We start from the raw sequence: 72089 nt of genomic DNA on the forward strand, positions 1-72089 counted from the left end.
ACAAGCATTGCACCCAGTGCCCATATAGCGTGACTTTTCTCTGCAGCAACTCCAACCACAGAGCACCACCATGGAGGTATGCAGTAACAAATTGCAACAGATTCCATAATGTACAAACAAGACACTCTCTCCTGCATCCTTGAACACTTTCATTCACATACTATGGGCATACCCACTACCATTCACAAACTATTGTGCGACTGCCAAACTACCCACAATCTATTTGCAACAGGGGCCTTTAGTGGCTTAAATGGCCTCCACACCCATTCCTTACATGTCACCACCCTCTAACTCATACACATTGAAAGATGCATTACTGGCGTATGTGCCCTCAATGCCTAGGCTCTTAAATGCATGGCCTATGGCCTACGGCCTTCGGCCATGCATCCATTAGTCAAGGCCATCAACCCACTCATGCCAACGCAATGCCACCATGCATGTCTCCATGTCAGCTTCTGCGACAATGCACATAGACACCACTGCCACCAATAATCCTACGAAACCTATACACCACCGAGGCACTACGCAGCAGCAAATGCCAACAGTTAACTTGATTGCCACGTGGGCAGCTACCATTTTGCACAAACGTATCACATGTAGTTAGCACCCCAACTTCCCACACCATAAAACACGCAATCACGAACATAGGTCGCACTTACCAGAATGCACAAACATACCACATCCTCCACCACCTTTACCCACAGCCATTCACAGTGTACTGGGTCACTGCCAACCTACCCACAATCACTTTGCAGTACTAGCGCTACTGCACCCAATTGTCACACACCGCACTTAGCAAGCACCACCATGTACCAAATGCAGAGTGAGACATGCCTTCCTGGGGTGTGTATGATTCAGCCCTATGCTCCTCAGTGCATGCCCTACAGCCTACTGGCTCGGTCCTTTGCCCATGCACCCAATAGTGTAATCCTTCCACAGAACCACTGCACCTTGATTCACCCATACATGCCTCCATGTGCCCAAGTATCGCTTTCCATTCGCAGCGCTCCACCACCTGCGCTCCCACCCAACCTATCTCATCTGCAAATTCACTCCTCATCTGCAAATGAACTGGCAGCACTCACCACGAAAACAGTTCCCCGCAAACAGGTCACAGCATAAACTAAGCAACTGTTGCTACAGCTGCCTCCAATCACCACAGAAAATACTAGCCTATGTATGCCACATGAACCACTTCTCACTCCCCCAGCCATTCCTTCCTTTATAGCCGCCGACACAATGCGTACAGTACATTTTGCAGACCCTGCCGACCCTGCCGCTGCTGCACTGTCCTCTGATACACCATAGCGGCTTCCCCAAAAAATGTTGACGCACAGCACGCACAATTCCCTCCAGCCAAACTTCTCCTACACCACGCCGTACCGTGATCCAATAATACTTCTGTCCACGGAGCGAACAGGTAAAACTGAAACACCTCATAAATTTGCCAGTTATGGTAAGCTAAGCAACCATAAGTCGCTTAGACCCAGGACATCATCAAAGATGACATCTCAAATGTAATTGATATCTGGGCCACTTGTTATTGTTCACTGTGTACTGAAGGCATGGTGTAAACAGTAAAACAGGCACAAGTGACCACAGTTCAAGGGTTTTTATTGAAGTTCAATTGGTTTGAAGAACACCTATCTAATCCAAAATCTAAAGATGGGAGTAAGCTACGACCATCAAATAATAATAACGCAGTCCTATTGGTGTCAAAATAAAAGGGCCTATACTAATACAGCTATTGGCAATCTTTACCTCTAATAACAAATAGTGTGGGAAACAATGTTATGCAAAAAAAAGGGTTCAAGAAATGACATGTCAGGATATTCAAGCCGTTGGCTTCCCTTCCCTAAGTTTTCAGCACGGGACAAGTGGTCACACTCAAGCTTAGCAGAGTCTCTGGCTTCTCTAGCATGAGGGTGCAATTCAAAACTTCAACATCATGGCCTTCTATGCCAAAGTCTCTTTGCCATTCAAAGTCTCTTACTTTAGAGGGCCTGATACAAAAAAACAAACAATAGCGTTCCTTTCCTTTTAGTATTTTGCATGTACACAAGTTTCTTAGGATTTTCACTATTCACTTCGGATCCCCCTCTGCCGGACTCAGATCCACTTTAACACAAAGTTCTCAGTATTTTCACGTATCCAATTTCTCAGGTGTTTCACTACGCACCCCAGATCCCTCTCTGTCGGTCTCAGATCCACTTTGACACAAAATTGTTTTAACACAAAGCTTTCAATTGATCTCCCTCTGTCAGGCTCAGACCAACGTCATCTACTTTGTTATAAACATTTTTTACTGTATCAACATCGAAGTCTTTCGATTCAACACAGGATTTTGCTTGACCCGTCGCAGGACCACTTTGATTCACAATTATTTGCCTCTCATTCACTTTTTCCACTTCTCAGCTGCATACCTTACAGAGACCTTCGAATGAGCACACAGGCTATGCCGGACCACTCTGTCAAAGGTATTGTATCTTGGTTTCAAAGTTCAATCAATCATCTGCAGCTCAGTTTTACTTGCGCTTCTTATCACACATGTTTTTGACAATGTTTGTTCCAGCGCTTGCCATATAATGTTGCTGCTTGCAACCTTGGCTTCAACACAGACCGGTCCTGTATCAGTTTTACCAACTCACTGGTTGTTTTCCTTTCACTCAAGTAGCTTTGTTCTTGCAGCCATGGACAGTACCACGGTGGCTGGAGAGGTGGTCAGTCATTTTTTCGAAAAAAATGTCGAATGACAATTTTTTCGAAAAAAAATGTAAAAAAAAAATGTCGAATTCTGTTTTTTTTATTATATATTTATTTTGGGGTCCGGGAGTAAAAAAAAATGGTTAAAACAAAAAAGAAATTTAAAAAAGGGGGTTGGTGGGGAAGCCCCCCATTTTGAATAAAAAACATATTAAAAAAAAATTAACATTTTTTTTCGACATATTTTTTTCGAAAAAATGATTTTTGACATTTTTGCATTCGAAAAAATGACTATAAACCGGCTGGAGAATCTCCCTGCCTTGATTACTGACGTAGGTGGGCCCTGGATACCTCTGAGACAAAATTCAGGACTCTTCAGCTTGCCTTCCTGGTTTTACGCTTATGGTTCTTGAGGTTTCACGAGAGTAACGGTTCCTTGTTGAAAAGGTCAAGGGAACTTCCCTCCTTGCTATCCCCTTCTGTTTCACCGTTTTTCATCTCACGTTAAAATGCCATCTTGAAAGTGCTGTTTCCTTGTGTGCTTTGCTTCGCTCATATATGCTTTCTTGCCCCGCCTTTTATCTGTGTGGAGAAGCTTAATGGGAGTCAGGAGTGTGTGATGGTCAGTCACACCTCACCTTGCTTGATCATTGTATTGGGACACATCAGGTATACTTCTTGGGTGTTAGTCTGTTTTCCTTCATTGTGGGCTGTCCATGAGAAAGTGTTTGTGTTGTAAAAGGGGGTATGATGGGTGGTTATATTTCCTAAATATCTTACAGAGTAGGATGGGGCAAAGGTGTTACAAGGAAGGGGACAATGCGTCTCACTGTCCAGTGTGCCACGACCACTCCCCGAAGACCCCTCGCCTAGTTGATCCTCCCAGACTAGTCCACCCCCAGGAACTGGATGCAAAAGGGATGGCCATGTCCTGGCTACCTGGATTACAGATCCCTGGGGACTAGTGGGTGAAACACCTTCTGGTTTCTCACAACTGACATATCTACGTCAGGCGGTTTTGTTCACTGACAGTCAGAATATGAAAATTGAAAATGTGTTATATATCTAGACTTTAACCATCTTGTATGTTCTCAAAGTACTTTCCTTAGTGTTTGTCTTACCTCATGGTGCACATATATACAATAAGCAGCCCTCAAACACACAATTCGTTTGTAAACATGATGATACATTTTTATGTTATTCACATTTTCTGGTGATGTTGTTTCTTTCTTCCTTACTTTAGTTTCGCTGTATATGCCTCTGATTTGTATGAATTGTGGGTTTTCATATGTATTGTTTGTACTAACACAAGTATGTACTAAGTTGTGCATTATTATCTTTTTATTCCATGTTTACCATTACTCAAAACTCTGATAAGGTACCATTCAGTATTTTACTATCTAAAATTACCAGTTTAGAAATATTGTACTTCCATGGTGCATACTACAGCCATTGCCTAGGTGTCTGTATCATTAGGTTCCTGTATTAAGAACAACACTCCAATATAATTTTTGGTTTAGATGAGTACATTCTTTAATACATTAAGTAGTTTAGGATAGGTCTACCGATCACCGTTGAGATCTTGTTACCAACATTATAAACATAACCTCGTGTAGGGTCTTCTCATCAACATTAATTTCATAAGTGATGTCATCAGAGATGTCATCAATTACATTTGTGATGTCATCTTTGAAGTCCTGGGTGTTAGTCTTAGCATTGCACAGTGGTGGCACGAGTTAGGTTGTTTAGCTTACCATAAGTGGCGAATTTCTGAGGTTTTTCGGTTTTACTTGTTACCATAACGTCCCTTCATCAAAGATTTTTCAGTGATTTTCATGGGTTTTTATCACTGCAACTTGGCCATTACGTCCCTTAAACAATGGTTTTTCAATGAATTTCATGGATTTTTAGCAGTGCAATCTAATTCCTAGAATGTAGCAATAGCATGCTTACCCCAATATAGCAACATTTCTGTCAAATTTGCAAAGTTTCACCTTAAAACTGTGCAATTTCGCACCTTCTAGCATAATTTTCAACACTCCTATACACTTTTTGCAACTTTTTCCACAGTTTTTTGTCTGTCGAAGTAAACGAACATCTGATGTCTTCACAGACCTTTTTCAGACAGTGTCACATGACCACGCGCTCGTGCACGGCATGATGACGTGTTGACGAATGTGTCCGCACCTCACAAACATGTCTGTGCTTCGCGAACAGTTTGGAACTGCGTTTTCTGCTGATCTAGGAACTTTTAAACTCAAAATGTACCCTTGCATTTCTTCTACACATATTCTTACTCATTATTCATTCATGATCTAGCACACAGCACAAACTTGGAAGAATATTAGCAAAACTGCCATTTATCTTAAAAATGGCATCTGCTATTGCCGTCCCTCCTCCGAAAGAGCCATCACCATCACCACCGGCAGGAGGACCGACACAACAAAAAAAAGCCCAATGCTTCCAAAGACAATGAAGAGGTCCAAGAAGATGAGGTAGAGGAAGTGCCTACCTCTAACACCCAGAGAGAATCATGGGTGTGGCAGTTCTTTACCGCTGTTGGCAATGTACCAAAGGCTAAAGCTACCAAAGTGAAATGCACTGAGTGCAACTTTGTACTCAGTTCCGGACTACCTGGACAGTACTCCTGTGTGCCCACCTTCATGCGCCACCACCCCAAATACAACCACTGCAGTGCTCAAAGAAAGGTTGTTCCTTTCTTAGCAAGTAGTAGGATGTCTTCCTCCACCTCATCTTCCTCAACCAGTACTGTAACCACACAGCCTACTTCTCTGGGACACAAAGTCCCACCAGCTACCTTGCTATCGATAAAATAGACTGTTGATTCATATCTTTCGAAGACAACAGTCTCTGTATATACTGCAACACACCACTCTGCAGTAGGGAGCAATTCCAAAGTGCTTTTGAAACTGTAATCAAGGAACATGAGAAACACTGCCCCCTACATTAGATGAAAACATGGGTGCAACATATTCCCCTGTGCCCCTGCCCCTCCATATTACTACTTGGTGCTTCTTTCCTCATTTACCTCTGCACCTGACTTTCTGACCTCTCCTGCAAAAAAAAATCAAAACACAACAAAAAAAGGTTCTTTTAGGAACCACCTTTCACAGTTAAAAAATAGAACTCAAAAAACAATCTTATAGACTCCATCTACTTTACATTTCTCATTAAAGTAGATAGACTCAATAAGATTTTCCAACATTTCCATTACCATTGGGGATAATAACCAGCAGCCCAAATTATTGGCCCAAGCGAAGAGAGGGCAGATAACGGGCACTCTGAACCGTTATTCCCTGTTTCAGCCCCTGCAGCAAGGAATGAAGGCCATTAGCATCCCGGGTTGCCAAAGCGGTAATGCGGGATGTAAAAAAAAGGATTTTCCTTCCTACAGTGGGACGCGTGCAGTGTTCCACTGTAGGAAGGAAAAACCTTTTCCAAGATGGTCACCATGGGAAGGGAAGGTGGGGTGTCGTACAGAGCCCCTCTTCCCTTTCCATGGCGGCCTGCAGGAGGCAAAAAGAAGGAGCTAATGCGGCGGGATAAGGTAAGTAGGTGATCTGGGGGGTGAAAAAATAAATAAAATGGGACCGAGGGTGGGGAGGAAGATGGCAGCAGGGAGAGCCGGCCGTCGAGCGCCCTCGTTCCTAGCACTTGATTGGCTGGTTCCCAAAGCCACTTCAGTGCTAATGTACAAATGTATATTGGAGAAAAATATAAAATGACAGAAACATTTTCTGTGCTAAATACTTTTCACTTGCAAACAATAAGGAACATAATCGATGGACATTTATAACTATCCATGGTCTCCACAGTCCCCTTTCAATGCCATGGATCATTAAAACACCTGGATGGCACATGCACACCATCTCACAGGGCAACTCTTCTACCCTTTTTAATCTTATATTTGTAACACTCCTTTAATGCCTGCTTTCAAAAAGTCACACATCTATCCACCAATCACTTCCACAAACTGTATATATAACCCTATGACCGTATTAAGCTTTCACATACCAACTGTAACTTAACAATCTTTTACACATCTTGTGCATATGCATTTCTCTTACATATACAAAGACATTGTACACAATGTTCCTATAAATGCACATATGCATTGTGCAGTGAGAGAAGTGCATAAATAGAAGAGGCAGTATGGATGGACAAGTGCTCACGAGAACCCAGGAGGCAAATGCCAAGGTATGCCAAGGTGGGATGCCACTGGATAACTACTGGAGCAGAGGAGTCCCAAGGGTGGGATGCTTCTTAACCATTACATCTTTTTAACAAAGTTTTTCTGTCAATGTAATGGATTTTTATAATCTGGCCACTATCCATGGCAACAGGCTATACATCAGTCACCAAGGTATATCGCAATTTTTGTACCTACATTATAACACTTTTCAAAAAATAAAACACTGACACATTTGCAAAACCATGCTTTCAGGTTCTTGCCAATGCTCCTTACATGTGATTGCTGCAAATCTGCCCATGTCTTATTTTTTGAAAAAGTGTCCAAATGTGCATACATACAATAGTCATATAACCTAGCCCCCCCCCCGTGACAAAATCCATTAAGACTTTGCAAAAACATTCAAGGTTGGGTCTATACTATTTCTGGAATTTTTTGTCCATATTCATCAAACGGTAAAAAAGTTATAAAACATCTCAAAATGTTGAGAACCCCCCTTTAATATTGCCCCTCTTGACATAATCCTACCAAACTTGGCAAAAACCTTCATATCTATATCTAAAACATGTTTGCAAACGTTTGTGCAGATTCATCAAATGCCACCACATGTATAAGCCTTTCCAATATTTTGAGACACACCCTCTAATTTTGTTCCCTAACAAAACAGAACCACACTTAGCAAAATTCAGAATCATGTCTACACAAACTGCTTTTCACCAACCCTGTAATGCAGAAATAGGCATAGATGTCCCAGAACATCTGAGATGTTCTCGAACATATCAAGACTGTCCCAGGCTGTTCATGGACATCAGAGAAGAAAAAGCTTGTTTTTGGGCTTTTTAAGGCCATATCGCATCCCATCCTCATCACCCCTCACCTCTCCACAGATTGTTTCATTTGTTTGCCAAGTGCAATGTTGTGTTTTTTAATATGTTTTTACCACAATGTCCACGGACATCGTCCGCTGTCAGCGAATCCAGCATTGCAGGCGTTTCTGAAAATCTGACGAACCTCATGCTTTTCACTATCCAATCAGCGGGCGTGTCTGATTTCTACGTTCACCATGCCGCCCTTCTGGACCAATCAGATGCCCATCTGTGGACTGAACAGGGAAGTGAGTCTGCAGACCGAACCCAGATATCACACATTTTTTTTACCTACTTTTTAGTTGTTTCACAAAATAAATACTGGACATATTCACACCAAATGTACAAAAGCACGCTTCTGGGACCAAGGCTCTGCTCCTGTTGTAAATTGTGTGAAAATCCGTCCAGCGGTCAGGGCTGTAGGAATGAGCACATTTTTTTTCCATTGCGTCTATGGGAAAAAACACACATTTTGGGACCCTAATATAACTTTGCCCCCCCCCCTTAATGAAGCCTCACAAAACTTTGCAGAATCAATCTGACGGGGCCATATACATTTTTTCCAAAGTTTTGTGAGGATTCGTCCAGGGGGGGACTCTTCCTATGGGTTGAGCAACTTAACCATAACTACAGGGCAGCTATTACAGGCCCTGTCATATATATTTATTGAGGGGAAAAGCTATGGGGGTAGGAACAGTGGGGGCTAGGGTTGGAGGGTAGGAGGGAATTCCCCAGTAAAAAAAAGAAACTTTTAAATAAAATCGTGAAAGTGAATTCACACAAAGTAGTTCACTTTAATAAAACAACATAGAACTGAGGTATGTCATCCTCAAGTTAATCACCTTCAAAAAGTCCAAACCACCCATGTCACCTGATTGTTGGCCTAAAAAACCACAGTCTCTAGTCACTGAGAAAAATGCATTGGCTCGCAATGGCAGACAGAATCTAGTTCAAGATTCTTTACTTAACCTTAAAAAGCATCCACACCCTAGCCTCTCACTACCTACAAAGCAAGGTTGAACCATTGACAGGCATTATCTCATCCAACACAAAACTCCTCCTTTCACACACACAGACAATATCATTACAAAGGTTCCCAGCTCAAACAACACCACTGCCTCTATATGAAATCCCACTCCTTTATTTCCCACACCTTCACAAATGCATTCATTGCACACTTTTCTGTACAATATCTGTACAATATCTACCATTTACCCTGTAAAAATAGCAAAAAAGGCATATGATTATTTCTTCTACCTCTTACCATCCAATAACATAACATTAAAAAAACAAGTGTTCTCTATACGTTTACTATTATACTCATTTGTAAAACATATTCAACTAACAGATTCTAAATAAAATATACATGGTGCACATAGGCAAAGGAAAGTGCATATGCATACTATGCTCAGTTGTAAGAAAACACTACTACTACTACAAAAAAAAGTCTACATTAAGAAAAGTGCTAACTTCTTTCTTTTACAATTTCAGTGAAGACCACTCTCCTGAAAAGCAGCAGCGTCTGGAGTACAAAAAACGACTTAGAAGAAACCTACTCTTTCCATACAAAAAAGTAAGTACAATACTAACATAATGCTCTAACTGTTACTCAAAAACACTAGCATTTTACTGTTGTAGAACAAAGAAGTGTATTAACCTTTGCCCACTAGATGTATTATTAGCGCTTCCCCATTACCAGTTGCATACTTCATATTGTCATATCAAGCCCAGTGTAGTAACACACAAATACAAGAATAACCTTCCCAACTTGATATAGCTGCCCATTGCACAATCACACGCCGCCACAATCATCCTTACATCATACTCAGACACTCATGCACAAAGCATGCATACACTGCACAACAACCCAACCCACACTTTCTTTTTTTCTCCAACAAACCCCAAAGAATGCCTATCAAAAAGCAACTCCGTAAAAAGCAACACAGAAGTACAGCAAATCAAAATAAAAGTGTCCAAAATAATCATCCATCTCTACCAGATTTTGTACAAAAAGTTCAAACAAAACAGCTAATACAGTCATTACACGAAACAAAACCAGCTTCCAATGCAGAAACTTTCTCTCCTCTATCAAAATGTAAAACTAAACAAAAAGTGATTAACAAGACTTCAGCTACCACTACTGCTAACACTGCTCCTAAAAATCTTGATGTAGTGGCAAGTAACCATACCAAAAAAAGTATTTTACATAAAAAGTTCCACCACAGAGTTCTTCAGAATCTTATAAAAACGGAAGAGAAATCATGCACAACCCTTAAAACCTACCGTAGAAAATTAATATTAGAAGCTCTCATAGAAGTGCAATCGTTCTCATAAGTCAGTTATTTATTTTAGTTTTAAACAGAATGAAACAACTAACAAAACTAACTTCTAAACTACAAAAATGACTGCTCAATAAACGGAATGTCAACAAAAATAACTTCTTAAATATCTGTGGAGGTGAATGGAGTCACACCACGAGCACAGAACCATATTTTAATGAAGAAGCATACAAACAAAAGCAAACAAACACAATTGCCATACATAGCATTGGACGAAGGAATGAAAAATGTAATAATACCATAATGGAAGAAGAAATGCTGCTTACAAAATATACCCAGAAAACTCAGTATCACCTCTCCATTCGACTGAACCAAAACGTCCAGTGTACAAATGGCCATGCACGTCAATGTGTACACTGCCGAAAAATCTTTCAAATATTTACGCCAGTTCCTCAATCAGTATGTGAAAGGCAAAGACAAATTCAAAATTAAACTACTACAAAATATGGATACCTGTCCAGTGCGCAAATACACATGACTACAAGGACATTCATTAGCCTGCATTTCAGGACCTATTTGCAAAAGCACCTTCCATCATATCAAAATGATATCAACACATCATTCAACTATAAAAATCTGGTCCATAAACTCTACTATGCTAAAAGTCCTGCTTTAGCACTAGTCAATTTAAATAACGATCTTCTACATGGTACAGCCAAACAAGTACTCGAAGAAATAGAGCATATCCACAGAAAATATTTTACAAGTGAAAGCCACTTACAAAATACAATTGCTTTAGAACAGACTACAACAAACTTTACACACATACAAAAAAGAAGTACTAAAGTTTAAAAGTACATCTGCTGAAGTACCAAACCATGTGTGTGTGTGTTGCCGCAGGACTTTTTATAAGAATAGCGCATAAACTGTAGACATAATGTACAAAATAGAAGACAATGAAGTAGTTCCAATTAGCTCTCTATCTTATAGCAGAAACAAATACGAAATTACTGACACCTTATTACTTTGCTGCACTGCAAAACTTGACAACAACTAAACACCTTCACGTGCTAACACAAATAACTTGGAATTATTCCCACTACCAAAACCCCTGCAACAACTGCATTTATATGAGAGCATCATAATTCAAACAGTGCACCCACTTCAAGCAATAATACGCCTTCAACAAAAACAGCTAAATTACCTCCCTCTAAATTAGTGAAAGGCATTTGTGGCAAATAGTTTATTTACCATTAGATCTCAAAGTAAATGTACACACTCATACACCACAATCCAAAATATTTACTTCCAAACGTATTTTATAACGCAGTCCTATTACAAACTCTACAATCTTAACTGCATAGCCTAGCCAAAACTTCACATACAAACTCTACACAAACAGTGCACAAACGTTTGCGTTCTGGATATTTGATGGATGTTTGATTCTATGGGTATGTTATGCTGCGGTGGTTGTGGTCAGGGCCTAGACTCTAGGGTGCATGGCCTATGGCCTACCTCTTTCAGCCATGCACCCAAGACTCTAGTCCCTGGCCACAACCACCGCAGCATAACACACCCATGCTACCAAACATTTTGACTGTGGTATATGGGATGCTTAAAGGGGATATTAATTACAATCAATCCTCTACTAACAACTCAAAACCACCATCATACTAAAGTAAAATAGCCAGTAGTGCATTTATTATGTCCTCGGACAGCCACGAAGACCGCGGACATGGCAAACACATCAGGGGCACCTGCCACCTAAACAAATACAGTATTTTACCCATCTCTTACTCCCCAAGCACTTCTGCACACCAACACACTGCCCAAAATTGCAGTTTGCCTCTGTTCGCCGCCACGCTGTTGGCGGGGCGGGCGCATCGAAACAATGTGACGCACCTCAAGCCTCACCCCAGCCAATCGGTGAACACATTGCGTGTCCGCGGACATGATGCAAGACGGTCAACCAATCAGTGTCCTGGGAAGCGCGTCCGCGGAGCGGACATAGATATCACTCATTTTATTGCCTTACGTTTTGGTAATTTAAAAAAAAAACTACTGGAGGGATTTACACCAAATTAACAAAAGCGCTTTCGGAACTAAGCAGCCACTCCTGTGCAAATTTGGTGGAAATCCATCCAGCGATTTGAGCTATAGCCGTGCGCAAAGTTTTTTCCCCATTATGTCTATGGGAATAAAATACATTTTGGGACCCTTCCTATAACTTTGCCCCCCCTGGACCAAACCTCACCACAATTTGCAAAGAACTTCGGATTGGGCCATATACTTTTTTTGCAAAGTTTGCTGAGGATTCGTCCAGGGGGAGTAAAGTTATAAGCCGCCCAAAAAGTGCTCTTCCTATGGGATTAGCAACTTAACCATGGGCTGTGTAATATATTACACGGTCTGCGTGTAGTTATGGTTAAGTTGCTAAACCCATAGGAAGAGCACTTTTTTGGCAGCTTATAAATTTGCTCCTCCTGGACGAATCCTAACCAAACTTTGGTGAGGTTTCGTCAAGGGGGCGGGGGGGAGTTGTAGGGGGGCCCCAATTTTTTTTTCCATAGACAGAATTCCTACAGCCCAAACCGCTGGACTGATTTTCACCAGATGCAGCAGGAGCGGCGCCTTGGTCCCGAAATCGTGTTTCTGTAAATTTGGTGGAAATCCGTCCAGTATTTTCTTTAAAAACAGGCAAAATGTAGGTGCCAAAAAAATAGTGATATCTGGCTCCGCTCCATGGACCCATTTCCCGGTTTGCTCCGGGTAATGGCCGCAATTGGCCCAGAGGGCTGGGAGATGTCTGCAGACTTCCACCATTCCTGCTGATTCGCTGGAGGGAAGCGTGATGTGCATCACATTTTCCTGAAACGTCCACCATGTTGTATCCACTGATATTCGGGTATGGTGCGATGAAAAACAGGGCTGGAAAACATGCTTTGGGTCATTTCATTTTGGCGAGAGGGGCTGGAAAGGGTGGGAGAGTGAAAGATGGTTCATATGCTGCATTTGTTTAGGTGGAACACTGTGTTGTGTCCGCGGTGTCTGTGGTCACCGCGGCAGTTAGGGGATAGGTCCACAGGCAAGCAGCTTATGTGGTGACTGCAGGCAGGCTTCTTTAGGGTAGGGGAGTGGAATGTAGATGATATGAGGATGTTTGCTGCATTATGCTGTGGTGGTTGTCGCAAGGTCCTGGACTCTTGGGTGCATGGCGGGAAGCCATGCATCCAGGAGTCTGTCCACTGGTTGAAGTACTCCAATAGTATGTGTAGAGAATTGTACAGGGCTGAAGGCGGTTTAGGGTAGGGGAGTGGAATGTGAATGGTTGAAAATACTGCAATAGAATGTATACAGAAGTGGAAAGGGCCTCTAGCAGTTGGTTTATGTGTGTGGGTTGTGGCCAGTGTGAATATTGTTGGGTGCATATCTGTATTATGCTGTGGTGATTGTGGACAACTACTCGTGTCTTGGTTGCATGGCCGGGGCCATGCACCCAAGAGTCTGCCCACTGGATGCAAATACTGTAATAGTATGTGCACAGAAGTGGACAGGGTGTGTGGCAGTTGGCTTATTGGTCTGTTCTGAGTTTCTTGGGTGTATGGGAGTCTGTGCAGTGGGAGAAAGTTGTGAAATAGTTTGTGAACTGAAGTGGATACAGCATCAGGCGCAAGCCTTATTTGTGTGGGTTGTGGTCAGTGGGCAGATTTTTGGGTGCATGGCCGTATTATGCTGCAATGGTTGTGGCCAGGCCTTAGACTCTAGGGTGCATGGCCAGGGGCCATAGGCCATAGGCCATACACCCAAGAGTCTAGGGCCTGGCTAAAACCACTATAGCATAATACGGCCATGCACTCAAGAATGTGACACTGGCATATGGATTGCACAAATATGTGTATAGAAATGCAATTGGCTGATTACAATGAAGCATGTTACCAATAATCATATACTCACTGTATATATTGTTGAGGCACTGTACACCTGTTTTGCACTCAGTGTAGAATACTGTTGAAGTGGCAATTGCAGATTTGAATATTGTGGCATGTGGAAGTTCAGGAGAAATATTTGCCTCATTGTCTGTGATAAAAGAAAACATAACATTTTAGGGTAGGTACTTGATAATGTGGTATTGCATTCCACTTCAGATATTCACGTACTTTGCAGACCCTCATAATTAGTAATTTGCAAGTACTATGCTTTAAACAAGTGTACTGTGCAATGGGTTCAGTTCCTGTGTTTGTTTGCATAATCATTGGGTCTGTGGGGAGAAAACTCCATGCAGGATAAAAAAAAAAGCTTCTACATTCATTTGTTGTTATGTGGCACACTCTGTTTCATTGACGTGTGCACTACTTACATGAATGTTTAAGGTGCATATCTATGTGGTGTTGCTGTTATACGTACTGTTGCAGTAGGTGGAATTGCAATGGTGTATGATGTTCCTTTTGGAAGTGGTGGCACTATGGTTGCAGTTCGATACCAGTTGACGTAGTCTAACTGTTTATCTGTTTCCTCTTTTTAGCAGTATCTGTTTATGCGTTTGATTGTTGTTGGTGTTTTCTAAGTGCTGTAGTATTGTACCCTAATATTGCAGGTTTGTGGGCGCAGTTAGATACCTGTTGGCGCATTCCAACTGTTGGTAGTTTCAAAGTTGTTGATGGTAGGTTTGTAGCACTGTTATTGCTGAAGGTTGATTTTGGCATATTGTAGTACTGGGGCTTCAGTAAGATACCAGTTGGTGTATTCTGGTTGTTTATACTTAATATGTATTGAAGGGTTTCCTCAGAAGAACTTCCATTTTTGCTGGTGGATTTCAAATTGTGTTGTAATGGGAAGTAATATTGCAGTATTATGGTTGCAGTTAGATACCAGTTGGCATATTCTAACTGTTTACAGTTTCTCAGTTTTGCAGGGTATGTGTTCAAGCACATTCATTCTTGTTGGCGGATTTCCACTTTTCACTATTGTGAAGTGCCTTTGCAGTATTATGGGTGTAGTTACATGCAGTTGTGTATGGAATGTAGTGGTATGGGCATTATTAGACAGCTGTTGCCTTATTCTAAAAGTTGGTAATTTCACAGGTCATTGAGGACAGTTTGGAGACCCTCATACTCAGTACTTTTCCTTTTAAGTACTATGTGGGGAACAATGTTAGTGTGTCCTTTCCACAGTTGTTGTTTCTGTGACATAATCATTGGATCATTGGGAAATAAAGTGTACAGCAGCGCAATTGATGTCCTCATGGACTAGTTGCTGCATGCTAGGTTGTTCCAGTTTCACAGGGCAGATGGATATTTTTCATTTGTAATTACATATCTGTTGGTGGGTATTGGGCAGTAGGCTATGCTACTTTTGTAGATCTGTGAGCACGTTTTGGTTTTAAGAATATTAGAATAAGTAGGCATTTGCAAGATTTACTGGTAATCTCTACTTCAGACAGAGTAATGGAAGTATCATTGCATTCAAACCACCCACATTTCTTTTTAATGTATGCAGTATAGTGACCTGCAGTGGTTGTGGCACCCATGTGGTAGATTATGCCTACTGTTGTGAAGGTTTACTTGCCAAGTGATAGTTGCCCGTGTGGAAAGCTAATAAACTTGCAGTTGTTTTTGGTACCATCTCGATTGTATCGTAAAGGCAATAATATTACATATTGGTTAATTGATTGTATCTGTAAGGTGGAACGATTGTCTGAATTGCAAGTAGTACATAATATGCCATGGTTTGCATTTTGTACCAGCTGTTGAAATGGAATGGATTCAAAGTTAGGTATAGATACATACACAAAGCGCTTGTGAGGGACTTGTTGCTGCCCCACAAGATTTCAGAGAGTGCATGTATGTTTCCACATGCAAGACATTTGTAAGATTTCATCTATAGGTATGTTTTTGCTTTCCAGTTCTTGCAGTAAGAACATTAGAAATGCTTGTGGATCTTCCTGTGTGTTTATAGTGAATCTCACCAGTCCTGCACAGTAATCCAATTCCTGCCTTATTCCTGAGACACTGTAAGTTTTGTCAGGATTGTTTGTTGCATTCCTATGAAGCAGTAGCATTTGAAAACAAAACTGGTCTGTGCCGTTTAAGTAAATGTGTTCAACAGTTGGTGGCAATTGGAATAGAACATTGATTGCTACATTTGCATAGCAATTTACACCAGTTGATTTGGAAAATTTGAATGGACCAGACAGTTCTGTGTCCGAGTAATTTTATGAAAGTCCACATGCTATTTTTGAAGAGGTAGTTCTCTTTGCTTATGGAGTTGGGTATGCATTTGCCTTTTCAGTACATCCTTCTGTGGTTGTGGTAATTGATGGAGTACCAGCTGCTTTCAATTTCTTTGGTGATGCTTTTGGGAGATCATGTATAAATTGTATTTGCACTAGTTTTCTTTTACGAAGTTTGCCTTTTCGAGGAATAGGGTACATTTTGAGTTGGGGTGTGTAGAGTGAACAGAGTCGGTTGTACTCTACAATGCAAGGAATGTCTGCCTTGACTTTGCTTGCATCAAAATTGACTAGAAATAGTCCTTCAAGTGTACGTAGGCATGACAGTGCCACATAACTCATGCCTTCTTTAAAGACTGTGCTGCCAATGTCAATCAATGCTTGATATAGGGTTAGACCTTGCGATTTATGAATAGTGACGGCACATGCTAGAGACAGAGAAAACTGTTCTCTGCGTACATACATGTCTTTGAAAAGAAGGAATCAGACTGTTGAGCATCCTATCCTTTTGATTTCGGAAAGTTTGTCAAAGTGGTTGTTGACAAACTGAATGCTCTTGTCATGTGGGTATGTCTGGAAGCCCACAACTGTACCAAGTGCTCCACTAACTAAACCTTGCTAAACATCTAGGTTACGCTTTAGCATTACTCTACAGTTTAAACACAATGTACATATTTTCTTCAAATCTGCTGTGTTGGAGATAAAGTTTTCAAAGCTATTTAATCGTGATGTGGCTTGTTGACACATACGTACTGTCATACTATGCACGTCTAGTTTGCCTGTGGAGTACATTTTTACAATTGGTTGCATTTCTGTTTTCAACATCGTTTCATTGAATTGTGCACAGCTTGCTAGGGTTGGCATTAAGAGCATACATTTTATATTTCTGTGTGCTAATTGTTCCATGACATCAGTAGCAAATGTGTTATGCCCGTATAGCTCATGGATATGTCTGATACTTAAGATAGACTGTGCTTTCTTAGAAAGCACACCAATCTGAATGCTTTTCAAAATGTTAGCATAGGTGAGGTCTGTAGTCTGACGCATGTTTTCTGTTAGTTCTCTGTTTTGGAAATGTTGCCAGAGATTTACATTTCCTATTCTGCCAAGTGTATTACGGCACAGTTTGTGCCCTAAGGTTTTAAAAATAGGTTCACCTTTCACTGGTGTTAATTGCGGAAGATCTCTGAAAACAATAATGTGTTTTCCTTCCAAAGAGTTCTTCGTAGCCCATGTTGAGGACCTCTTGCAATCTGAGGTGAATCAAAGCCAACATTAGGTTGGAGACCATGCTCACCTCATATATTAGGAGCATTTTCATTTGTTTCAAAACTCTGAGTAGCTCAATAGCAGCTTCTTCAGAAAGTTTGTAGTAGTCTAATTTGTTTAGGTGTTCTACTGGAAGGAATAGCAATCGGTGTAAAGTAACACCACCTATGTTGTAAGCAGCTGAACGTGTGGGAGCAGTTACAACAGCTGAAAGCTTGTTTTTTGTCAATTGTTGGAAAAACTTGCTGATGACTTTTATTAAGAATGTTTTGCCTGAACCAGCTTCACCACTTAAATACATATTTATAGTTTTGATAGGTACACATTTTACTTTCATACTGCACACCATGTTCAATTTGTTTAATTACTTCTAGGAAAATGCTATGCTGCTCATTATTGAATTGTGATTTCATTAGAGCAAAGTTTTCCTCAGATTGCACATACTGACACATGATGTGTTCTACTTCAGTCATGGCTAATTCTGCCTCATTTACTATGAGTGGCTCTCCAAGTGGTTCTTGGCTTCCTGTAAGGGACGGTTGACTGCTCTAAGGAGTGTCTACATTCAGTTGTGTTTGACATTCTTCATCTTCTTGGTGTTCATTGTTCAACGTGTTTTTGTACTGTTTAAAGTTGATATCTGTTATAGTGCTTTCACTTGCATTGAAAGCATCTTCATAGGAGGCATGGGTGTCTAATACATCTTCTTCTTTTCTCAATGGTTTAAAAAGTTGCAGTAGGGACATGTAGTAAAGTTCTCTGTATTCAGGAGGTTTTAATGAAATCTTCCTATGATTAATCAGGCTGCGTGTGGTAAGTTTAACCAGGCTGCCCTCACAACCTTTGACTATGTATTTACCTTTTTTCTCATCTGGTTTAATATTATTTTTGTATGAGAATGTTTGGGCTATGTGGTATAGACACATGGTTTCCAAAGCAGTAATCCTTTTTGGGTAGTATGTGTCCAATAAATTGTGTTTTCAAAATGCCCTGGCTGTTTGGATCATGTTTGGCTATTGTTTCTATGTCTTGGTACAATTTGAGAACTCCTGCAGCAGGACCAAGGCTTTGCCAGACTATGTTTTCAGATTTCCCATAAAAGGCTGTGCCGGTTAAGCAGTCTGTGGCTTTGTAGTGGTCACATTCTATATGAGAGAGCATTTTCATGCCAAAGCTGTATAATGTTTGTCACAGTATTTTGTCAGATGATATGTCATCCCAGAGGTCTTTCAGCTCTGTTTTCTCAGCTTTGTTTAAGTAGGCTGTGACATATCATGCACCTGCAGTGGAATTGTCTGCAATGTACTGCACACCTATGTTTGCATTCTGCAGAAGGGCAATGATTGCATTGTAATCATTGATGTACTTTGATGCTTTGGTTCTTTGTATGCAGTGTGTATTCTTAGGTGATTTGCCTTTTACACTCTGTCTAACAGAAGACATGAAGCTGTTTACTTCCTTTTGCTGAAACTGGTCTAGGGAAACCAATGCAGCATTTGGTGTAGTATTTGCCTTTGTTTTTATATTTGCGCCAACAGTACTTGCCACACTTGTGTCTTTGAAACCATGACATGTGTGCATGTAGGTCACTATGTGTGCTTTCTGAAGGGATTTCGCAAGTGACATATTTGTGAATGAACTTCAAAAGAGTGGCATCACTGTCTTGACCAAATTTAGGAGCACCTTTAATCCACCTTTAATCCACAAAAAGCATGTGGATGTGTGGTGCTCCTCTGGATTGATATTCTTTTCCTCAAAAGAAGTGTTGCACTTCTCTGAGGTGAGGAATTGTTTTATTACAGATAAAGTGCAGCATGGCAATAAAGCGGTAATGGAAGTACCTTGACACATTTACAGGGTCAAGAGAGCAGAGTTCTACTGTTGTTTTCATGTCTATCCCTGCTTTGTTTTCAGTTGCTATGCGTAGGAAATTGTGCAAGTCTTCCCCTGTATACTCTGCACAACTTAAAGTGATAAACCATGTGGGTGGGCCAAGGTTGAATAGCATACACCGTAAATCTGCGTGACATCGGATGCAGTATTCTTTCGTACCACCAATGTTTGGCAAGAGATTTGTAATACATGAGTGTAAAACTTTATCTTTCTCTTGCACCTTTTGAAGTAGTTGCGTAGCAGGCATATTTAAAAAATTGGAACCTGTTTTTAATGTGTGCTCAACTCCCTAACATAGCGTTGCTAGTTCACATTCAAAGAGGAGGTGGAATATGTATTCAACGTTTTGTATGAATCTGGGGGTCTTCAGAATACATTCATAAAGAGTGGTATTCTGATGCTGTTATTTGCATGCTTCTTTCAGCATACCTTACACCTTTTCCAGTAGGAAAGAGTAGAGGAAAGGCTTGTACTTTTTTCCCATATGCTGATTGGAGATCATTTGGCTTGCCGTATTTGATATGTTTTTAGTCCATCGTGTATGGCGTCTTTTGAGTGCAGTGGATGAATTGTAAACTGGTCTAAAATATTGGAGGCTGTAGTAGGATCTCGAAGTTCAAATTGGCCAGTTGATGAGGAATCCTGAATTATTTTGGTGGCTTCTCTCATGTTTTCTTCAATGTTTATTTCTTTGTAGTCTTCAATATTCTCTTTAAGATAATGCAGGTCTTCTCTCACTTTGTTTAAGTCTACTAGTCGCTGCCAATTTCTTGTGTCTTTTGTAGATACACCATTCACTAGGACAGTCAAAGATTTATCTATTGGTGGTTACACTCCCAGAGTGTCTATATTTTCTTTAAGATCTAATGGCAAATAAACTACTTTGCCACAAATGCCTTTCAGTAATTCAGAAGGAGGCAACTTGTCTGTTTTCGGTTGAAGGGGTATTATTGCTTGAAATAGGTGCATTGTTTGGATCACAATGCTCTCATACAAATTAAGCTGTTGGAGTGGTTTTGGACGTGGGAATACTTCCAAGTTATTAGTGATAGCCTGTGAAGGCATTTGGTTATTGTCAAGTTTTCCAGTGCAGTATGTGCACATTATTTAAGGGTTAGTAATTATGTATTAGTTTTATGCTACAAGATAGAGAGCTAATTGGAACCATTGGGATTCCTCATTGTCTTCTATTTTGTATGTTAAATCTACAGTTTTGGTGCTCTTCGTATAAAAGGTTATGAAACAACACACACTCAGGGGCCGATTCATGGAACAAACGTGTGACGAAAATCCCAGCGCAAGCAGGCACAAGGTGGCGCAAGCCTGGGAAAGCAAGCGCACGCACACGCATGTGATTCACGGAAGACTATGCGCGTGTATACCACTGGTTGTGCGCCAAATCCGTGCATGGCGCACGTGGGCGCACACGTCATCAAATGGCATGCACTGCGTGCACAGTAAAAGAGCACATAGCGTGGCGCACACAACAAAAGTGGGCAGAACAGTGGGCGTAACACGTGGAATGGGGAATAACGCGTGAAAAAGAAGGTGTAACTGGGGAAGTACTGCAGGGAAGTACACGGAACTCCCACACGCACACGGACAACCCGTGGATCCGAATACGGGAAACCTGAGCACGGCAAAAGACGCGCATAGGGTCAATGCGTCCACCACACGAAGGCAGGCGGAAGCGTCCCCCGCACAGTATAAAAGTGCGCGCAAACAACAAACACGTATATACCGCTACGATGAATGCCCCATTTGTCGCAGCACTGATCGTGGGACACTGCAGGAGGAGGAGAATAACCAGGACATGCATTTCTTCACCCCGGACAAGCCTTTTTGGGATGCCTGACAACCAGGTTTACGGCAGGTATAGGTTTCCACCTCGTATCATCCTAGACCTGGTCAGGGAGTGGGAAGATGACCTTACATCCCCCCACCCTCTGCTCCCAAGCATTGAGCCCCTTGGAGAAGGTGCTCAATGTCCTGCATGTTTTGGCCACTGGGTCATTTCAGCGGACTAATGCTATGGTGGGGGGGTCTCACTGGCCACCAGTCACGCTGCCTACACCAGGTCTTGGCAATCATGACAGCGCACCGCTCAGTCCGCAGACATATATACATGCCCAGAACAACCGCAGAAAGGCAGGCCATTGTCCAGGACTTTTACAGGGTGGCACACTTCCCCAAAGTGCTTGGTGCCATAGATTGCACCCATGTGGCCCTACGTCCACCTAGGGCTACTGAGCACATCTACCGAAACCGCAAGCACTGGCATTCCATCAACGTGCAGGTGGTATGCGATGCAAAGGGAATCATCACCTCTGTCTATGCAAACTACCCTGGCTCCACCCATGACAGTTTCATATACAGAATGTCTGCCCTGAGCCGGGCCCTGGAGGCTGGCCAGCATGGCGACACATGGCTCCTAGGGGAGTACAAATGCCTGTGCACATGCATGCATGTCACACACACACACAAATACACAAACCCCAATAATCAGAACCATCATCACCTCTCCAGGGGACAGTGCCTACCCTCTGAGCAACCACATGATGACGCCAATCCGGAACCCCAACACACCACCCCAGGTAAGATACAACGCTGCCCATATTGCAACCAGGGCCATAGTGGAGCGCACATTCGGAGTGCTCATGTCACGCTTCCGCTCTTTTGACCACTCTGGCGGGCAGCTACTCTATGCACCCCCAGTAGTGTGCAGGATCATTGTGGCAGCATGTGTCCTGCACAATGTTGCAACACGGCAGGGTGTACCGGTGGACATGGTGGTGCCCCCACATCCCCAACCACAGGCACAGGCGCTGTCCATGGGAGAGGACAGGGCACGTGGCGAGGCAGCCCGGAACCAGCTTGTGGCCACATTTTTCACCTAAACTCCCACCCCTGCGGAGTGCACACAGGCCTGGCACATACAAGGTGACAATCGATGATGACAAAGAGACAGTCGACTGTCACAACCTTACCACCCTGAGAATGTTGCCATGGAAGTGCCACATTGTGTGCATCCCTAGCTACTTAATCATAACTGTAAGATTAATTAGCGGGTTTTGGGAACACAGAGCACAGCACCACTGCACAGGATCAATGTATAGCATGTTATTTATACAGCACCACTGCATGGGTTTGGTGCATTGCTATGATGCAATTGTTTCAAGCTATGTGTTGCCAGTGCAACCTATGGACATGTAAATGAAAACAGGTTATGCAGTCAAAAACGATTTCTACATATAAAATTCAAATAATTTTTTTCACAGTTAAAAGTATATATTTTTACCTGAAATTCCTCTGTTGCAGGAGACACATTTGAGGATTAATGAACTAACCTCATTAACAAAAAACTAACATGCTAACTCATTAATAAAATAATGTGTTCTCCAGTGCAAAATGAATGGAAAAGACAGGCTCTGAAAGTCATTTTAAACGCGCATCCAGATTTTTTTTTTCTCTGTGCTGCCCTGTCCACAGTATTTGCAGGAAGCAAAGACTCGAGTAGCAGGAAATCAGTTTTGTTACAGTTGCTTACTGTAAAAGATTTCTATTGTGTGCAGGAGGAGGATAGAACATGAGGGATTTTTATTGGACAAGCATCATATTAGAGGCTGTAACCAAGTTTTCTTGTAGAATCTGGGGGAAGAAGAGAGGCAGAATACATTTTAGACAGCTCGGAGAAAGACCTGTCCGATAGCTGTGGAGTTCCTGATTGAAAAAGCAGATCCCAGCTGCACTGCTGCAGAGACTGGGGATCCCAGACAATAATCCCCGGTTTGAGTAATGGCTGATGCCTGTTCTCACTGGGGGTTCTTGAAGAGGGAATTGCCACATCCAGAAGGCAACCAGCCGAAGAATTTCACATGCTGAACAGATTAGGTAATTATACATTGCAAAGTACGTGGGCAGTGTGCGTGAATGCGAAACTATTCAGTCAGTGTAGAAGAAAGAATTCCAGTGTCTTATCATCAGGTTTAATGTTGCGACTTCTCGTCGCCCTCTTCTCATTTTGTTACAGATAATGTTGACTGTGCTATTTCATTTATTTCTGTAAAAAGAGTGAGATCGTGTTTAAATGCAACTTTTATAATACACAAAAATATCTGAAAGCAGACGGGTAGTGTGTTTTATTTTCTCTTTCCTTTGTGCATTTACCATTACAGTGCTGATGATGTGGGGAGATGTTTAGACAGTGCAATTGTCATTTTTAGGGTAGCTAAAAATAAGACTTGGCTGCAGCTGTGTGCACGATTTCATTCAGTATGAGCAATTATAAATAACTGTGTGTGTTATAGCCTGCTGGAGGTACATGAGTCAGCAGAAAGAGAGGCCCTGGACATAGTTCACAGATGTAGATAAGTTGGTGATAAGTACCGCATGTTAGCTCGCTGCCGTAGATAAGACAGCGAGGACAGCCCATGGTGGCACTCCAATTGAAAATGTGGTGTTCCTGAAATGTAAGCCTGAGGCCTCTCTAGTGATCACACGAACAATCTAAACAAAAATAAGGGGTTCTGGATATTGGGGCCACAAATAAAACAAAGGAATTATGCTCACCAAAAATACCACCAACCACGCATACCAACCGCGCATACCAACAAATGTATACCATCTAAATATGTCTGTGTACTGAAATAATGCATATCCACTGTATTATTAGTATACATAACCCGATCTGAATACAAGGAGTGATTGTTGCTAAATTATTTTTTCGGCGGTAAGAAAATACCTCCAGGCCCCAAATCTACACAAAATACCCAACATATTTATGGTGTGTTGCAGGTCAGGAAAGTGATCATAGAGCACATACTGGGCTTGGCAATCGTGTCTCACACTGCCATCTGTACATTAGAGGGAACCCATTTCATAATAGCAGTGTGCCACTAAAAACGAATTTCAGAATGTCTCAAATGGAAGCCACATTCCCAGAGCTAGTGCAATATTTAGAGGCAAAGTTATTTGCACATGGGACGTGGTCATCGAACAATGCCACAGAATGGCACAACCGCATTCATGGTGAAGTGCAGAAAGAAAAACTAGACAGTATTTTTGCAGCAGGCAGCATAATTCAGGTCTGCCTTTAGAGATTATTAAATGCAGCTGACAATCATGCAGAAAAACACTCTTTAATACGGCTATGTGCCAAAATATGGTTTATTTTGAATAGGTCCCTGCGAATGCAAGAAAATGATACCCAGCTAAATAACAGGTTAAAGACTGACTTAAATGGGGCAAGTAAAAAAGAGGAGATGTTAAGAACAGAATTAGAAGGATGTCAGAAAGACATGCAATTAAAATGCAGAGATTTTGATATTCAGTTGTCCAAAAGCAAGAAACAGTTTGAAGACAGTGAGCAAGAATTGGTACTCTTAAAAGCCTTAGTGGATCACAATAGACAGGATAAAAATTAGATTGTTTCAGAAATGCAGATTTTACAAAAAGAAAAATTTGAAAAAGAAAGTGATCTGCAAGGTGCAGAGCAAGAAATGGTTAAAATGATTCAAGAAAGAGACAAGAGAAACAAAGAATTCAATGAATGCCAAATGCAAATGTGCGACATGCAGGAGGTAATAAATAAAATGAGTGATGAAAACAACTATCTGCAAAATGAAGCACAGAGGCTGCTTAAAAAGTGCAAAGACTTAGAACAGCAAATGTGCATTCCCAGATACCAGGAGAGGCGGTAGGGTACTACATTCAATGGAGGGCAGGTGAATTCTAGTTCTGCCCAAAGAGCTAGTGCTCCAGTGACTGGGCCGGTGACTGAACTTGGTTGCAGCGCCCTTGGGGGATTTGATACTCCCATTGGGGGCAGCCACCAATCCCATACACCTGGAACGAGGATTGAGTCACCAAGTAGTGCAATTCCATGCATTGCAACAAGTAGCCCCATAAAAATAATTAAATCTATTAAAGCTGATCAAACCATTTAAAAAAGGAGGGGAATGCTGCATTGAGGATCACTTAGAAGCGGTTCATGACATTTTTAAAGCACTCCAGATACCTAAGGAACAGTACAGACAATATTTTCATTTAACTTTAGATGCTCCGACGGCCAGCATCATAAGGGGATTAAATGAACAGCAGAATATGACATGGGTGGAGTTTGAAAAAGAAATTAGGCGTCATTTTTCTCCTTTTCAGTCATTACAGGAGGCAAAGAAAGTCGCTTACACAATCACTGCTGGGCCTAACACATCCCCTCGCCAATTTTGTACAGGACTTTAAAAGGGCATTTTCTTGCTTTGATGTATCTTTTGACCCCAATTCCAATGAGTTTAAAACTGCCTACTTCTATGGGCTACAGAAAGACATCATATCACAATTGGTCCGTGAATTTGACCGTGACAAGTCCCTTGAATGGATTGTACATCAAAGCACAAAACTATATGAGGTACTCTATTGTCAGGGTAGAGAAAGTGATAAAATGAAAGATGCTAGACCTAAATCTAAAGAACCCTCAGCCACAGTGATGGAAATCAGGTCAGCCAAAATGTCCCTTGAGTCTGCTCAAAGTCCAGGTAAAAATAATTTGGCACCTGAACAAAGGGTTAATCAACAAAGGTCATCACACTCTGCACCAATGTTCCAATCACATGATCCTAGTAATAGGGAGAGCTACATCAGCCCTAGGTATTTAGGGGATAGACCCCGGGCAGGATATCGGCCTTATATGTCAGGTATGAATAATAACCAAAGAGAAAATCAAGATCAAAGAAATGATGGTCCCTACCAGACATTGGGGACACAAAGCAGATTTGATCCCAACACCATGATATATGGTAATCAGGATAGACCCCGATATGTGGAACGATTTGCTGATAATGGGAATCAACATAGGGCTCAGTACCCACAACATGAGAGACATGACATGAGACAGAACATAAATTACACTCCACGTCATTACAATGATTCCCCACCAGGGGACTACAACCAAAGGATGGGTGCACCCCGCTCCCCTCCACAAATGAATCAAGAGTTCAGGAACCATCCCAATAGAAATCACTCACCTGAGAGGTATCAGAATAGATCCAAACAGGGGGAAAACAACCAATATCGACCTAGGCCACAAAAAGAGGATTCTAGAGAGATGGAAAGGTTCCAGTGCCTCGAGGCCCAAGTGAAAATGTTAGCTGAGCAAATAGGGAAGCTCTATACAGTGCAAGAACAACTATCCAAGGAGGGGGCTGATGGCCATAGCAATGACCGGGGGACTTCTTCTGAAAAGTGACTAAGTACTCATGATACCTACAGCGCCGAAAAGACAGATTGGCCTAATGTAATTGTGCATAATGACTCTGAGATGCCTAATGATGTAAAACTGAAAATGCCAGTAAATGAACATGTAACAGAAAGTGCAAACACTTCTAAAAAAGAGGTATGGTTTAACCTAGAGCTATATCAAACGGTGAAGCCCCGTGAAGTCCCGCTTTGCCCGCTGCTCTGCTGCGTTCTCCATTTGGATTTGGATTTGTTTGGATTTCGTTGGACTCTTTGGACTCTTTTGACCACAAGGCATTTTGTCTGACTAGTGTGGGTGTGCCTATAAAATAGAACTCGTGCGCGCACCGCGCGCGCGCACCGGTGAAGCCCCGTGAAGTCCCGCTTTGCCCGCTGCTCTGCTGCGTTCTCCATTTGGATTTGGATTTGTTTGGATTTCATTGGACTCTTTGGACTCTTTTGACCACAAGGTGAAGACCGTGGTCACATTGACTTGCTGTATATGGACTTGGGGATATATATATCCACATATTATATTATACATGTGTTAACTGTCGTTTCTATTTACTTATAGGCATTTTGTCTGACTAGTGTGGGCGTGCCTATAAAATAGAACTCGTGCGCGCACCGCGCGCGCACCGGTGAAGCCCCGTGAAGTCCCGCTTTGCCCGCTGCTCTGCTGCGTTCTCCATTTGGATTTGGATTTGTTTGGATTTCGTTGGACTCTTTGGACTCTTTTGACCACAAGGTGAAGACCGTGGTCACATTGACTTGCTGTATATGGACTTGGGGATATATATATCCACATATTATATTATACGTGTGTTAACTGTCGTTTCTATTTACTTATAGGCATTTTGTCTGACTAGTGTGGGCGTGCCTATAAAATAGAACTCGTGCGCGCACCGCGCGCGCGCACCGGTGAAGCCCCGTGAAGTCCCGCTTTGCCGCTTCGCTGCGGCGGCGCGAGCAAAGCGAGGGGCCTCTCTGAGAAGTGAGTGATTTTATTGTGACAATATTGTTAGGTGGTTGCACCTAGCACTATATATTTCTCAAGACCACAAAATCTTGTAATTCTCGTGGTTTACAACAACTCCGCTCACTTTGCACTGAAGCATTGGCATGAAACGTAACATTTATAACTTGCGCACTGGGATGCCGCCCTTGCCTAAACTGTTCGCCAAAACAAGTGGTGTGAACCCGAATACGATTATAACCACAGGTGTTATTGCCACGTGTGTGAATGACTCGGGTGTAAAAAAAAACCCTAATGGTTTCTGTACCATTGCATGCGAGCGAACTTCATGTTCAGGCCGTCCCCTGTGTCTCGACTCCGCGAGCTACAGGGGCCGGGCCTGTGGCTCCCCTTGTATCCAAAATCAAAAAACGAGTAACCTCTCGTGACACTACCACATCTAGACAAAAAATGTTTCAAATCTGAAAGATATTAGATTTTTTTACCCGGACTCTGTAAATTCTAAATCCACTTCACAGTCCTCTCAAATTGTTAAACAAGAGGGCCCCAAAATCTCCAATCAAACACAAGAAGTGTGTGGCTCTACTGTACATGTCTCACTCTCTGACAGCACAGTGTTAAGAAATGATTCTGTAGCTTACTACCCACCCTCGAAACATAGCTCTGAGGTCACGAAATGCTCAGAGGAAATGGCGCGTATCGATCTGTCTCCCCCTGATTCTGACCTTTTGCTAAACCAAACATTGGGAGGTCTGTCCTTTTCACCTAAACTATTCTCGGCTGGGGGTTGCACTAGATCAAATTTAACCTCTTCTTTTATTTTTCCCACTCCACGGAAATTTTCCCCAGTAAATCAAATTCCGCCTTGCTCAAACATCTCTAAAGTGTTGGAACTAACACTGGGTGCTATGAACTTAACAATGCAAACCTTGACGACTCTATTTAACACATTGAATTCCAAACTGGATGTACAAAGCACGCAATTACTATCAGTGCTGGCTTGGCAAGCCAAACAGAAAAATAACCTGGGCTAGTCAAGGCTTGAATTTAAAGGCAAATCCTTGGAACCCAGGGTCGACAGTTGATCAGTGTTTATCGCCCATTATGTTTCCGCCGGCGGTGGATCTAACTTCAGCTCCTAATACTGTGGTTGGTCCTCCGGTGGTGGATTTAACTTCAGCTCCTAACCTTGTGGTTGATTTAACCTCTGTTCCTAACCCTGCACCGCTAATAATGTCACATAACTCAGTGGCAAATGTGAGCTTGGATCAACAAGGAGTTGATCCTTTGTCCCCAATTACTGTGGACAATTCTGGAATCCTGTGCTCACTTCCTTATATTGGTCAAATCATTAGAGAGGCAACTACAGAAGTGATTGAGGATGTTGAAGACCTGACGCCAACTGAACCCCCTCAAGCTCCATTCAAAATATTTTGTAAAAAATCCTCCATCTCGGGCTCTAAGTCTTGTCTGACCAATAAGGAACCAACCAAAAAAACGAAAATTATGCAGTCTGCTCTATCTAAAAAAGCTAAGAACATTACAAATACAGAAATACCGACCTCAGCAAGCTCTAAATCATTTTTTAATAGGCTTACTTTACCGAAAAAACAGGCACAGAAAACTTCATGTGTTATTACCAAAAAATATGTGCATCTGAATCAGCTGCGTAAACTCAAGCTCTACTGTGCTGATAAAAATCTTGTTGCTGCTGAACCCTATGCGCCATTAGATCATCTAGTGCAGGCTGTTCAAAATTACGAACTTGCTGAAAAGCAGCAAGCTCATGTTGAAATCCAACCATTACAATCTGAACAGCCAGTTGGGTCTAAATTCGAGTCTTCCTCTAATACAATAAATACAGAATGTGTGAAACCTCAGGGCGCTATCAGAGAAATCTGTAATAGTTGTACCTTGACTCAACCTCCTACATCTTCACTGTCTCCTTCTGCTGGCTGTGAGCAACAGATGCTAGCAAGAAGACGATTAGAAATTAGAAACAAAGTTGATGCCTATATGAGTGCTTTCACAACTTTATCGACTCTCAAAGCTCCCATACTTGAATCTGTAGTATCAACAACTTCTACCCCTCAGGTACCTGAACGTATTGTTACGTTTAAATGTGCTGATGATAAAACGACATCATTAGCGGATTTACCGCTTCCAAGTCAGGAAGCAGAAATTGCTTTGCTAATAAATTCCTTACGATCTAAAACAAAACAACCTGGTCCTACTAACTCAATTTTAGTTCCTAATAAACCTTTGATAAAATCCATACTGAAAACAAAAACAGATAAAGAATCGAATATTGCTCTAGTGTTGGGCTGTCGACCTGCTCCATTTCCTCAGTATGTACTTAATAGACACAGCATCCTACAGGTGTTTTCTGATATTCCTATGCTACAAGATATTGGATCGGCTGACATTGCTCAGGTGGAGTTTTTCAATGATAATGTAGTGAGTACAGCTTGTATCTGGCTGACGTCCCGTGTTATTAGGAATCTGATATGGGACGCCAAAGCCCAATTACTAGATCTTGGATTCATATTACTATTAGGACCTTTGACTCCAACCAATGGCCCTCTTTGTGTAGAATCGTGGATAAAGTCGGCGTCTAATGAACTTAACAAGGCACAAAGTTATATAGAGAATAACACCGCTGTAGTCACCTCGAACCAATGCTGTTGTAATTGTGATTCCAGAAGCTAACTTCCATGCAAGGTCAATAAAGCTCGGACCATAACTCTTGTGTCTTGGAATACTCGCGGCTATCGTCATTTAATTAACAATACACAAGACCCTCTCTCAAAGTATGATGTGATCCTTTTGCAAGAAACCTGGCTTTTATCTGCCCCTTTATGGGATAACCATGGTTTACACTTTCTACCAGCAATTAAAGGTGTGATGGGTCGGCCGATGTCTGGCCTTTTGACTGCCGCGAAACTATCCTCACAAATAAGAATTATTTTCTCTTTTGCTCCAAATTCCTTCTCACAATTGACAATTTTATCGTTAGCAAAGACCTTGTATGCGATTATTAACTTGTACTGGAACCCCAAAGGCATTGAGATGCGAAATTTTTTACTTGATATATCCACCATGTTAGACTTCATCATATTAGCACCTAATATCAAGCATACTATTGTTGCTGGCGATCTAAATTTACATTGTTTACAGGGCAATACATTGCAAGGAAACATCAGACAAAGGTTGTGGGAGAACTTAATGCTCACCAGAGGATTTTGTATGCTGAATGGAAGCAAATTTGATACTGGTGGAATGGCCTATACGTGGCAGCAGGGTTGGAAAAAAGCCTCAATTGACTATATTTATGTTGACGATAGGCTGTTCTCTAAAATCAAATCCTTCAAAATTGAGCATAATTCTAATAGTGACCACTGCATTCTTTCTATGGAATGGGCAGTTGGTGTTTCTCTTTTAAAGATTCCTTCTATAACTGACCGCGGGCATATGACGGTATCCAATTCTTTAAACCGCCTAAATTGGAATGAAACCAGCCTTGGGAAATTTCATGATTCTTTGCGCACAGCCTTTTGTCACTCACGAAACAGCTCCCAAGTCAATTCTGTTCCTTACTATGACCTTATGCAACACTTCTCCAATACTATAATGTGTAAGCCCAGGGCATCTAAGCACATACATATGTTCGATCTGGAAACTAGAAACAAAAAAACTGAGTATCGACTTCGAAAAAGGGAGGCATTAAAATTACCTTTGTGTAGGAGGTTTGAAGTACTCAACAAAGTTAAGATCACATCTAGAAACTGGCGGCGACAGCATCGTAGTAAACTGTTTCAGCGTGATAGTGAGCAAATGCTAATGTTGACTCGTAACAGCAATGTGATGCAAATTTGGAAAGTAATAACTAATACCTTATCTCCGATCCAAATATTGTCACAAACGCAGAGTGTGCCGGAAGCAATCTGGCTTAGCTATTTTTCCAAAATGTATGCGCTTCCGCCTAACTCCGTGAAATTAGACAACACATTGCCTCAACAATCGTTTCATATTAACATTTCCAAAGCCGACATATTCTATTTCATCAATAAAATTAGCCCATCCAGAGCTCCTGGACCTGATGGCCTGTCGAACAAAACTTTCAAGCAACATCCACTCTTGTGGACATCGATCTTATATCAGATATTTGTTAACATTAATATCACTCAGGAAATCCCTTTGTCATGGAAACATTCTCTTATTGTACCGATCCACAAAAAAGGTGAATTATAGACCGATTGCATTATTAGATGCGCCTGGTAAATTATACAGCCGCATTATTTTGCAAGAATTAACCAGATGGTCAGCGGTCTCCTTTAAAAGAGATCCTTTTCAAACTGGGTTTGTGGCGGGACTAGGGACCTCTGTAAACTTGATAATGCTGAACATGATAAAATCTAAATATGCCCACTTAAATCAACCATTATATATGGCTTTTGTGGACTTTCGGTCAGCTTTTGACTCGGTAGACAGAGCACTATTACTCCAAAAGTTGCAAAACTATGGCTGCCCGTCATCAGTGTTAACAATAATTAAGATGTTACATTCAAATACATCTATGCAAATTAGATTGTCCATTGAAGGTATTCTTTCGGCAAATATTGACACTCTAAGGGGCCTTAAGCAAGGGTGCATTTTAGCATCTACTTTATTTAATCTCTTCTTGCTAGACATCGGTAGTACCTTTGAAGAAGCAGTCTCAGACGCTCCCAAACTAGGCACGCAAAAAATCACATGGCTGCTTTATGCCGACGACCTGGTTTTAATATCGCAAACACCGCGAGGTCTTCAGAATTTGTTAATTAAACTGGAGACGTATGTTGACAAGAATAATCTCACAATTAATGTCAGCAAAACACAAATAGTGATCTGCCAAAAGAGAAAAGACAAAAAAATGGGCAATTATCAATGGGTTTTGAAGAACTCGCCCTTAAAACTTGTCCACAGTTATAAATATCTGGGCCTACCCTTTTCCGGTACTGTGAAAAATCAAATCTATTTTGACACATTAAGAGCAAAAATCTTGATGTTAACATCACAGGCAAGAATAATTTTGTACAGATTTGGCAAATTCACTACAACTCATATAGTTACATTTTATAATCAGAAAGTTGTCGCGATTGTTTCTTATGGAGCAGAAACCTTCCAGCCACGGCGAAGGGATGTTTGGGATTTACTGGAGGGTAAATTCTGGAAGGCAATCTTTTCCTTACCTAAGTGCACTCCGATGTGTTTTCTAAGGTACGAGTTGGGACTAATTTCACTGTCTGCGGTAGTGGTGTGGAAAATGTGTAATTTTTATCGGAAATGTCTACTTGGGTTTGAAAAGCCAAATATTTTGAGAACGTTAGCATCTTATATGCGCTCATCGCATGATGCCTTCCCCAAGGAGTGGGTAAAGAGCATTTTGGGATGGTTGGTGGAAGCTGACGTTTCAATTGAGCTGCTGTTAAGTAACCCTGATAAAGCAAAGAAAAAAATGTATTGGCATGATTGGATTATAACTTATCAATTATGCTCTAACTATGCGGACTATGACTTGAACCTTTTTCCACCAAAAAAGTATAAGCAAATGGCTTGTTACCTTTTGAAGTGTCCATCAAATTTTGTCCGCGTTGAAATGTTAAGAACACGTCTAAATTTGCACCTAACAAATCAAATCCTTGCTAGACGAGGTATAATCTCTAAAGAACACCGATTTTGTCGATTTTGCCAAAATAAAAAACAAACAGAAACCCTGATACATTTAGTAGTAAATTGCCCTGTTTTAAATGGATTGCGTGAACGCTTTTTTAGTAATTTATTGCAATTGACTTGTGATCGTTCTGAATCTGAAATCTGGACCATTTTAATCACGAGTAATCGAACTGCAATCCACATTGCACTTACACAGTTTATAAAAACAATTCTGCCATACAACCATGTAGCATGATTATTATGATTATTTTTCTTTTATTTCCTTTTCAATGTAAATATTTGTAAACTAGTAAATGTTTTTGCTATACATTGTACTTGTTATATGTTAAGAAATGTATTGTAATCTAAAAGTTACTCCTTTTTGAAAGGTTGATTTAATCAGCCAAACAAATAAAAAAAAAAAAGAAGGTTTGTGCAAATGAAAAAGAAACACCTGAAATTCCAAAAGAACAAAGGGACAGATTTAAGAAAAATGACTCATGCATGGTGAATACCAGTGAACAGGGAGTAAGTGGGGATGCTATAGCTCCTTCCCTGGACAGTCAAAACGGTGAACAAACACAGACAGTAAAAGGAAATACTAAAAAGGAGGGTACAAATCAATCACCTGAAGAATTCTTTGAGCCACATATTTTTGAAGAGGCTGAAAGGGCTGGTACCACACTAAATGATCACAAATGCACAGAATTAAACAATGAAAAATTACTAAATGATGTTGTTACACATGTTCTGTTGGAAGGTTGTAATGTGGTCCCTGATGATTCCCAGATGGATGGGCGAACAGTGGCCACACTCCAAAAAACCTCTGAACATGGAGAAATGAATAAAGTCTCTCGCGCAGAAATGGGTAAAAAGGAGGGAAAAATGTCTTTTCATTTACCAATGTGCTTAGCCAAAAGTGAAAAAGGCCTGAGAAAGGTGAACCCTGAAATCAGTAAGAATTCACACTTCATATGTGTATTAGAGGAAGTTGAGGACAGATATTATGCACCCATCACTGTAGAAGAAAAATGCCAAACATTTGCTATGATTGACACTGGCGCACAGGCCACAATTATGTCCAAGCAGCTGGTAAAGATTATCAATGAAGTGAGATCCCCACAGAATCAGATCACAGTGAAGGAAAATCAAGGTCCAATGCATAACTTTAATGGGGAGGAGGTGCCCATCATAGGTGTAACTGAGGTTGACATAAAAATAGGAAAGCACAGAATGAAACAAGAGGTATTGATCACATCTATTTATGAAATTCCATTTCTGATGGGTACAGATTGCCTGAAAAGATTGTCTCCTCTCATAGATGGGGTGAATGGAGTGCTGTGGTCCTTAACCAAAAAACCATTGAGACCTAAGAAGCTAAAATCACAAAACAGCAACATAAATGAATGTCACACCATTGCCAAAACAAATGATGCTGTGGAGATATATCTCCAGAATAGTTGCATACCTAGTGTCACTGTTATATTAATGTGTCGAGACAAAATGCAGAGCGACAATAAAAGACTACCTGTACAAATATACTTGGACCCAAGGAAAAATTGGCAGACTGCCATAGATGAGACACATTACGTTTTTATTTAAAAGAGAAAACATGCAAACAGAATATTGCTCCTAAAACAGATTCAGAAAAACACATTACCACTCTTGCTGAAATACACATGGAAGATGAGCAACCATGGGTTCATGTTGGTATAAATGACTGTTTTAAACAATAAAAGCCACTTTAGCGCTTGAACAGGAAAGGAGTTTCATTAATGAGAAATTAGTGCAAAAAATAATGGAGAGGGAGGAGATCCCGAAATTTAGAATTAAAAATCAATATGTTTCTGGGTTGGACAGTCCATACTTTGAAAACCGAATTGCAGGCAGATGTATGCTTAAAAATAGCATTGGGCAGAAAACAATTTACCATAATGTATGGATAGTGAGTGGAGCACAAAATGATTTTTACATGGGCAATGACATCATGCACAGAATGTGTATGGTGTTAGATTTCCATAATCAAAAAATCTGGTCACGCCTAGGTGGGCCGGCATCTGAATTTGAAGACAAAAGAAGTGCTTATCATTGTGCACAACTGGTTCCTTATGCAATCGAATTACAAATGAGGAAAGATACTATTATTCCTGCATTTACAAAACAGTTTGCAATAACACTGAAATGCAAAAATAGACAGCAGATGAAAGACTCTGATGCATTTGTATGCCTGAATGAATCCATAAAACAGCAATGCCTGGATTATGAATGCATTACATTGGTAGATATTGGTGAAGGGCCTGTAAGGGTTGTCAAGATATTCATTTAGAGGAAAACTCCCCATTAGGAATGGCCATACAAAAATCACATTATACTGCAGATCTAAATAACATGGTGATTGGAAATATCCCTGAAAAGTATGCAGATGCCAAGGGTGAGTTACCGGAATACCTGGACTCTCAGCCCAAAGGAATATTTAAAATTCATTCTGTGTACCCTTATGATTCAAATGAGACAGTGTGCTGCCATCAAGAGGAGTGCATAACGTGTAATTTAAATGAAAATGAAACAGAAAATCAGCCCATTGAAGTGGAAGCTGATATGCCAAAATATTTAAAAGTGGCAGCTTTACAAAAAGACACAGCCACACAGTTAGAGGAAAGCACTGAGATTTCCTTACCAGAAGATTTCCAGAATTTTCCAAAATGGTAGAAGAGCACATTTTATCAGCGGATGCATGTGACAGCGATGAGGATAGAAACAATCTGAGGGAGATAGTTATGGAGTTTAAGTATGTATTTGCAAAAGATGCTTATGATTGCGGTTTAACTGATTTACATGTGGCCACACTACCAGAAAGGTGTAGCAGAAGTCCAGTATTTGTACGTCAGCATAGACTACCGCTGGCATGTTTAGAATCATTAGCAGAGATTATAAAAAAATTGGAAGCTCGGGGAATCATCAGGCCCATTCATAGCACATCCAATACACCTATTTTAGGTGCGTTAAAGCCAAGTGGTCAATGGCGGCTATGTGCAGACTTGAGGGAGTTAAATAAAAGACTACCAGTGTCCAGATGGCCACTGCCATTCATTGATCAGGGCCTAGCTCAGGTACATGGTTCAAAAGTGTTTACCACATTAGATCTCACCTCTGGATATTGGTGCGTGCCATTGGCAGAGGAGATACAGAATTTATTTTCCTTTTCGTTTGATAAGACTCAATTCGCCTGGCTTAGAACTCTGTTCGGGTACATCAATAGTGGGAATGAATTTGGCATATTTTTGAGAAAGGCCATGCCTGATGCAGTGGAAAGAGGAACCATAGTTTATGTGGATGATGTCCTGATAAAAAATGAAAGCCTGAAAAGCCATTTTGGTGAAATAAGACATGTGCTTGGCCAATTGCAGAAAGCAGGCGCCAAAGTATCTTTACAAAAAGCACAATGGTGCAAGAAAAAAGTAAACTTTCTAGGCCATGAAGTGACTGAACTTGGGCTAAATCCACAAAAGAAGAAAATAGAGGCCATACAAAAACTAAAGGACCCTAAAAATGTGAAAGGGGTAAAACGTTTATTAGGAATGATGGGTTATAACAGAAAGTTCATTGAAAATTATGCTGAAATCACTCAACCATTGACTAAACTGCTTAAACTGAATACACCCTGGATATGGGAAAAAGAGCAGTCTGAGGCAGTGGCTAAATTGAAGAAATGTCTTGTTAAGGCACCATGTTTAGCATATCCCATAAAGGGTAGGGATTTCTTTATAGAAATAGGTTTCTCTGAACAATGTATGTCAGCAGTGTTATCACAAAAACACGATTTGAATCACAAAACCATTGCCTATGCAAGTAAGGCATTTTCCCAAGTTGAAATGAAATTCAATGAATGTGAAAAGGCCCTATTAACCACTGTGTGGGCGCTACAACATTTCCACCCTATTGTTCAGGGAGAAAAGGTGATTATTGAGACAAATCATCAACCTTTGCAGTTTTTAGAGAGTAAAAGAATTAGGTCAGGTAATCTAGCGCAGTCCAGAATCACTTCATGGACGCTGGCATTACAAGGTTTTCCTGTAGAAGTGAGATATGGACAAAATAAAAAGAGCCCAATTGCTCAAGGGTTAGCTGACTTACATGACTGTGCAGCTGAACAGGTATCAAATGAAATGGAAGTGGAACCTGATTTGCAGGAATTTGAACAATCACCACACAAAGCTTTTGATGAAAAACATGCAAGGATCTGCCAACTGTATATGTGGATGGTTGTGCTTTTCACATTGAAAATGACAGTAATAAACAATTAGTGTCAGGAATGTGGAACGTCTGGTTGAAATGTGAAGGCTTCCCCAGTATAGGGATGAGGATTGGAGCTAGAAGCAGTCAAGTAGCGGAATTGGCGGCCATTTATAAAGCAATTGCTACTGCAGTTGATAATAAATTCAGTGAAATTGTCCTGGTGACTGATTCTGACTATGCACGAAATAGCTTTGTGGAGTATTTACCTGGCTGGAAAGTGAGAGGCATGGTTACATACAACAAGAAGCCACTTAAACATGGAAAAATGATACAAGCCATAGACAACTTGGTGTCAGAAAATGATTTGACAATATACTGGAGAAAAATTTGTGGGCATTTAAAAACACCCGGAGAGGATAAGGAGGGAAATGATAAGGCAGACGACCTGGTTAAAATTGGGGCTGTGATGGGAGAATTGCTACCTATAGATGATTTACTGGGTGAAATACAAATTGATGCAGTAACACGTTCTAAAGCACCAAAGGAGGTGGATCAACCAGTGGTACAGTGGGGTCATAATACACCAGACCAAGATTTGATTGAGGCACAAAAGAATGATTGAATTTTGGGAATCTATTATAATCATTTGATAGATCCTGAACAAAACCCTTTAACAGAAAATGATTGTATGGGAAAAGAAGAGTTGAGGGTGCTATTAAAGAATAAAAAACAAATTAGATTACAGGATGGACTCATGATTAGAGAGTCCATAACAGGACAGATACAGTGGGTGGTACCCCTTTCATTCAGAGGGCTAATGCTACAACATGCACATGATGCAATAACTGCAGGCCACAGAGGTTCACAAAAAACATTGGAAATACTAAAAGATTATGCTTACTGGCCACATATGTCCCAAGATGTGGAATAATATACTAGAGGATGTCTAGTATATGCCCAATTTAAAGGATAGTTCCGGGACTTTTTTTTTATTGTCCCTACGATTTGGCCATGTTTTTTAAGCATAAATCGGTAGATCGTAGAAAACTTTCCTATGAACCTTACCCGACTTTTCGTCCATTAACGCACTCGAAATCAGCCGCCATTTTGTGATAATCCTATCATTTCCCCCCATCGACCTGGCTCACCTGCGCTTGCGGCACTAAATCATATCCCCTGCCCCTGAGCCTGACATCAGCAGACGCGTACCGCCCATTTCCCAACGCCAAAGCACGTTTCGTGTCAACAATCGCTGCGCCTCAGCTAATGAAGTGTCGCCATGGAAATGGCAGGACGCCTCTTTCCTCAATAAGTATAAACACACCGTTTCACAACACACAGCAGCAGATTTTCGATTCCATTACTCTCTCTGTGTTACTTTGAGTATTCTGTGACTCGTTTCTGTGCTCTGGTCAGCTACCTTCGCCGCTTCTAGGCCTTGTGAACACCTGTACCATCTCTGTAAATTATTTTACTTTCTTTACCACACAATGGCTACAATAATGCCGTATATGTACGAGCCCGAGTACACCGAGGAGGAACTACTGGAAAGGCAAGCACGCGAAAACGATGGGGATTCGGACGGCAGTTGGGAGGACCAGTCAACGGATGAAGAGCCTGGACCATGTCGCATGGACGGCGTCTCCACCTGGTGCACGTGCAATCGGTGCGAGCTAATGCCAACTGCGGAGGAGAACTGCTGCTGCCGTGAAAATTCCGGGTGCTTGGCCTACATTTCGGAAGGCGAGCCAAGTCCGCAATGCATCACCGAGCTGCCAGAGTTCAGGGAAGCCTGCCTCTCACGGACCGTGTTGAGGATGATGATGGTGCTTATGCAAGAACTTCGCGGCACTGTTCATCCGCGTAATCCGAGTAACGAGTAAGTATACTCTGGTTGTGATGTCAGTGATGCCACTACTATTTCATGGTCGTCTCCCACATATAAAATTACATCTACATATCATTCGAATGCATGTAAATTGGTTCCATATTGTGCATTTTCTAGATAGAATTTTTTTCAAAGGAGAATGACATTTTTTACCTTCATCGACATTGATAGGAAAGTTTTGTCATTTTAATACCGTTTGCATCTTTCTTTTTCACCGGTGGTACAGGCTGGTGGCCTATCGTTGCTTCACTTGGTGGCTTCACGGGAGGCTCGGACACCGCGTTCGGAGAGTAATACCTGCCTGTGCGGTACTTGCCATTAGACAACATTTACCCAGCGACAGTGGACAATACCGCGGATTTTCCCTGGATGTGCTGCAACCGGAACTTTACAATGTGTAATGTTTATTATTTATGTTCAATTGAAATTAAGATCTAAAATAAAACCCAACATATATTTTAACAATGGTTGTTTTGATTTTTTAAATGAATCTAGTCTCCATTGAATAGTCTTCCTGTGCCTTGTCTTGTCACACCACATGTCTCCGGCCAGCATCCTCCCTCACGCTGGCCGCCCACCTTCAATCCACATAACCGTTGAACCCATATGCAGCAGACATACATATGTTATTTTGCGGGTTGGCATCAAGCCTCCCGGCCTTGCCTCCTCCCCCAAAAATACTTACCACACCACTTTGTTCAAGCGTTGGCAATAAAAGGCCGTTGGATTTTATTGATACAAAACATGGTTATAGGTAAATAATCAATATGGTTGATCATAATAAATCATCCTTTTGGGCACCGGGTACAGAGATGACCCCCTCTGGCCCGTGCCGCCTTGCCACCACAGGCCAGCCTGCTGCTGACTAACTGCCTAGGCATCCAGGGTCTCCAGGGTGAACTGCACCCATATATTCTCCTGGGAGGGTGAGGTATTTATAAACTCACCCCCCTGCCTTCCATGTACTAGATCCTGCAGCCTGCCTCTTACATGCAGTTAGATGGCCTCTCCTTGGTGAGGCCCTGCGGCAAACGAGTCTTGTCTGCACGACCACCGCCCCAATCCACCCCCCGCCCTATCAAAGGCAGTTCGCACCGGGGTACTTGCGCTGGCAAGTGGAGCTGTCAGGGAGCGATAAAGGCCAAGAGGTGCCAAAGACCATGTACACTTCAAAGTGGTCTATAGAGCATGGGTTGTTGTTCCCATGTCTACCTTCAGACCCCGTGTCTCCTGCCAAGCATCCCCCCTCACGCTGGACGCCCCCCTGCAAACCGCATAATGCCACGACATATTAACATCATTCATTCACAAACACACCCCTGTTTCGAATTCTTTATAACCCACTTCATATTTCTAATGAGAACTTCTTTGCGCTTTGCTAGTCAACCCGTGAAGGTGCTGGTTATCTGCTCTTCGTCTCTGTGAACTTCCGTGACCACTTCGAGCAAACTCGTCAGTTTGCAACCTGTGAACTGCTCCCTGTTCTACGACAAGAATCTACTCTGATCCCTGCATCTAACTGTTTGTTCGTCAAGGTAAGGCCATGTACCATAATCATTTTGCGTCCAATTTTTTAATTTATATCTATTTGCTAGTAGTCATCAAATTGCATCCATGTTTTCTTTTCGTTCAAGACAGTACATGCAAGGAACTAGTCACATGTTCTGAGTTTAGTCAAATTATTTTTCTATTTTTTTAAAGTTATTCAAATACTTATCCGCATGTGAATAACGTGTATAGTTCCAAGAACCAAAACGAACCTTGCATTGAACCTTTTATGTGTCATTTAATTTTGTAACACATTGGTATTCATAGAGAATTGTTGATCTTTACTTTTCAGAACTTTCCACAATGCCTGCCTGTTCCATTGGCGGTTGCCCTTCGAAGACCCATAAAAAATCTGAAGGTACTATAATGCATGTTTTCCCAAAGACAATAGATCAGATAAGAGAATGGGTCCGATATTGCGGATATCCACTGTCTCAGCTTGAAAGTAGAGTCCTAGAAGTCTTTGCGGACAAGAGGGGTGATCGATACCGCATCTGCAGCAGGCACTTTAGCTCAGACATGTACTCCACATCATTGCTAATAAAGAAGAACACACCGCGAGCGAAGCGAAAATTGCTCTCAACCGCTATTCCCACTCTATTCGTCCACATCCCTCCACTGGTGAGTCAAGTTTACGGATTTAGCTCTCGGCCTTGCGGTAGTGTGTAGCATTAGCTAACAATAATTTCCCCATTTATGTATCCACTCAATATGAAGGCGGAATATTCTCCATCCGTGTCGTTATTGCAGTCATCAGCCACTTCAAGCGCCTATCGGGTAATCTTACTTAGCTATTCTGCCACTGACTTGTTTTAGGCATGTAAATCAATAGTTTTAATTTATCGTGTAATTATTTTACCTAATGGTACACCCTAGTACTCGTCCTCTAGTCTTTGTTTTCAGTTATAATTATTGTTATCCAAAATAATGCAAGTACTGTCTTTCAGGGAGATGCTGAGGAGTCCAACGCATTGACGACAACCGTTGATGTCACTCAGATGCTCGAGGTACGTTTCCGGACAGTTCCATCGATGGAGATCATCAGATCTTGCATTCTTGTAGCGTGATTGTTACACACAATGTTTCTTTCGTTTTTAGCCATTGATATGTCCTTCTGTCGTCGCCCTCCTATGTGTCTTCTTTTTTCAATATTGTGTTCATTACTAATAAAAGTCCTATGTTTCAGGGAGTCGATGGAGCATTAGTCCAAGAAGAAGGGGGAGCATGCAGTTACGGGTCGGCGCAATGTTCTACAAGAACATCACCCCTAGTAGTTGATGCAGATCTCTGGGTGGTGACACTTCCAACGATCGAGCAAATCGAATAATATTTAGATATCCATTACTTATTTTAGACAAATGATCATTTGTGCAGGTCTATTTAGATGAGCCGTTGACGCCTGCACAAAGTTTATGTTCTTTTTAACAAAACAGAAAACCATACTAATGCAATTACTGTGTTTCAGGGAGTTGCTGAAGCGTCATCTTCAATAATATCATCAATGGAAGTCTATGCGGAGCCCGAGGTATGGATCTTGACAGTTCCATCTAACTAGATCAACAATGCGTGAATAATTGTCGTTTGAATGTTCTACACAATGCGTTCATTCGTGTTTTGCTATTGAGATGTACGTGGGTATTGGTCCCCAAGTACATTTTGTGTTTTCAATATTATCATACATACTAATGAAAGTTCTATGTTTCAGGGAGTCGATGGAGCGTCAGTGCGTGATGGATGTGTTTATCATGAAAATATAGTCGTTGCAGCGCAAGAGGAAGTGGAGACATGCACACACGAGTCGGAGCAACAGTGTCCTGATGTTGAAGTTCGAGGCAAGAAAGTTTCAAAGAAAAGAAAGCAAAAAAGGTTAGTGTCCTGGTCACTATATTATGTTGTTTTTCACTGTTATTAGATCAATACTGTAAGTTGTGTTTAAACTGAACATCCCTTTTCCAATCTGTCCTCTAGTTGCGAGTGGGTGTACGAACTAGATCTACACAGACAGTGAAGCGAACGAGAGATGTTGCTTGTCAAACCTTTTGGCAGGGACTTGAGACTGGAGATGCATCATGCCAATGGGAAGAATATGAAGTGATTGACAACGGAGCTATACCACCACCAGCCATTGATAGTGAATGTCCTCCTGGTAGTTCGGATGCAGTCGGAGATCAATTCACAGAATCCACACCCGCAAAAACTAAGACCGCGAGAAAGTTGAAGAAATTGTTTTATTCACCCATCGCCGGAGAAGGAACAGATGTTGCAATGGAAGAGAATGAAGTGGACGACAATGAAACACCATCAATATCACTGAACATAGCGGAAGACGATATCAGAGATTCTACCTTTCATGTGAGTGACATGTCCTCAACGTTACAGGCCGAACCAGCTGGGATGCAGAGTGACAGTATAAGGAAAGAGGCCAAATTCATTGTATTCGATAGTTGTTTGATTGATATTATTATTAGGATGAAATGTGGGCATTCGGTTGGTGGGGAAGTATGTGGGGAGCCATTGATTAATGTGACTCGTGCAATTCGAGGCACTAACCTTAAAATACATGCCACCTGTACAAAATATCATCCTTTCTCATGGTCTGCCCAACCCATGCTGGGGCAACTGCCAGCAGGCAATCTACTTTGTGCAGCGGCCGCACTTTTTAGTGGTTCAAGTTTTAAAAAGTTAGAGTATTTCTTTCAGTTTGTGGGAATCCATTTCATTGCGAAAACTCAGTTCTACAAATACCAAATCGATTATCTATTTCCAGCCATTAGCGAAGCTTGGAGAATGGAAAAAAATGTCTATTGATAGTACATTCGCGGGCAAACGGTTCAGGCTAGCCGGTGATGGACAGTGCGACAGCCCAGGATTTTCAGCCAAGTACTGCACCTACCACTTTCAGGACATGGAAAGTAAGAAAATTGTGAGTTCGGTGGTCGTGCAGGTGTCACAAAGTACATCCTCAGTGGCCATGGAGAAAGTTGGCTTTGTAGCATCATTGCAAGAACTACAATCGCGGGGAATGGTGATCGACCTGATAGCCACGGACAGACACGTTTCAATTGCCAAGACAATGAGAGAAGAGTACAAAAATATAAATCACCAATTTGACGTATGGCATCTTGCAAAAACAATCAATAAAAAAATGTCGGCTGCAGGTAAAAAAAAAGATATGCAAGGTATTTCACAGTGGTCCAAGTCAATCAGCAACCATCTTTGGTGGAGCTCAAAAACATGTGGAGGGTCGTTGGAAATTCTACTGGAAAAATGGCGGTCAGTAATGCTACACTGTAGCAACGTTCACCGCTGGACCACAAACCAACATTTCCACAATTGTGAACATGGCCATTTGTCCACAGAGAAGGCACGGAAGAAGAAGTGGTTGATTCCTTCATCACCCACTCACAAAGCCATTGAAAAGATTGTATTTGATAAAACTATAACAAGAGATTTGAGGGGACTCAAGGAATTCTGCCACACAGGAGATTTGGAGGTGTTCCACAATATGTGCCTAAAGTACAGGCCAAAACGATTGCATTTTGGCATGGAGGGCATGATAAATCGGACTCTTCTAGAGGTCTTGGCACATAACCATAATGTTGGCCGTCAACAAAGTAGGACGACCAGAACTTTAGGGACGCTTCGCTACAATAAGGCCTTCACTAAAAGAAGTAAACAATGGGTGATCAAACCAGTGTTTCAGGATATGCAATAGGAGTTTATTGAGAGACTTATTGTTGATGTCCTAGATAGGCACATACATGGAGTTGTGAACGAACCTGTGCAGGGGACAACTGCATTGCCACCCAACATTGCCTCTGTTCCATGTCCACCTAAAGCAGAGCTCATTGAGAAATACACATCACGGTTTAAATGATTGTAATTTGATTGTCTGTTCTCTCGAGTCTCCTCATGTTGCAGGCCCCTTGAATATGTGTATCTATGTAATGTGTAAATAAAAGTGATTGCTCAGTGTACATGCATTGTGTCTCTCCACCGTTGCCCCTCCCTTCACCGTGCAGTTGTGCTAACCACCCGGGTGTCACCTGTGACTTTGCTCTGGAGTCTCCTAATGTCGCAGGCCCATTGAATATGTGTAGCTATGTATTGTGTAAATAAAAGTGATTGCTCAATGTACATGCAATGTGTCTATCCAACCTTGTCCATTTGCGCATTAAATTAAACCAAACAGTAATATAAATCATTTTTCAAAAAATATAGAATGTCTCCGTATTTATGGTTCTCTGGGGCTGCAAATGCATGCAGACAAAATGCAAAGATGGAGTGTAAATTTCAAGTCCTGTGAGATGGCCTTACACTGAATGTAGCTAACTAGGAATGTGTGCTCGTTCAAAGTGAAGGTCAGCTGCTTTGATTTTTTGCTCGGGTGCCGGAATGGCCCACGACTCAGTATAAGGTTCTATTGTTATTTGACCTTGACAGGCCGGGACCATCCCGAAAGACAAAAAGCACAATGGTGCAAGAAAAAAGTAAACTTTCTATGCCATGAAGTGACTGAACTTGGGCTAAATCCACAAAAGAAGAAAATAGAGGCCATACAAAAACTAAAGGACCCTAAAAATGTGAAAGGGGTAAAACGTTTATTAGGAATGATGGGTTATAACAGAAAGTTCATTGAAAATTATGCTGAAATCACTCAACCATTGACTAAACTGCTTAAACTGAATACACCCTGGATATGGGAAAAAGAGCAGTCTGAGGCAGTGGCTAAATTGAAGAAATGTCTTGTTAAGGCACCATGTTTAGCATATCCCATAAAGGGTAGGGATTTCTTTATAGAAATAGGTTTCTCTGAACAATGTATGTCAGCAGTGTCATCACAAAAACACGATTTGAATCACAAAACCATTGCCTATGCAAGTAAGGCATTTTCCCAAGTTGAAATGAAATTCAATGAATGTGAAAAGGCCCTATTAACCACTGTGTGGGCGCCACAACATTTCCACCCTATTGTTCAGGGAGAAAAGGTGATTATTGAGACAAATCATCAACCTTTGCAGTTTTTAGAGAGTAAAAGAATTAGGTCAGGTAATCTAGCGCAGTCCAGAATCACTTCATGGACGCTGGCATTACAAGGTTTTCCTGTAGAAGTGAGATATGGACAAAATAAAAAGAGCCCAATTGCTCAAGGGTTAGCTGACTTACATGACTGTGCAGCTGAACAGGTATCAAATGAAATGGAAGTGGAACCTGATTTGCAGGAATTTGAACAATCACCACACAAAGCTTTTGATGAAAAACATGCAAGGATCTGCCAACTGTATATGTGGATGGTTGTGCTTTTCACATTGAAAATGACAGTAATAAACAATTAGTGTCAGGAATGTGGAACGTCTGGTTGAAATGTGAAGGCTTCCCCAGTATAGGGATGAGGATTGGAGCTAGAAGCAGTCAAGTAGCGGAATTGGCGGCCATTTATAAAGCAATTGCTACTGCAGTTGATAATAAATTCAGTGAAATTGTCCTGGTGACTGATTCTGACTATGCACGAAATAGCTTTGTGGAGTATTTACCTGGCTGGAAAGTGAGAGGCATGGTTACATACAACAAGAAGCCACTTAAACATGGAAAAATGATACAAGCCATAGACAACTTGGTGTCAGAAAATGATTTGACAATATACTGGAGAAAAATTTGTGGGCATTTAAAAACACCCGGAGAGGATAAGGAGGGAAATGATAAGGCAGACCACCTGGTTAAAATTGGGGCTGTGATGGGAGAATTGCTACCTATAGATGATTTACTGGGTGAAATACAAATTGATGCAGTAACACGTTCTAAAGCACCAAAGGAGGTGGATCAACCAGTGGTACAGTGGGGTCATAATACACCAGACCAAGATTTGATTGAGGCACAAAAGAATGATTGAATTTTGGGAATCTATTATAATCATTTGATAGATCCTGAACAAAACCCTTTAACAGAAAATGATTGTATGGGAAAAGAAGAGTTGAGGGTGCTATTAAAGAATAAAAAACAAATTAGATTACAGGATGGACTCATGATTAGAGAGTCCATAACAGGACAGATACAGTGGGTGGTACCCCTTTCATTCAGAGGGCTAATGCTACAACATGCACGGTTCACAAAAAACATTGGAAATACTAAAAGATTATGCTTACTGGCCACATATGTCCCAAGATGTGGAATAATATACTAGAGGATGTCTAGTATATGCCCAATTTAAAGGATAGTTCCGGGACTTTTTTTTTATTGTCCCTACGATTTGGCCATGTTTTTTAAGCATAAATCGGTAGATCGTAGAAAACTTTCCTATGAACCTTACCCGACTTTTCGTCCATTAACGCACTCGAAATCAGCCGCCATTTTGTGATAATCCTATCATTTCCCCCCATCGACCTGGCTCACCTGCGCTTGCGGCACTAAATCATATCCCCTGCCCCTGAGCCTGACATCAGCAGACGCGTACCGCCCATTTCCCAACGCCAAAGCACGTTTCGTGTCAACAATCGCTGCGCCTCAGCTAATTAAGTGTCGCCATGGAAATGGCAGGACGCCTCTTTCCTCAATAAGTATAAACACACCGTTTCACAACACACAGCAGCAGATTTTCGATTCCATTACTCTCTCTGTGTTACTTTGAGTATTCTGTGACTCGTTTCTGTGCTCTGGTCAGCTACCTTCGCCGCTTCTAGGCCTTGTGAACACCTGTACCATCTCTGTAAATTATTTTACTTTCTTTACCACACAATGGCTACAATAATGCCGTATATGTACGAGCCCGAGTACACCGAGGAGGAACTACTGGAAAGGCAAGCACGCGAAAACGATGGGGATTCGGACGGCAGTTGGGAGGACCAGTCAACGGATGAAGAGCCTGGACCATGTCGCATGGACGGCGTCTCCACCTGGTGCACGTGCAATCGGTGCGAGCTAATGCCAACTGAGGAGGAGAACTGCTGCTGCCGTGAAAATTCCGGGTGCTTGGCCTACATTTCGGAAGGCGAGCCAAGTCCGCAATGCATCACCGAGCTGCCAGAGTTCAGGGAAGCCTGCCTCTCACGGACCGTGTTGAGGATGATGATGGTGCTTATGCAAGAACTTCGCGGCACTGTTCATCCGCGTAATCCGAGTAACGAGTAAGTATACTCTGGTTGTGATGTCAGTGATGCCACTACTATTTCATGGTCGTCTCCCACATATAAAATTACATCTACATATCATTCGAATGCATGTAAATTGGTTCCATATTGTGCATTTTCTAGATAGAATTTTTTTCAAAGGAGAATGACATTTTTTACCTTCATCGACATTGATAAGAAAGTTTTGTCATTTTAATACCGTTTGCATCTTTCTTTTTCACCGGTGGTACAGGCTGGTGGCCTATCGTTGCTTCACTTGGTGGCTTCACGGGAGGCTCGGACACCGCGTTCGGAGAGTAATACCTGCCTGTGCGGTACTTGCCATTAGACAACATTTACCCAGCGACAGTGGACAATACCGCGGATTTTCCCTGGATGTGCTGCAACCGGAACTTTACAATGTGTAATGTTTATTATTTATGTTCAATTGAAATTAAGATCTAAAATAAAACCCAACATATATTTTAACAATGGTTGTTTTGATTTTTTAAATGAATCTAGTCTCCATTGAATAGTCTTCCTGTGCCTTGTCTTGTCACACCACATGTCTCCGGCCAGCATCCTCCCTCACGCTGGCCGCCCACCTTCAATCCACATAACCGTTGAACCCATATGCAGCAGACATACATATGTTATTTTGCGGGTTGGCATCAAGCCTCCCGGCCTTGCCTCCTCCCCCAAAAATACTTACCACACCACTTTGTTCAAGCGTTGGCAATAAAAGGCCGTTGGATTTTATTGATACAAAACATGGTTATAGGTAAATAATCAATATGGTTGATCATAATAAATCATCCTTTTGGGCACCGGGTACAGAGATGACCCCCTCTGGCCCGTGCCGCCTTGCCACCACAGGCCAGCCTGCTGCTGACTAACTGCCTAGGCATCCAGGGTCTCCAGGGTGAACTGCACCCATATATTCTCCTGGGAGGGTGAGGTATTTATAAACTCACCCCCCTGCCTTCCATGTACTAGATCCTGCAGCCTGCCTCTTACATGCAGTTAGATGGCCTCTCCTTGGTGAGGCCCTGCGGCAAACGAGTCTTGTCTGCACGACCACCGCCCCAATCCACCCCCCGCCCTATCAAAGGCAGTTCGCACCGGGGTACTTGCGCTGGCAAGTGGAGCTGTCAGGGAGCGAAAAAGGCCAAGAGGTGCCAAAGACCATGTACACTTCAAAGTGGTCTATAGAGCATGGGTTGTTGTTCCCATGTCTACCTCCAGACCCCGTGTCTCCTGCCAAGCATCCCCCCTCACGCTGGACGCCCCCCTGCAATCCACATAAGTGTGTCTCCATTCACGAGTCTTCCTGTGTCTTGTCTGCACGACCACCGCCCCAATCCACCCCCCCGCCCTATCAAAGGCAGTTCGCACCGGGGTACTTGCGCTGGCAAGTGGAGCTGTCAGGGAGCGATAAAGGCCAAGAGGTGCCAAAGACCATGTACACTTCAAAGTGGTCTATAGAGCATGGGTTGTTGTTCCCATGTCTACCTCCAGACCCCGTGTCTCCTGCCAAGCATCCCCCCTCACGCTGGACGCCCCCCTGCAAACCGCATAATGCCACGACATATTAACATCATTCATTCACAAACACACCCCTGTTTCGAATTCTTTATAACCCACTTCATATTTCTAATGAGAACTTCTTTGCGCTTTGCTAGTCAACCCGTGAAGGTGCTGGTTATCTGCTCTTCGTCTCTGTGAACTTCCGTGACCACTTCGAGCAAACTCGTCAGTTTGCAACCTGTGAACTGCTCCCTGTTCTACGACAAGAATCTACTCTGATCCCTGCATCTAACTGTTTGTTCGTCAAGGTAAGGCCATGTACCATAATCATTTTGCGTCCAATTTTTTAATTTATATCTATTTGCTAGTAGTCATCAAATTGCATCCATGTTTTCTTTTCGTTCAAGACAGTACATGCAAGGAACTAGTCACATGTTCTGAGTTTAGTCAAATTATTTTTCTATTTTTTTAAAGTTATTCAAATACTTATCCGCATGTGAATAACGTGTATAGTTCCAAGAACCAAAACGAACCTTGCATTGAACCTTTTATGTGTCATTTAATTTTTTAACACATTGGTATTCATAGAGAATTGTTGATCTTTACTTTTCAGAACTTTCCACAATGCCTGCCTGTTCCATTGGCGGTTGCCCTTCGAAGACCCATAAAAAATCTGAAGGTACTATAATGCATGTTTTCCCAAAGACAATAGATCAGATAAGAGAATGGGTCCGATATTGCGGATATCCACTGTCTCAGCTTGAAAGTAGAGTCCTAGAAGTCTTTGCGGACAAGAGGGGTGATCGATACCGCATCTGCAGCAGGCACTTTAGCTCAGACATGTACTCCACATCATTGCTAATAAAGAAGAACACACCGCGAGCGAAGCGAAAATTGCTCTCAACCGCTATTCCCACTCTATTCGTCCACATCCCTCCACTGGTGAGTCAAGTTTACGGATTTAGCTCTCGGCCTTGCGGTAGTGTGTAGCATTAGCTAACAATAATTTCCCCATTTATGTATCCACTCAATATGAAGGCGGAATATTCTCCATCCGTGTCGTTATTGCAGTCATCAGCCACTTCAAGCGCCTATCGGGTAATCTTACTTAGCTATTCTGCCACTGACTTGTTTTAGGCATGTAAATCAATAGTTTTAATTTATCGTGTAATTATTTTACCTAATGGTACATCGATGGAGATCATCAGATCTTGCATTCTTGTAGCGTGATTGTTACACACAATGTTTCTTTCGTTTTTAGCCATTGATATGTCCTTCTGTCGTCGCCCTCCTATGTGTCTTCTTTTTTCAATATTGTGTTCATTACTAATAAAAGTCCTATGTTTCAGGGAGTCGATGGAGCATTAGTCCAAGAAGAAGGGGGAGCATGCAGTTACGGGTCGGCGCAATGTTCTACAAGAACATCACCCCTAGTAGTTGATGCAGATCTCTGGGTGGTGACACTTCCAACGATCGAGCAAATCGAATAATATTTAGATATCCATTACTTATTTTAGACAACTGATCATTTGTGCAGGTCTATTTAGATGAGCCGTTGACGCCTGCACAAAGTTTATGTTCTTTTTAACAAAACAGAAAACCATACTAATGCAATTACTGTGTTTCAGGGAGTTGCTGAAGCGTCATCTTCAATAATATCATCAATGGAAGTCTATGCGGAGCCCGAGGTATGGATCTTGACAGTTCCATCTAACTAGATCAACAATGCGTGAATAATTGTCGTTTGAATGTTCTACACAATGCGTTCATTCGTGTTTTGCTATTGAGATGTACGTGGGTATTGGTCCCCAAGTACATTTTGTGTTTTCAATATTATCATACATACTAATGAAAGTTCTATGTTTCAGGGAGTCGATGGAGCGTCAGTGCGTGATGGATGTGTTTATCATGAAAATATAGTCGTTGCAGCGCAAGAGGAAGTGGAGACATGCACACACGAGTCGGAGCAACAGTGTCCTGATGTTGAAGTTCGAGGCAAGAAAGTTTCAAAGAAAAGAAAGCAAAAAAGGTTAGTGTCCTGGTCACTATATTATGTTGTTTTTCACTGTTATTAGATCAATACTGTAAGTTGTGTTTAAACTGAACATCCCTTTTCCAATCTGTCCTCTAGTTGCGAGTGGGTGTACGAACTAGATCTACACAGACAGTGAAGCGAACGAGAGATGTTGCTTGTCAAACCTTTTGGCAGGGACTTGAGACTGGAGATGCATCATGCCAATGGGAAGAATATGAAGTGATTGACAACGGAGCTATACCACCACCAGCCATTGATAGTGAATGTCCTCCTGGTAGTTCGGATGCAGTCGGAGATCAATTCACAGAATCCACACCCGCAAAAACTAAGACCGCGAGAAAGTTGAAGAAATTGTTTTATTCACCCATCGCCGGAGAAGGAACAGATGTTGCAATGGAAGAGAATGAAGTGGACGACAATGAAACACCATCAATATCACTGAACATAGCGGAAGACGATATCAGAGATTCTACCTTTCATGTGAGTGACATGTCCTCAACGTTACAGGCCGAACCAGCTGGGATGCAGAGTGACAGTATAAGGAAAGAGGCCAAATTCATTGTATTCGATAGTTGTTTGATTGATATTATTATTAGGATGAAATGTGGGCATTCGGTTGGTGGGGAAGTATGTGGGGAGCCATTGATTAATGTGACTCGTGCAATTCGAGGCACTAACCTTAAAATACATGCCACCTGTACAAAATATCATCCTTTCTCATGGTCTGCACAACCCATGCTGGGGCAACTGCCAGCAGGCAATCTACTTTGTGCAGCGGCCGCACTTTTTAGTGGTTCAAGTTTTAAAAAGTTAGAGTATTTCTTTCAGTTTGTGGGAATCCATTTCATTGCGAAAACTCAGTTCTACAAATACCAAATCGATTATCTATTTCCAGCCATTAGCGAAGCTTGGAGAATGGAAAAAAATGTCTATTGATAGTACATTCGCGGGCAAACGGTTCAGGCTAGCCGGTGATGGACAGTGCGACAGCCCAGGATTTTCAGCCAAGTACTGCACCTACCACTTTCAGGACATGGAAAGTAAGAAAATTGTGAGTTCGGTGGTCGTGCAGGTGTCACAAAGTACATCCTCAGTGGCCATGGAGAAAGTTGGCTTTGTAGCATCATTGCAAGAACTACAATCGCGGGGAATGGTGATCGACCTGATAGCCACGGACAGACACGTTTCAATTGCCAAGACAATGAGAGAAGAGTACAAAAATATAAATCACCAATTTGACGTATGGCATCTTGCAAAAACAATCAATAAAAAAATGTCGGCTGCAGGTAAAAAAAAAGATATGCAAGGTATTTCACAGTGGTCCAAGTCAATCAGCAACCATCTTTGGTGGAGCTCAAAAACATGTGGAGGGTCGTTGGAAATTCTACTGGAAAAATGGCGGTCAGTAATGCTACACTGTAGCAACGTTCACCGCTGGACCACAAACCAACATTTCCACAATTGTGAACATGGCCATTTGTCCACAGAGAAGGCACGGAAGAAGAAGTGGTTGATTCCTTCATCACCCACTCACAAAGCCATTGAAAAGATTGTATTTGATAAAACTATAACAAGAGATTTGAGGGGACTCACGGAATTCTGCCACACAGGAGATTTGGAGGTGTTCCACAATATGTGCCTAAAGTACAGGCCAAAACGATTGCATTTTGGCATGGAGGGCATGATAAATCGGACTCTTCTAGAGGTCTTGGCACATAACCATAATGTTGGCCGTCAACAAAGTAGGACGACCAGAACTTTAGGGACGCTTCGCTACAATAAGGCCTTCACTAAAAGAAGTAAACAATGGGTGATCAAACCAGTGTTTCAGGATATGCAATAGGAGTTTATTGAGAGACTTATTGTTGATGTCCTAGATAGGCACATACATGGAGTTGTGAACGAACCTGTGCAGGGGACAACTGCATTGCCACCCAACATTGCCTCTGTTCCATGTCCACCTAAAGCAGAGTTCATTGAGAAATACACATCACGGTTTAAATGATTGTAATTTGATTGTCTGTTCTCTCGAGTCTCCTCATGTTGCAGGCCCATTGAATATGTGTATCTATGTAATGTGTAAATAAAAGTGATTGCTCAGTGTACATGCATTGTGTCTCTCCACCGTTGCCCCTCCCTTCACCGTGCAGTTGTGCTAACCACCCGGGTGTCACCTGTGACTTTGCTCTGGAGTCTCCTCATGTCGCAGGCCCATTGAATATGTGTAGCTATGTATTGTGTAAATAAAAGTGATTGCTCAATGTACATGCAATGTGTCTATCCAACCTTGTCCATTTGCGCATTAAATTAAACCAAACAGTAATATAAATCATTTTTCAAAAAATATAGAATGTCTCCGTATTTATGGTTCTCTGGGGCTGCAAATGCACGCAGACAAAATGCAAAGATGGAGTGTAAATTTCAAGTCCTGTGAGATGGCCTTACACTGAATGTAGCTAACTAGGAATGTGTGCTCGTTCAAAGTGAAGGTCAGCTGCTTTGATTTTTTGCTCGGGTGCCGGAATGGCCCACGACTCAGTATAAGGTTCTATTGTTATTTGACCTTGACAGGCCGGGACCATCCCGAAAGACTTCTTTTTGGGGGTGTGGTGCAATAACGTAAACGATAATGAATATAATTTCAGAAACGAAAGCCATTTAATGTTCGTTCATTAGAAGAAATAACGTCGGCATAGAAGGAGTGGTATTTCGGGGCTGCCCTACGCACAGACACAATGGAAAATGCAAATATAATGTAAGTAACTCTTTAGATGAGTTTATACCGCAATTTAATTACTATACAGTAGCTTTAAAGACGGGTTAAGTTGTACTTGTTCGTTCTATGTGGCATATTGTTTTGTACCGCGCACTATCTTGAGGAGAACCATCTCCTTTTACGGAAGCACCTCAAAACCTTCCTCTTTGCTTCTGCTTTCTCTCTCCCTCTCCCCTGCTACAACTGGTCCACTGTCTGCGACCTCGGTCCTGGGCCCTTCCACTCTCCACCTGCACTGCCTCCCTGTCAACCCCTGCACTGGGGGACTGTCTCAGTATCCTACAGCCCCCCTTCCCAGCACTTGTTCTGCACTTACCTTGCACTCGCCACCAGCTGTCCCTATGTATTTATTATTTTATGCTACTTACCTTGTACTCCACTTCCCCCCTCCTCTTCCCCTTGCACTTTTACCTTCCCCCTACCCCTGCACTTGCGCGATCTGAATGACACCTGGCCTAGTAGGATCGTTTTCTGTCTTCTCCTTGTTCCCCCCCCCTCCCTGCCTCGCCACGCCTTGAAACACTTGTGTATAAGCGCGTAGCAAATGCCATATTATATCATATCAGTGATGAAGTGGTCCACTGGCGCTCAGGCGGCTCTGAAAAAGGCGGAGCAGAGGGGGTGGGTTACTGGAAATGACGTATAATACCCAGTTGCACTGTCCTAGCTATGAAATAATTTCCCGACCTAATATATAAAATGAATAATTTTAATAAAGATATGATGGTGAGACTAATTTCATTTTTTATGTTTTTAAAACAGGTACATCCTTCATTATTGTATGTGTCACGAGTACCAGACACCGGCGGATGGCTTTTACAACCGCCAGTTGCTTCTCCGCGTGAACAACGTTACCACTCTGACCATTTTATAGGACGATCGCCAAGTACAAGTATGCCCTAACGCGGTACTAATGGCTAGATGCAACATACATACCGTTGTGGTGGCCTAGTGCCTCGTTGTTGGAACAGCCATGCGATTATCAGTGCGACCGAAGAGCTTATTTTATCATAAACCAACACCCTGTGTACTGCACACGAACATCGCTTGCCACAAGACGAACTATTTTGGATCGAGAGCAAAGAAAAATGCAAATCGCTGAATATTCTCTAAACATTTGATGTCAAATAAATGTACTTTACCAAATTTACAATCTTGCGGTTTGATTTAAAAGTACAGTTTCATATTCCGAATTGTGGCGCGCTGTGTTGTGAGCTGATCTGTGTTGGTTTCCGGGTTCTGTGTGGAGTCGCGTAGAAGACGCCTGGGCGCGTTTGCCTACGCAGCACAGTCACATCACGGATAGAGGCGGGGAATATGAATGTTTTGATAAAGTCTGTTTCAGGGGTGGGGGATATGATTTAGTGCCGCAAACGCAGGTGAGCCAGGTCGATGGGGGGAAATGATAGGATTATCACAAAATGGCGGCTGATTTCGAGTGCGTTAATGGACGAAAAGTCGGGTAAGGGCCATAGGAAAGTTTTCTACGATCTACCGATTTATGCTTAAAAACACATGGCCGAATCGTAGGGACAATAAAAAAAAAGTCCCGGAACTATCCTTTAAACCTGCTTCACCAGTGATTAGAGCCCCATTGATGAAAAGAGGCCTAACTCTTCCATGGTCAGATTTGCAAATGGACTATGTAGGCCCTTTAAAAAGGTCAAGCAGAGGAAACCGTTATATTTTAAGTGTAGTTTAATGTCGAAGTGGATTGAATGTATTCCTGCACCAGATTGTAGTGCGCAAACAGCAGCCACATTGCTGGTGAACCATGTGTTCTCAAGGTTTGGGTTGCCACAAAGAATTGAGTCAGACAGAGGAAGTCATTACACAAGTGCTCTAATGAGTAAGGTATGGCAAATACTGGGTGTGAAAAGGAAACTACATATCGCATATTGGGCATCCTCTTCAGGTGGAGTTGAACGGAGCAATAGGTCTGTTGCGGACATATTAAAGAAATTTGTGTCAGAAGCAGGTTCCAGCTGGGATTTACATTTACCGTTGGTTTTAATGGCAATCAGATCAACTCCTGCCAAAGCAACAGGTGTTAGCCCCCATGAGGTCTTGACAGGTAGGAAAATGGTGTTACCACAACACCTGATATACAGAACACATGAGCAGACACTTGTGAGTGCATCCACAGTTCATGAGTACATTGATGAATTGAGGAAGCATTTGCAACATGCATTTGCTTTTGTGCAGAGAAATCTAGAAAGAGCTGCTGACAGTGCAAAGTCATACTATGATAAAAGAACATCAGTGAGAGAATACAGTGTATGGGATCAGGTGTATAAGTTTCATTTTGGAAAAAGTAAATAGAAAAATTCTAAATTTCTAGCAGCCTGGCAGGGGCCATTTTGAATTATAGATAAGGTTTCTCCTGTAGTTTATAAAATTTTAAAGACTGAAGGTGAAACAACAATTGAGCAATTTGTGCACGTTAATCAGATTAAGCCATTCCATCCCAGACACGAGATCAGGCAGCTTGAGCATGTAGAAACAGATAAAGTCCCTTGAACATAAAAAGGTGGAGTGAATATGTCTAGTCAGGAGGCAGTGACAAAGAAGTTAAAAAAAGATGGTTGAAATGGTACATAAACACTGTAATATATGTAAATATATATAAAATATAGATAATATAAAAAATAAATAAATACATTTAAAAAAAATAATGGAAGCTCATGGTTGGTGTGCAGAATGAAAATGCATTAAATATTGAATTTATGTGTGATTGTTCTCTGTAACCTGTGTTTAATTTCAGAAGGCGAAAGAAAAAGGGCGAAATGTTTTACAAAGCATATTTTATTTTTGGCAAAAGGGTGAAGTCGGTATTGTGCTATATACTTAATCTGTTTCTTTTCTATTTTATTTAGAATATTGACATATTTCACGGGAGACGATGGAGTCCTGGAGTCCAAAAGATGCCTGCCTCCGGGTGGAGGTGAAGACAAAATAACCGGAATGCCAAAAGAGATGACTCCTATGGAAAAAGGATCCAAAAATGCCAAGATGAAAGAGTACCCGAATGAACCAAAAGAGGCAGACAAGTGTCCTGGCATATGGATTTCCACGTATTTATTGTTTTAATTAATTATTTTAATTTGGTATGTTAATTATTTATTTTAGTTGGTTGTTTTAGTTTGTTGTTTTCAATTGACTTATACAATTGGAACACTGGACTATAGACACTTCCATTGGGAAGGCAATTGTAGAACATTTTAAAAGAACTGATAGACTCAGATGAATTTTAATATATGTTGAGCAGTGGTTTTCAACTTTTTCATTTATGCACGTGAATATTCAGTGTATGGGTTTGGCTGTCCTGGTGCTAATCATGGGTGGATGGTTGATTGTACTATCACTAAAAATGAAAATGTTGCTAATTTTAGTAGCTACGTCAGGAAGAGAAAGATTTCCCAATACACTTACATTTTGAAAAGAAGAAAAGAACGAGGTTGTTTTTTTAAAATTGGCTTGGATCGTATCCAAGTTCTAAAAAAAAGGAGGGTATATGTAAGATTAATTAGCGGGTTTTGGGAACACAGAGCACAGCACCACTGCACAGGATCAATGTATAGCATGTTTTTTATACAGCACCACTGCATGGGTTTGGTGCATTGCTATGATGCAATTGTTTCAAGTTATGTGTTGCCAGTGCAACCTATGGACATGTAAATGAAAACATGCTATGCAGTCAAAAATGATTTCTACATATAAATTGCAAATAATTTTTTTTCACAGTTAAAGGCATTTATTTTTACCTGAAATTCCTCTGTTGCAGGAGACACATTTGAGGATTAATGAACTAACCTCATTAACAAAAAACTAACATGCTAACTCATTAATAAAATAATGTGTTCTCCAGTGCAAAATGGATGGAAAAGACAGGCTCTGAAAGTCATTTTAAATGCGCATCCAGATTTTTTTTTTCTCTGTGCTGCTCTGTCCACAGTATTTGCAGGAAGCAAAGACTCGAATAGCAGGAAATCAGTTTTGTTACAGTTGCTTACTGTAAAAGATTTCTATTGTGTGCAGGAGGAGCATAGAACATGAGGGATTCTCATTGGACAAGCATCATATTAGAGGCTGTAACCAAGTTTTCTTGTAGAATCTGGGGGATGGAAAGAGGCAGAATACATTTTAGACAGCTCAGAGAAATACCAGACCGGTAGCTGTGGACTTCCTGATTGAAAAAGCAGATCCCAGCTGCACTGCTGCATAGACTGGGGATCCCAGACAATAATCCCCGGTTTGAGTAACGGCTGATGCCTGTTCTCACTGGGGGTGCTTGAAGAGGGAATTGCCACATCCAGAAGGTGACCAGCCAAAGAATTTCACATGCTGAACAGATTAGGTAATCATACATTGCAAAGTACGGTGGCAGTGTGCGTGAATGCGAACCTATTCAGTCAGTGTAGAAGAAAGAATTCCAGTGTCTTATCATCAGGTTTAATGTTGCGACTTCTCGTCGCCCTCTTCTCATTTTGTTACAGATAATGTTGACTGTGCTATTTCATTTATTTCTGTAAAAAGAGTGAGATCGTGTTTAAATGCAACTTTTATAATACACAAAAATATCTGAAAGCAGACGGGTAGTGTGTTTTATTTTCTCTTTCCTTTGTGCATTTACCATTAGAGTGCTGAGGATGTGGAGAGATGTTTAGACAGTGCAATTGTCATTTTTAAGGTAGCTAAAAATAAGACTTGGCTGCAGCTGTGTGCACAATTTCATTTAGTATGAGCAATTATAAATAACTGTGTGTGTTATAGCCTGCTGGAGGTACATGAGTCAGCAGAAAGAGAGGCCCTGGACATAGTTCACCGATGTAGATAAGTTGGTGATAAGTACCACATGTTAGCTCGCTGCCGTAGATAAGACAGCGAGGACAGCCCATGGTGGCACTCCAATTGAAAATGTGGTGTTCCTGAAATGTAAGCCTGAGGCCTATCTAGTGATCACACGAACAATCTAAACAAAAATAAGGGGTTCTGGATATTGGGGCCACAAATAAAACACAGGAATTATGCTCACCAAAAATACCACCAACCACGCATGCCAACCGCGCATACCAACAAATGTATACCATCTAAATATGTCTGTGTACTGAAATAATGCATATCCACTGTATTATTATTATACATAACCCAATCTGAATACAAGGAGTGATTGTTGCTAAATTATTTTTTCAGCAGTAAGAAAATACCGCCAGGCCCCAAATCTACACAAAATACCCAACATAACCAATCCTGTGTGACCAAAAGGCACACATGCAAGGTGTGAATCACACAGACCAGCAAAACAGGCCATGACTATCACTGATATGTCACCCAAACCCTCCCAAACCACAACATGACATGGCAAGCAATAGCTACTCATCAACACAATACCAATAAGGTACACATTGACATGTGAAAAATGTAAAGTGGCATCACACAATGATGCCTGACATGGAATCAGATGAAATGACTGACCAACAACCTCCCACCCAAAAGAAGTAATACCCAAATACATTCCAACAGTTGTAGTTGTAACATAACAATGAATGCCTGTCTACATGCACATTGTGCATTGCAAAATCAACACTGCATCTTCTGTGTGCCGTGACCACCTCATGCAACACACTGCTCAGCGCACAACATGGTCAGCCATTGTGTGTGACGCACACCCTGAGCATCACATTCAAGCGACAAACTACATCAAAAGCAAATTACGCATGTACAGGATTCACAATTGGTCATAGATCATGTGCTGCAGGAACACAGTGGGCACCAGAAGGCAAACAGAGTGTATATGTGGTCATGGAAGGGTGGTTGTACATGTAGTGGATCATAGAGCGAGTGTGTGGGTCAGTAGGGACATGCACTCAATATATGCATGTGCAATCAAGTGACTATCAGTTTCCTCTACACATCACATGTGAACATTCACCATGTGTACACCCCAGCATGTCAAGCCACAACTATTCCCTCACACCTGAAAGGTAAACACAACACATGAACAGGCATTGATCAGCAGAATACATCATGTACATAGGATACTGCAATTACAATGTCAGGGTGTGCATCACACTGTTGGGCAAGGCAACTGCCAACAACAAAACACCCCCCCCTTCCTCACAAATCACCATGACCCACTGAACAACTGCACCTGGGTTATCTAGCCTTCATCCTTGAAGTACACCTGGCCACAGGATCACCCTTACCCTTTGTCACCATCTCCCACCTTGTGTGCAAAAAGTGTCCAGCACCCTCAGAGGGACCTTGACTTGCAAAAACACCACATCAAAGAGAACTCAAAGCAGGCCAACACAGAAGCCAAGCAAAAAGCCTGCAGGCAGCAAAACAAACCAGAAGACCCTCCAGTAGATGACTTGAAGTGGCAGTACGTCACAAAGCCCAAGTACTACCACAATGACGTAACAACCAAGGTAGCACAGTAAAACAATGTCACAACAGGATGTGTACCATGTGTGGTACATAACACAGAATAATGCACCACAAACTGATGTGTACTGTCAGCTCCCGTGTACAGGTGCAGAAGTGGCACGAACCAACCACCCCCACCGCGGCTGGGTGCCTGCAAGGTCAAACTCACACAGGCCTCTGAGACCCTGGTGGGGAAGGAGGGTCAGGGATATGCAGTCGGGACAGGCATTGCTATACTGGATAAATGGAATGAGGGGCAGGAGAGGGGAGTAGGATTCACATGGGAAAGTAGGAAATGCACAAAACTGTACTACTCACATTAACACATACACAAGTACACCAAACCTGATCATCATGCACATAGTAACAAATTAATCAAATGGAAGACAAACAGAAACTTATCTCTGGGGTGAGTGCTGGCCTCCTGCCTGCGCACTATCAGGTCCGGTAACAGGAGCAGTTTAATGCTGCAAAGAGAGCCACCGTTACTAATCTGTGCATGCCTATAACACACAAACACATCACCATATATGCCCCAAAGTAACAAAATACTCTACAAACAAACAATCTGGTGTGGATGCTTCGTACCCATACGTAACATTACCCCTGTGCTGGTTCATACTCAGTCAATGCAGTAAGTCATGCGCCGCTGGGTGCGTTGCAAAGGGAAGACCAACGTGTCACGAATCACACAACATGCAATGTTCCCTGGGTAAGCAGCCAGACGCATATAGCAAGGAATGACTTCAGAACAAGTCGTGTTCCACCATTACCCAAATAAAGTAGGTAGTGCATGTGTCAAATTCTACATTGTAATGAAATGCACTGCACATGAGTCTGTCTCTTGCTGTCTGTCCCTGTGAGCTGCTTCTCTCCATGTCTCGGAATGCTACATGGCTAATACATGTGCCTCAATGGACCATGGTGGACCGGATGGTATGTGCCACTGGCCCTGCAGGTGCCCCAGACAACTTTCCCATCAACTAGCCATTAGTCCACCAACACAACTCAGCTGTATTGTGCGCTTCAACACCAATATTTGTCCAAGCAAACCGTCAGTGCTGCTACTAAGCATGCATGTGCAACTGACCAGGTGGAAGGTGTGCTGCGTTGTGACCCCCCTGTCCTGCTCACCTTGCCTGGAGTCCCTTGAAATATGTCAGCTGTTTTCGGATGTATGAGCGCAATCCCTGTGCCTCTGCTTGTGCATACATGCGCATGTCGGCACCACCAAACATGTCCAGCTTCCAGACGTCCAATAGCCCATGTCTGCTGGCAAAGGTGGTCTGGAGGCTCATCCCCCTGCAGAAAGGGCATGAAACACATTATTAATGCTTTAAAATCTTCTGTGTATGTCTCTTCAGGCATTACATGACTGGACCATGTCAGAGACGTACAACACAAATCACTCCATCAGTCCGTCTTTCACAGGCAAACTGTTGAACACACCATCTACGCCATGAATTGCAACAAGCACATGTACAGTATAGATAATAAACATACTACACAATGAATAGCAATGAATGTACAAATCAATCATGAAACCCCCATCTAGCGAATGAAGAACAGTGGTCAATACCACCCCTATGATCCCCACTAGGGGTGTTAACACAAGTTTCACAGCAGCAGACATGCCACAGATATGACAGTCCAGAGCCCTTGTGTAATAGGCTGTTACACTGAACCATCCTTGCGAGCCCATGGATAAGGGAAGCAGGAGTGGCATATGTGAGTGAAGGACCCCAAGCTGCAAACACATACACAAGACAAGCTTGAAGGGCCCAGCTGGAACAGACAGTGGATGCTCTCAAAAGCCACAAAGCACCATACCGTCACATGAAAGCACAATAGACAAACAATTTTAAACTATATTAACTAATTACATTAACTATGAAAAACCTACATTACCTATTGAAACTAACTATCAATATGAAACTAAACTAACTAAACTAAAAGAAAAATCAAAAATGGCCACATACGACCCGGGGGGGTAGCACCCAGGAGGGGGGAGGTACAGGGTGCTGATCAACACCCACATGCGATGATGTTGAGGAAAAAAAAACTCCATGGGCTCAACGCCTGCACCCCTGACCTATGTGGGAGATAGATTGTTGTCCGAGTCTGGCTCTTCCTGGAAAGGGGGATGTGGCACAGGAGCCTGACCAAGCCTAGCCGCAGCTTGCCTCTCGTTGGCAGCAAGTCTGCCAGACGGGTGAGCCTGGTTCTGTGTGGCGATCACACGTAGGTCTGCATGCAGAACCTCCCCTGATACACGTGCTTCCTCTTGCAAGGTAGCACGTGTAACACGGAGTTCCTCCTGCAAGGCCTGGCTGGACAACTGCTGCACCTCCCAGCAAGCATGTAGCTCAGCCGAGATGGTACGCTCAAGCTGCGCAAATCTCTCCTCTGCCCGCTTCCTCTGGGACATCAGAAGGACACCCAGAGTGGATCTGAGGGAAGCATACTCTTGCCTCAGGGCCTCCATATGTGCCTCTGCGTGAGCAGCAATTGCTTTACGCAGAGATGATATTTCAGCCTGGCGTGCCCTGTCTGAGGCTGCCATGCCCAGCCTGAGCGAGCGGGCCGTGGACAGTGCCACTTGCTGCTGGAGAAGCACCTGCCTAGCAGGGGGGAGCACAGATTGGGCCACACGCTCCATGCTCTCAGCGATGTTCTCCATTGCTGCCCCCTGCCGTTCAGAATTGGCAGTCATGTCTTGCTCCCACTAAGTATACTGCGGTTGAGCGTGGCGACCGCGTTGCTGGGCTTGACCCCTGCAGGACCCAAGGACTGGGTGTGATGGCACCACCCGCAGCTGCACGACTACATGCCCCCGTCGACGTGATGGCCGAGGCACATCAGTCACTGGTGTGGAGGGTGATCCTGCGTCCCGATCCACCACAGGCGGAGGTTCCAAGATTGTCTGACCCCTCAGTGCAGGTGTCGCGGACAGAGGAGTGTCCACATCAGAATCACTCACCCATATGGACCTGATGCTCATCCAACTCGACATGGACGTCAGAGTGGTCATGAGGGCTGGACTCATTGCCAGCCAGAGACAAGATGGACTGTAGCACATGTGGGTTTTCGTGGCCTACCACCCCACAACTCCCACTTGTGCCGGGTTGCTGTATTGATGACACCCCTGTGCCTGGCATGACAACACCATCCTCTGGCTCCATTGCGTCATCATCTGAAAAGTAGAGAGAAACAAGGTCACTACAAATGTTAGAAGTACACAACACACACACACACAGACACCAAACACATCAAGCAGACATGTCACACACAAAATAGAACCTGCCATGCATGCTGGGTCAACTTGAAATTGCTTCTGTGATTAGGCATTTCGAAAGGTGTCATTTTGCACTGAAGTGGGTCGATGCAGTTCAGCAAATATACTCACTATCTACATGTACAAGAACTTCATGATGTGTGTCAGAAAATGTGAAGGCAGTGCAAGGTCAACATCAGGCATCACGTGCAATGTGCATTCAATGGGTAGTATGTCTACAAGCAAACCACCCCTCCCCCCAAGTGCAAATGCAGGGATGCCTAGCATGGTATCAAAAGGCTGAACATAGACCTGTGTATTGACTGACAGTGTTGACTAGCATCAACTGCATCATGTGAGTCAAGTGACAACACAGCAAATGATGATGGCACAGTAAGCAGGACACATGATGAAACCTCTGGAGTACACCCACGTGTGAAGAAGACACTACACCAGTTGGACAGAGTCATTGGCCATTAAAGAGGCTGAGGCCTGTGACCCACACCGACTGTCACACCCCAAACATGTGTGTGATGCAGGACTGAGCCACAGTGGAAATGGGAAGGCTGATGGAATGCCATGCAATGTAGGTCCCCCTGGACTCCTACTACAATGATCATCCAGTCAAGGACACATAGGGGCATGAGTGGAATACACATGAAGCATGAATAGGCACTCATGTCCCTGCAGGGCATCTGACCTCTGCACAGTCCAAATGAGACACATTTCATCAGGTACAAAGGATGTACCACACAGCTTATGTCTGGCAGATTGGCTGCTGGAAGTTAGCATGTACACAGGACGCATGAACAGGGAAGTACTCAATGGCAAAATTGAAGCATACCAGTGTTAAGGTGGAATTGGGGTGCAGAGGGGGGTTGGAGGGGCAAGGGAGCATGCCTACATGGAGTCCGCGTGCAGTCACAGGACACATGCCTATCAGTCATGCTATGACATAGTCCCTGGGCTGAGAGGAAGGTCATCCCACGCTACATGCAGAAGGGCCAGTGAGCTGGAACATGGACTTGAGGGGCATCCTGGTGACCAGCATGTGAGTAGGGTGCAATAGTGGTGATGCAGACTGTCCCCGTTCGCTCCACATGTCCACCATTTAGCAGGGCAGACATGCATCAGGGAAGCATTGCATTACTTGCACATCAGAACCATGTACATGTGACATGTAGTGGCAGTCATGCACAACACATCACACAAGTAAAACACACATGTCCACAACAAACACGCAGCAACACTCATTGGACTGGGCATCAAAGTCTGACATCTCTCCCACTCCTTCGACCGATTCAGATGGTATGAACTCCGCAACGAGTGACTCGTGCGGAGTGAGGTCTTCCTCCTCAGGTGCAGGCCCACTGCCAGTCACCAGAGTCAAGTTGTAATTTGAGGCACGCTTAGACTAAGCGCTGCGTTTGAGGTAATTCCAATGCTTTTTGCACTCTTGCGCCGTGCGCACCTCATGGCCAAATGCACTCACATGTTCCGCAACTTGCTTCCAGTGGGTATCACGGTGGGCAGCCGCAGTCTGACAATTAGGACCCACTAGCATGTCACGGCTGTGGCCCAGCACGTAGTCCACGATGTAGTCCAGTTCCTGGTTGCAGAAAAGCTTCTTCCTCGACGTGCTGGAGGTCGTGGCTGTGTGTGGGGTCCCAGCCTGTGGTGCAGGTGCAACCTTCCATCTCTTGGATTGTGGCACAGAGCCTGGCTGGTAAATGCCGCCCTGATCACTATGGCCAGTAGCACCGGTGGATTGAGCCAAGGGAGTGGCAGGTGGAGGGTCGACCAAAGGCCTAACTTGCATCAGTGGCAGCTGGGTGCCCTCTAATGGACCCTGTGCAGCAACATCCGCTGTCGCAGGGTCATTGACTGCGACTGTCCTGGTTGGCAGACTCACAACCGGGGTGTTGTTGGCTGCATCTGCCCCTGCACTTGCCAACATCTGGCTGGTCGGGGCAGCAGATGACATTACTGCCCCAGAGACACGTGTTTTGGTCAGGGCAGCCCTGCATGCACCCACGGTTTCCCTCCTGGCCTGTTGGAAATCTTCCAAGGGCTCTTCAAGTGCCAACGCAGCCTACGCTGGCAGACCCTGAGCCTGGGTGGTGGTGTCCACAGCTGCACCTGCAGCTACCACTACCCTTGAGCCCGTGGCAGTCAATGAAACAGACTGCTGGGTTCACACATGCGCCAGTGCCAGATGCAGAAGCTGCATCTCCCAGAACCACAGGGGGTGGTGGCAAGACTGCACCGACACATGGCACAACATCGTGCTCAAGTTGTGCACCCGTGCCTCTTCCCCCTCTGCGGCCACCCTGGACACCCTGCAGTCCCCCTACTCCCTTGTCACCCCGGCCACATCCCTGGCCATGCCTGCCATGAGGAGGATGTCCAGCTGAGGTGCCCCTCACCTTTGGTGGCCTCCCAACCATGGCACAGATGGAGTAGTGCCGGCACAGATGGAGGAGTGCCAATGGGAGGTGTTCACCACAATTGTCCTGGGCAATTGGGGTGAAGGGGGTGGTATGCAAGAGGTTAACAGCCCCCCTGCACCTGCAAGGCTGTATGTGACCCCGGTGATGTAGTGACGGGTCATGCAATGCTCAGGCACCCCAAAACTGCACTAAAACTGTGCACGCAACCCTGCAGCCTACGTGCATGGAATCAACCTCCCGCAGTACGCGGTGGCACCCAGTAACACGAAAAACGCCCAGCCCCAGGACCCAGTTGCCCACCCACACCTGCCTCTGGGGTTGACATGTCAGGCAAACCACCATCTGGCACAACTGGCAATCCCCAGCCAGAGAGGTAGAGGGCCACCAGCTTCAGTGCCAGGGAGGTTGGTGTCCTGGTGGAGCAAGTCCTGGGGCAGTATGATTCCCTCTTTGGAAGTTCGCGCGCCGACCATGAAGGACGGACCAGGATCTGGATGGACATCGTGACTGCCATCAACGAGGAGGGGGTGTCAGTCCGCGACATCAAACATGTCAAGAAGAGGTGGGAGGACTTCAGGTCTAGGACCCTCGACAAGGCCCGGCGCCTCTTGAAGGCAGCGGATGCCAAGGGGCGCCGAGGCCACCTGTCCGACCACCAAATGAGGGTCATGGAACACATATGCCCAACGCTCCATGTCCAGGTCCTTGAGAGGCAGACCCGTCTGGAGTCGAACGGTAAGTGTACATGCACACTGATTGGACGCTGTGCATGTCGTGGTGTGTCAGTAGTGTGCAGGTTGCACATGTGTTTTTGTAGGGCCATGTATGGATGTGTATGTACAGGGGCGTGAGGCTGACACATGCGAGTCCTCTCATGTGTGAGACACATGGATGGTGCATGTGTGGGTAAGCATGCAGGCCAAATGCAGATGTGGGAGCACACATGTTTGAATTAATGTGTATGTACGTTGGCATGGTTGTGGTGTCACACATGTATGTTGGTTCCAGCTGCATGTATCTAAACTGTGTACATATGCATGTGTGTGTATTTGACAAGTGTGCAACTGTGATGCAACATGGATGCATGTGACACTGATATGTAGAAGGCTGAATGACAGATGTGACATGGATGGCGATCTCATCACTGCAACAGTTGGTGGAGATGTACACATGCATGTAAGTGTGGTGGCGTGTGTGCATGTCTTGTGCACTCCCAGTGTTTCATGTGATGTCAGGCTCACCTTCGGCTGCTCATGCTGTTGTATGTGTATGGATGGTGCTGCCTGGTGCAATATTGCTGTGGAATTGTTCATGTGTGTGAGTTGAAATGACATGTGTGTTGGGGATTGTGATGCATTGTCTGAAGTTTGACACTGCCACTCATCTGCAACTGTCATGTGTGTATCAGTCCATTGTACAGTGCCCTGATGCCTGTGTCCTATCTCTCCCTGTCTGCAGCGTCAACTGATGAAGAGGGCGGCGAGGGTGCTGTCGAGCAAGGCGGCAGGGATCACACCGCCAGCCGGAGACGCAAGGCCTGGCTCCCCTCCCAGGTTGTCATCTTGTCAGGGAGTGAGGAGTCCGGTGCCGCGTCCCAGGCCGCAGCTGCCGAGGGTCGGTCCAAGAGGCGGAGGTCGGAGTTGGACTCCTCTGCATCAGAAGGGGCCGCTGAGATCCCACAGGGTCTGACGGAGGAAGATGGCACGGAGTCATCCATGTTGGTGGGGGGTTTGGTGGAGGAGGAGGCCGTGGAAGGGACAGACACAGGGTCTGGAGGTGGTGATTGCACTGGTGCTAGTGGTGCAGTGGTGCAGTGCAGGGGGCAGGGACAGGAGGCAGCACAGGTGCCTGTGTGTAATCCTGTCCCCGATCCCGAACTAGCAGGGATGCCTACGTCCAGACCCGTTTTCAGGGAGGGGATCCGCTTACAACAACTGGCCTTCCTCTCCCTGCGGACGTGGCTATCCGGGACCGGGTTGAGCCTGTCCTGAGTGGGATGGCGTTGCCTCAACAGGGCATGCTAGGTGACCTGCAGTGTTTTCGTGAGGACACTGCATGTCATCTCTAATGCCTCATTGACCGCGTTGACCTACTGGGATGGGTCAGCAGAGCCGGATTCCTCCGTTTGCTGGACCTTGTTCCGACCCCCTCCTCACCTGAACCCCCTATGCGCCAGTCATCCTCCAAGCCATATTCCCACCCATGTATCACTTGGGTACCCTGCGGAGCTGCCTCTGACCCTGCGGACAGGCTGGTGGAGGACACATCCCTGCCACAGTCGGGAGTCAGACGTACAACAGGGGTGGCCACCTCAACAACTGCACCCCAGCCGGAGGAGGACGTGCAGGCAGCAGGAGCCAGGGCACAGGCACAGCAGCAGCAGCAACAAGGTGGGAGCCATGATGGCTCGGGGCCTTCGACATCGGAGGGGCAGGCATCGGTCAGAGGGCAGGAGGACCCAAGATTGGAAGTGTCTTCCATGTGGCAGCGGTTGGGCCAGGCCATAAATGCGGAGCGGCAGCGGCAGAAGAGGCACGGCTCACAATGGTCAGGGCGGAGAACTCCATGCGGAGGGCTCTGAGGCGGGCCGAGTGCCTCGAGGCAATTCGCAGGGAGTTGCAGGGCCACATGTCATCATCCCTACGAACCCTCGGGCCATGGAAGAGGACCGCCTCCAGGACATCGAGCAGGAGTTCGATGATGCCCTGGCCCGGGAAATCAGGACGTGAGCCATCGGACTAGCCCGCTGCCATTGTAAATAGTTTTTAGAGTTAGGTTTCCTTTTCCTTTGATTTGTGGTGAATGAACTATGCCACACACATTTGTATATAGTTTTTTTATTTGGTAGTTTCTTAGGTAGGTTTAATTTCTTTCGTTGGGCTCATGGACCCTTGGCAATGGATTCTACATAGTTGCACAATTAATTTATTTGAACTTTTTATTTGATTTTGAACATGGATTAATGATTTTTCTTTTGGACAATGGATTGTACATAGTTGGACAATGGATTATTTTGAACTTTTTCTTTTGATTTCACCATGGATCAATGGATTTTTCTTTTTACGTTTCCTTTGGATTTGCGTTGGTGGAGGGAGAGTTTGGACTATTTTTCTTTCGGATTTCTTTGGATTGGTAATACTTTTCATTTACTCATCTTTTGCACATGCTTTCCATTTCATGTTTGCTATTTTCTTATGCTTTCATTTCATTGCTTTATTTTTGTACATAATACATTTTGATATTTTAGTTCCATGTGTGGGATTCGCTCATTGGGTTAATGCATGTGAAAATATGGGTTTACACAATCAATGCAAACTAGTGTGTGCGTGTGTGTGAGACGGACATGTGTTGATGTACATAGTTGACTTTTGGTTTGTGTCTTGAGAGGCATGTCAGTGTGGGGTGGATTGGGAAATCATTGCGTCTCAAGAATGAGGTGGCGTGCTGTGGTATTTTGGTGTAGAAGTGGGCCATGATTGTGCATCTTTATTTCATGTAGGGGGGGACATGAGTGGGGGCCTGCTGGCAGGTGCCCCTCACTGCTGGGGGGTGGGGGTGCTGGGGGACATGAGTGGGACATGAGTGGGGCCCTGCTGGCAGGTGCCCCTCACTGCTGGGGGATGGGGGTGCAGGGGGACATGAGTGGGGGCCTGCTGGCAGGTGCCCCTCACTGCTGGGGGATGGGGGTGCAGGGGGACATGAGTGGGGGCCTGCTGGCAGGTGCCCCTCACTGCTGGGGGGTGGGGGTGCTGGGGGACATGAGTGGGACATGAGTGGGGGCCTGCTGGCAGGTGCCCCTCACTGCTGGGGGGTGGGGGTGCAGGGGGACATGAGCGGGACATGAGTGGGGGCCTGCTGGCAGGTGCCCCTCACTGCTGGGGGGTGGGGGTGCAGGGGGACATGAGCGGGACATGAGTGGGGGCCTGCTGGCAGGTGCCCCTCACTGCTGGGGGGTCGGGGTGCAGGTGGACATGAGCGGGACATGAGTGGGGGCCTGCTGGCAGGTGCCCCTCACTGCTGGGGGGTGGGGGTGCAGGGGGACATGAGTGGGACATGAGTGGGGGCCTGCTGGCAGGTGCCCCTCACTGCTGGGGGTGCGGGTGCAGGGGGACATGAGTGGGGGCCTGCTGGCAGGTGCCCCTCCCTTCTGGGGGGGTGGGGGTGCAGGGGGACATGAGTGGGGCCTGCTGGCAGGTGCCCCTCACTGCTGGGGGGTGGGGGTGCAGGGGGACATGAGTGGGGGCCTGCTGGCAGGAGCCCCTCACTGCTGGGGGGGGGGTGCTGGGAGACATGAGTTGGACATGAGTGGGTGCCTGCTGGCAGGTGCCCCTCACTGCTGGGGGGTGGTGGTGCTGGGGGACATGAGTGGGACATGAGTGGGGGCCTGCTGGAAGGTGCACCTCACTGCTGGGAGGTGGGGGTGCAGGGGGACATGAGTGGGGGCCTGCTGGCAGGTGTCCCTCACTGCTGGGGGGTGGGGGTGCAGGGGGACATGAGTGGGGGCTTGCTGGCAGGTGCCCCTCACTGCTGGGGGGTGGGGGTACTGGGGGACATGAGTTGGTAATCATATTGCAACGTGACATGTGGCTTGGCTGGGGGGCATGCCCATGGTGGATTGGCTGCCTGCGGGACATGACCAGGGTTGCAGGGTAATCCGCTGTGGTGTGGGCTGCCTGCAGGGACCGTGGAGGGGGTAGAGGGGACACCTGGGAGGACCCACACTGCCAATTCACGTGTGGGACTCCCCGCACACCCTACTGGATACACGTACCCCGCCCTGACAGCAAAATTGCATGTGAAACTTCATGCACACCCCAGAAATACACATACCCTGCTCGCACAGGGCCAATCGCGTGTGAAACTCCCCGTGAACCCCAGTAGTACATGTACCCCGCTCGCACAGGGCCAATCGTGTGTGACACTTCCCACGAACCCCAGCAATACACGTACCCCGCTCACACAGGGCCAATCGCGTGTGAAACTTCCCGTGAACCCCAGTTATACACGTAACTCACTCACACAGGGCCAATCGCATGTGAAACTTCCCGCGAACCCCAGTAATACACGTACCCCGCTCTTACAGGGCCAATTGCGTGTGAAACATCTTGCGAACCTCAGTAATACACGTACCCCGCTCGCACAGGGCCAATCGCGTGTGAAACTCCCCGCGAACCCCAGTTATACACATAACCCACTCACACAGGGCCAATCGCGTGTGAAACTCCCCGCAAAGCCAGGGTGTACATGTATTCGGAGCGGTGCACGGGGAGTTTTACAGGCATTTTCGTCGTTGGGGGCCTGGGCGCCAAGTACGGGATTTGTGCACTGTGCATGGCGCACAGGGAGGGGTTGGGGGCATAGCTAGCACTGCTGCAGGGTCGCTGTGCCACTCTGCGCAATGGCTGGTTTTGGATGTTAAAATCCATGAATACGCTGTGCGCGGAAATGGATTTTAGCGCACGCGGCTGGCA

Source organism: Ambystoma mexicanum, chromosome 4q, assembly GCF_040938575.1.
Source record: "Ambystoma mexicanum isolate Mex_15411 chromosome 4q, UKY_AmexF1_1, whole genome shotgun sequence".
NCBI classification, from domain to species: Eukaryota; Metazoa; Chordata; class Amphibia; order Caudata; family Ambystomatidae; genus Ambystoma; species Ambystoma mexicanum.